Below are 72,089 nucleotides of genomic sequence, written 5' to 3'. Positions count from 1 at the left end.
AAAGTGGTCCTTAAAGTCATCTGAGGAGGCTTCTGGGTGGCGCACCCTCTGTTCCAGTATCTGACAGGTAGTGTCTAGATCCTGTGTCTGGACCCCAATGGAGTCCACATCTTGTTGTTAGGGAAGTGAGTTGAGTGGTCAGATCTGATCTGTTGGCCTCTAGCGAAGTAGCAAGGTCAGTTTGAAGTTCCTTCTATAGCTCTTTTTTAAAATATTGTAGGGAAGAAAGTAGGCATTTCTTTGTCAGGGCCTTGTCGCTATTTACTAACACTCCTGGTCATGGGGAGCACACTTCTGTTGAGTGTAATAGTAATAATAGCCTACTGTCAGAAGCTTTTCTTGTGTTATTATTCAAAATCTTCACAAACAAAGGGAAATTATCCTCAATAAAAGAAAATATAGAATAATTAATTGTTCCTGTTTAGCTAAAAGAAAGCAGCAATAATCACTTAAAATTTCACTAAAAAGTTAAAAACTACGGCATATGTTAGCATTTTAAGAGTAAAGGGTAAGGAAGCTCAGAAAGATAGCTGTGCAGGTCATCAACTAAACTCGAGCAAGTAGTAAAGCATACCGTCAACACCTTGTGTGCTTACTTTATAAATAGTATGATTATACCGCCAAAGAAAAACAATACAGTCAATGAGAATATCCTGTGTCTATCCCCTAGTATGATCTTTAATAAGTATTCCTACTAGCATACGTAAGTTTATAAAAATAAGCCAGTCCAGCCACATGCAAAAAGATAAAACATCAGGAGGGCGAAAAAGGTGATGAGTTACTACCTCATTAAAAATTCATACACTGTAGCTTAAAAAGAGGTGTTTTAACAAGGTGCGATGTGCATTCATCAGTGCCAGACAGCATTATAACAGATGATTGAATGACTCCGTTTTATATCCACAAAGCCTGAAGCTGACAATCACGGAAAGGGAATGCCATTGTGGGTTTTTCTCTTTAATCTTAAAGGCCAACAACCTCGCAGCAATGATTTGTGTTAAGCAGGATTTCCCAATCGAGCACTTTAAGTACGGCTGTGCAGACAGAAAGTATGGGCATTTATCATATGATGCCACTGTACCTATCATGGGTGTGCTGTTCAATTTTGCCAAATCACTTGTCATAGAGTGTTTTTATCTGCTTTTCAGAACACTTTTAAGGGCAGTATGTGAGAGCACCTGTTTATTTAGTTCTGTCTGATATATTTTGAGGGATTCAAGCACTTTTTTTCAGTACTGAGACCAAGGGTTTCCTTTTGAGTCAAAAATAGGACGAGGAGTTGATTTGGGCGAATTCTTGAGCGATCCTATAATAGTATTTTAAAAACGCAGCCATGTTGGCCCAACTCTGTCCTTCCAGGCCGAGTTCCAATGTGATCAAACAATCGGTTGTATAATGAGGTAGCCTGAACACTCTCTTATAGGCTTTGACTTGCAATTTTCACACTGTTTTAGTGAGTTGCCCCCGGGAAGGCTTCATGGCCATAATTTAGCGTCAGTAGGAGGGATGCTCTGAGTACTCGTCGAATAGGCACTGAAGAAGGGCTTTCTAGTAAACTACTAAGCTGGCATACTCTTGTAATTATCAGTTGGGCATTTGTTTTGAGATGTGATAGATGAATTTTAGAGTTTCCGTTCGCAGTCACAACCCTAAGTAGTTGTACGATTTGGTCCCACTAATCTTTAGGGGGCCCATGTTCCAGTGCTGATTCCATTTCTTTGGCATCCTCCCAAAAGTTATTACTTTACTCTGTGATGCATTTGCCTTCATTTTATTTGTCTCATTATAATTGTAGAGGGCAGTTAGTGCTTTTGAAGCCAACTTATGGAGTGATCTAACAAGACAATATCATCCGCATATTGTAGCGGCGTGACTTTGAGGTTCCCAATTTTTGGGGGAATCAAGATAGCGCATTTTAAGACCAGGGGCATATCCACTGTATACAAATTGAACAGAATGGGGCAAGGACACAGTCTTGCTTTAGGCCATTACCTGTGGGAATTTTCCTGCTTACAGCAGTTTGTGACAGCTTAACCCTCACCCAGGTTGATGTATAAAGTGAGACTATAGCCCTCCGCAAGTTATTCGGAATGTCCCTGCCTTGTAGCTTCCTCCATAAATGATTCCTATCACCCAAGTCAAATGCGGTGGGATAGTTAATGAAGCAGGCATTAAGAGGGGGCAACTTCTTGCTTTAGGTTTGAAGTATTAAATAGGAGAGAGCCACTATATTGTCTGTAATCACAGAGTTCGCACTAAAGCCTGTTTGGCAGAACCGGACTATCCCGTTAGTTTCCACCCAGTTTTCCAGCTGTTTTAGTAGGAAAGAGGGGTAAATCTTAGCTACGATGCAAAGAAGGGCAATGAGGTGGTAACTGGCTGGGTCCTGCTTGTCCACTTTCTTGTATTTTGGGTGTAAAATAGAGACCCTCCAGCTATTGGGTACCTCCTAGTCACTAAACATGTGCAATACAATGTTGAAAGTGCTGTCGACCACAATTCAATATCGTCCTTGAAGACTTGGGCAGGGATACCATTGGGGCCTGGAGCACCTGTTGCCTTGATTCTGACCAAAATATTTGAGTATTCAGTGGCTGTAGGTACTAGCTCTTTGTCCAGCTGCGTGTCTTGAGCGCGGGGTTTGTCCCAAGGGCAGACAGTGGTGGCAATATTGGCTACATATAGCTTATTTACATGATGTATCCAGTTGCATTCATTTGGAGGCCTTCTTGACTAATCTTATTTTTTATATACCTCCATAGATCCGTCTGGTTATGTTTACCCAGTCGTGAATAAATATGTATCCACTCTCTATCTGCCTGTTTGTGTTTTAGAGACTAGACTAGTTTCTTATGTTATTTGGATAGAGCCCGCAACTTTAACCATAATGCTAATTTAAATGAAGGATTTTTTGTATTGTAGCACAATTTCTGAAGCTTGCGGATGCTCCGCTTGCTCTTCATTGTGGGGCGCACCTGGGAGCGGCTTACTGAAGGCATCTGAGAGTGTGATGTGGGGCCTAGAGTCTGGAGAGCATCATTGATATTTTCTGGCCAATTACTCTGCAAGTTTTTGCCCGTCCGAGACATGGAAAAGGAGCCTCTGGTGACTATCCAGACTTTCAATTTTTGCGAAGAGATTGAGCCCTATTTTTATTCGTTGTATTAGCTGTAAGTTTTTATCGCCTTTTAAGACCCCAGGGCCATCTGGCTATCCAGGCAGGTTAAGCACATATTCAGCACTGTATGAAGCGGTAGGTGATCGCTTGCCTCTGTATAAGGAATTTCAAAAGTCTCCAAGCGCTTGATGAATTAATCCGAGGCAAAGATGTAGTTAGGAGTGCTTTTCCCATGGAATGTTTTTAGATACTTCTTTGACTGAAAGTTTTTTTCAAGAGTATGCTGGATAGACTTAAGACCATGTTTAGTGAACAGACGTTGAAGCAACTTAGTTTCTGGACATGTTGAATGGGAGTCATCCTCCACTGGCCCAGGTACCTAAGGTTAAAGGTGCCACAGATTATGATGATATAGCCAGCATGATGGCATAACACCACATGTAGGGTTTTGACTAATTGGAGCATCCTCTCAACCCTTTCAGGACCAAAGGAATTAAAGTAAAGATTGATTAAAAAAAGTCTTTATCCAGCGGTCTTTGGTTTTTAAGAACTTTCTTCGTAGTTGATTGCATCATATAGTCCTGGGCTGAAACATTTTTCACTTTCAAGTCCAAACTGATGTTAAAGTATATCGAAAGGCCACCTGATGGCCTTCCAAAGATGTTTCTTTTAATTGCTGGTTGATGCACTTCTTGGAATCAAGGGATTATTAAAGGAATTGTTGACCAAGTTTTTTGGAAGCAAAGTAAATCAGTGTCTGTAAAAATATGATTGATTGAAATTACTTTAAGGAGTCTAGACAGAAATTGACATTCCATGATAATATTTCTAGGTTACTTTTCCTTTTTGGTGCACGATTGCTGATGCTAGGAAAAATTCAGTAAGTTGCTAGACAAGACAGATGGTAGCCTCGCCCAATATAGTCTGCTATATGCCTCGGTGGATTCTAAATTGACACTCCTGATTGAATCCTTAGAGCTTAAGTAAGATCAAGATATGCACATTTATTGCTGGAGAAGTTTGATTGAGGGTGCCCTACCCCTTTAAGAATGATATAATTGCGAGCTTGCAAGTTTGAAGATTAATTTTGTATTTTCAATGGAATAGGGTATTTCAGAGGCCTTGATTAAGAGATCTCTATACCACATTCTTCCAGGGTCGACATATTTGCAAGAGTTTGTTCAGCCACTGCAAGGGTTTTTAATGACATAATTGTTGATTCCCTACCTTTATTGTGCTCCGGTAGTGCTTTAAATGCTACACTCAAAATTTCTTCCAATTTTATATTAACAGGCTTTGGAAATCCCTTTAAAAGCCACAGTAAGTTGAAGCGATTCAGGATGCCATGGCTGCCATCTGTTTGATATTGCGGTGTGAGCATGCTGAAGCTGCCATTATTTGTGATTTGGTCTCCTGGGGCCTAGCTCAGGAGCTGCTTGACTTAGGAGACGCTGGCTGTAGAATATCAGGATCTTTATAAAAAGCAAAGATATTTATAAGTTATGATGCACTTATTGCGTGGAGACCGAAGGCATACTAAGCTTCCTCGATGCAGTGGCAGTATTATGTGCACTGACGAGACCTCTAACTTGTGGTCTCTTTCAGTACTCAATACATACTGGAGTGCTGGCAACTGAGACACTTCCTGATATCCTAAGTCCTTTTTTTTTTTAATCTGTTTTATTAAACATATTGAGATTCTGCAAAACAGTCGGCCACTGAGTGATCGGGCATGTACATACATACATAATGACATATATATACAGATGATGAAATAAACATGGGAGTATAGTGTAATATTGTTTCATAAGGACTGTGCCACATCAATAGCGAACTTTGTTAATTATATTTCGTCTGGGGTGGTAAGATTTAACTTATCTTTAGTTGAGGAGCACATAAATGTGTTCATGCATATATACACCTATCTACATATATTGGGTATTCATTGGTGCCTCATTACTCATCTCTTAGTCCCATGGTGTGAAAAAGTGGTAGTCGGGACAAGCCCCCTGCTTGGTCCGGTCTGCGCCTCTCACCCTGGGTCCTTTTGCATGAATAATGAACCGCACACACGGTAGCCCACCACGCCCTTAATGGCGTAGAAAGTAAGATATGTGGGTAAGTTCTGTCAGGGTACAGATAGCCTGTGGGTAGGAGGAAGTCCTTTGACTGGCCGATACAATGTGGTATATACACAATTCAAGGTGGATGGGTGTCATTTTTGGCCTCCATAGTGACAATAAAGGCATCCCACATGTCAGACCCTCCCTGGGCCTAATCCCGGTGTTGGAGCTGATGTAGTGTGTACGCTTCTGCATACAAGCTTTGTATCAGGTCTCGCAACCAGTTATTGTATCCCGGAGTATGTGGAGCTTTCCAGTGAGTCGCTATTAAGTGTTTAAACACCATGTAGGCCAAATCAATAAACCTGTGCACATGCTTATCCCCTTTGGAGCGTCAGCACAGACCCAGCAAGCATGTCTCTGGTGTCATAGGCATCGTATAATTTGTAATATCGGCTTTGGTTTCCGTAATGTGTTGCCATACTACAACCGGAAGGGGACATGCCCATACCATGTGACAGAAATCTGCTGATGATTGTGCACACCTAGGGCACACTGGGTCCGAACCCAGATATATACGTTTTATGCGGGTCGGAGATAGATAGGAGTGATGAATATATTTGAACTGAGTATATCGAAGTCTGGTATTGCAAGAAACACAGTTGACAGCGGATAGCGCCGCCCTCCAGGCGTTTTAGGACAAGGGAGAGGGAAGTACCTCGTCCCACCTAGCTTTGGCGCGCGTCAGTTTAGGGCATATCTGTTCTAATAATGACGAGTATAGTCTGGAAATTGTGCCCCTTGTGTTTCCAATCAATAGTATCAATGTGAGCAATTGGGACTCTTGCGGTTCAGCGCTACCCCGTTCCCATGTGGCTCCTAACAAGTGTTTGATCGTGCAGTATGTGATGAAAGGGCCGGCTTGAATCCCCGCCGTCGACATGAGTTCGTCAAAGGGCCGGAGTATAGAGTCCTCAAAAAGCTCGCCTGAAGTTGCCAGGCCTGCTTCGCGCCACAGGGACGTGTCGTGATGCCTTATTAGAGTTTGGGCTTTAGGCAACTGAGTCCATGGGAGCATGGGGGAGTATGGCACTGGGGTGCCCCTACCATGGACATATCGCTGCCAACACGCTTTTGCAGCTACTAGTAAAACGGAGCCATGTGGTGGGCGGTGCGAGCCATCCAGCAGCCAAGTGAGCACTGGGATCGGTGCCAACATTTCTGTTATCACTGTTCGCTCCGCCGAAGGGGTTTGCCCGAGCCATAAGGCCGGCCATTGTAATTGGGCCGCTGCAAAATACAATTCAAAGTTGGGCATGTCCAGTCCTTCTTTCAATTGTGGGTATTGCGTTATGGACTCTATGTCTGTCCCTACCCCACAATAAATCGGTCATAATGGACTGCAAGGTCTTGAAGAAAGAGCAAGGGAGGGTAATCGGGAGCGCTGTAAAATAATATAAAAATCTCGGGAGGATAAGCATTTTCGCGATAGCTATCCTCCCCATAGTCGACAGGGGGAGAGCCATCCAGAATGGTAAAGAACCTCGCACTGAGCGAAGATCCTTATCTACGTTGCCCTCCCTGAGGTCATCCACAGAGTGATAGATCTGTATGCCCAAATATTTAAAAGTGGTGTGGCACCATGGCAATTGATATTTTGGAAGAGCAGAGCGAAGCTCCGATGGTACAGAGAAGAGAGGGAAAATGCAAGATTTAGTCCAGTTGACCCATAGGCCAGATATGGTTGCAAAGGTGTCGGGTATTTCCATAACACCGACCATGGAAATAGTATGATCACACAAATATATCAAGGCGTCATCCACATACAGAGAAATTACATGATGTGTATTAAGTTCCGGGATGCCCCATGTAGATGCTCGCGTGCACAGCCTGGCCGCTAGCGGCTCCATGGTGAAAGCAAAGAGAATGGGAACAGTGGATACCCCTGTCGGGTGCCTCTGCATATTGGAAAGGACTCAGAGATAACTTGCCCTGTTTTCACGCGGGCCATGGGCTTAGCATACAGTGTCTTACTCCATTGAACATATCCAGCCCCAAATCCCATAATTTCTAACGTGGCAATAAGAAAGTCCCAACCCAATGTATCAAACTCCTTTTCTCTGTCCAGGGACAGGGCCACCCCACCAGCAGTGGAGTCAGATTTGGCACTATGTATGATACGAAGTAATCTTCTGATATTGAGGAAGGTGTTTCTGCCAGGTATAAACCTGATCGATCCTCATGGATCAGATGCGGCAGAAATGGGAGGAGTCTATTGGCTAAAATCTTCCCCAGCAACTTGCAATCGGTATTAAGCAAGGAAAGGGGGCGATATGATCGAACGTCCAGGGGGTCGCGGCCAGGCTTTGGGAGTACAACTATAAGTGCCTCATTCATCGAAGTAGGTAATTGCGCCCCATCATATGCCTCATTAAATACCCGCAGAAGTGTTTGTAGAAGATAAGTAGTTTGAGATGTCAAATATTCCACCAGCAGGCCGTCGGAACCCGGTGCCTTGTTGCGGGCCATCTGCGATACTGCCTGGAGGATTTCTTCTATGCTAATTGGACCAGCTAATGCGTCAGCCTGCTCAGGCTGTTAGCGTCTCTGAGGAGATGACACCAAAAAATCAGCCATCTGCATTGCAGGAGGAGTGCGATTGGACGCGTATAGGGATCGGTAGTACTTGTAGAAGGCCTCATTAATTTTTACCTGTGAATTTACCATCTGCCCTGAACCCAACCTGATTGCTCCTATAGGTGAGGGCTGAGAGGGTTGTCGAACTAGCCAAGACAGCAGGCGGTGTGCTCTATCCCCCTCTGCTTATTTACGTGTCATATAATGTCTATAATCATGCCTGCTTAGTCTGGTGTCCGCTTCCCTAAACTCGCCCTCAGGAATTGTAACTCCTCTATTGTCATTTCATTGCCCGCTACTGCGGTCTCCGCCTCACGCAACTGGGACTCCAGATCCGAAATCTCCCTTATCATTACCCGCTTGACCCCCAACGAGGCTGCCATACAGTGGCTCCGTACTACCACCTTATGGGTGTCCCACTCAATTGCTCGGCTAGACGCAGTATTATAATTTGTAGAAAAGTAAGTAGATAAACACTGAGCAAGTTCAGCACAAAAGGGGGGGTCCGACAGCACCGCTACCTGCAGGCGCCATGTAGGGATACGTGTGTGCGGCTTTCCCCAACCCAATGTCACATGAAGAGGGCTATGATCTGATAAAGTGCGAGCCAGGTAGTCTGCCGCATGGATTTTATGTATTACAGCCGGCGATGTGAGAATCATGTCTATCCTGGTGTGTAGAGTGTGGATGGGGGAGTAAAAGGAATATTCGCGCTGTCTCGGATGTCGCATTCGCCAGACATCACACAGCCCATTTGTCGATTTCCAAGCAGTCAGCTCGCGCGAGATGCGACCGCTGGGCGCAGTCGGAAGTGGCGGGAAGGACCTATCTATGTGGACATCCATGACACAGTTAAAGTCCCCGCCCCAGATGCTATCTACTGTTGGATCAAAAAACATGCCTGTTGATAATGTGTGCAGAAAACCAGGCTGATTAATGTTGGGAGCATAGAACGCAACCAGTGCCAGTGGTGTACCATCTAGGCTTCCCTCCACTACCACATATCTGCCATCAAGATCAATCCGCGTGTAGGCAACCCCATATGGTTCCCCTGGAGCAATCAAGATCGCTACCCGCGGGCAAAGGATGAGGACCCTGTGCCCAACAGTTGTCCCCTCCAATTCGTCCTAGTTTTACCCAGGGTGGGGCCTGACAAGTGTGTTTCCTGGAGCATTGCAAAATGTATCTGGTGACGTTTCAAGTAGGCATGTATACGCTGTCGCCTGCGCGGATTAAACATCCCCCTTACATTCCATGTGAGCACGTTATATCTTGGTGTATGCAATTGACCCCGTGTAATCATGGGAATGCAGGAAAAGAGAACGGTAGGGCGGTGGAAAGGTCCCACCCTGTTCTCACCACCATCCAGAATAAGTGTATTGTGTGGCAGCGATATCATGGTCCCATGTAAATACAAAGTGAGAATCCCATTGAGAACAAACAAAAGCAACAACAACACCAATAAACAATAGCACTAAGTGTGAAAAAAACAGAACAGGTCCTGCAAGCAGGTATAGGGTCGAACCAGTCGATATGGAGTGGGGCGTGGGTGATGTAGATCAGTTTTAGAGGCGTCCATTCCTAGTCCAATGAATGGACTTGCTCAACCTGCCTCGTAGCCCACCGTCTAGGAAGGCCCAAGGTCATGTGCCACTCCCCGCGCTCCGCACCTCAGTACGCACTCCAGTGACAGCTTAGCCAAGCGCGTCGAGGCCACAGATGTTCTGCGCCTAGACAGTCAGCCACAGCAACCCACAGGTTAAATGTCGTCCGCCGACCGCGGGGTGAGAAGCGGACTCGGGAGGGAGTCTGCAGAATCAGAATGGGTTTCATGTTCTGGGTCAGTATTACCATGTTCCAATATTTCCACTAGAGGGTCCGCCACAAATCGCGTCGTCTCTCTAAGTAGACAACAACGTTCCTCCGCCACCTGTTCCACAGTTGGTGTAATCCTGGAATGCGGTCGACGTGTGCGTTTCTCCTTGGGGGATGACCATCCCTCCTCCGCGTTTTCCGGGCGTGCAGATAAAGACCCTTGGCGTGGTGCCAGTTCCATGCATCATCTGGGGAGGTGAAGATATGCACTTTAGGCCCTTCCTGGACACGCAGTTTGGCGGGGAACAAGAGTGCGTATTTAAAGTTAGGTTCACGAAGGCGCTTTTATTTGGTAGAAGGAGCTCCGTTTTTTCTGGACCTCCGCAGTGAAGTCTGGATAAGCCGTGATTGATGCATTCTCAAAGTGCTGTGGGCCCATTTTACGAAACGTCTGAAGTATGAGGTCTCTGTCCCGATAATTAAGTAACCGGGCTATTATGGGGCGAGGATGCGCTCCTGGTGGTGGTGATCTTCCCGGGACTCTGTGTGCGTGTTCAATCAAAAAGAATTTAGGGATTTTGTCCCACAATACGGTTTCTGTTAGCCATTTTTCTATAAATAGTTCAACACAGGGACACTCAGCTCTCTCTGGAAACCCCACCCGCATCATCAGCCCTGCACTTCAGTCTGTCCACCTCTGAGGACAAGCGCAGTACCTTTTCTTGTAGTGCCTGGACCGTCGGAGCTAGTCCAACCAGGTCTTTCTCCGTCTCCGAGACCCGGTATGCCAGCATGCGTTGGTCGGCCCTGAGCAGCCCGACATCTGCTGCCACTTCGCCAATCTTTGTTTCCAGGGTAGTCTTGGCTTCAACAATAGCCTGCAACACCTTCTCAAATTGCAAAGTATGGTTGTGCAAAGTGAGTTCCATCTGCCGCAACGCCTGGGCAGTCGTATCATGCTCCGTAGCTGGCATTCCTAGCCCCAGGAGGTGCTTTCGCCATTTTTGGTTTGCCCATTAGGTCCCTACAGCAGCGAAAGAGGCTCCCAAATGGCAATCTTCTGATTAAAACCACCCAAATTGCATCTCCATAGATCAATGGTGCAGGAAAGAGATTGTTCGGTGCTCAAGGTTTTGTGCCTGCTTACTCACAGTTGCAGCAGGTGCCCGTGGCCATATCTCTTCACATACTCCCACACGGTGACCGCTCAAAATATAGCGGCAAGCGCAGACCTCGGGATGTGGAGTTCAGCCTGCTCCCCAGGGCCGAGATGTAATGCCCGGTGCTCCGGGTGGCGCTCCTGGGGCTGGATATTAGCCTGGTGCATAGCAGGGGCAGATGCAGGGTCAGATGTCCGGGGCCACTCTCATTCAGGTCATAGACCCGACTCTCATGCAGGCTCCGTGACTTATGGCGCGGGTCAGTACCGAAGCGACTCTATATTTAACGCTCCCACCTTAAATCCTGTGGTTGACAGCCCCCGTGAGGGAGCGCACCGAGCCGTGGGCCCCCAGGGCCAGCATCGACAGGGCCGCGCAGCCCGATGCATGCCGCCGATTAGCCAGCTGCGCCACGTGGCACCTCTTCTCGGCCTCACGTGGCCCACTCAGCTCTGTCCGGGCTCCAGAGCGGAGCGCAGGGCTTCTGATGACAGTCCGAGCGGCTTAGGGTAACCGAGGGCCGCACTCGGCCTCCGGGCACGACGGCCTGCGGCTGCACCTCAGGCCCCACCCCTGATCGACCCGACTCAGGTCTCACATCTCTCCATCCGGCTCAACAAAGCCTCCGCGCAGGCAACACTCTTGGGGCACCTCCAGCGGTGCCAGGTCAGCAGGGAGACATGCGATCCACCGATATAAATCGGGGATCACTTATTTAACAGGAGATTTTGTACAGCCGGGATCGGAGCTGCAGATTATGCTGTCGCTCCGGTCGCCATCTTGGCCACGCCCCCATCCTAAGTCCTTCTTATAAATCTTCTTATCCTTAAAGATGGGAAATACATTGGTGACATTGCAGTCAGCCGACCTTTGTTCCTTGGAATACTGAATTTGCAGTTGTTCTTTTGCAGCGTTATTTTTTGCTTTTTTGTAATCTGTTTTGGGGTCTCCTTGACCATTGAGTTTCCATGCAGTCTATGGTGTCCTTGGTATTACAACTGGAGTTGATCTGTGCCACCATTTTGTGTTTAGGCTCTATGGGGATTTGTTGAACAATGACATGGGCCTCAATATGGGCATCCGCCTGATGGGGTTAGAATGATTAGTTATTGTATCCTGTTGGGGAGAACCACCATGGGTGTAATTAACTGTAAAGGTGCCAAACCACTCGGACTTGTTGTAGTGCTGTCTGTGGACGCTGAAGTCAAATTTGCCAGAATTGATACAGATTCAGACGGTTGCTGCCTGGCAATAGCTGGAGTATGGAGGGCTAATTTCCATTCTGAAATCATGGAGGTTAGTACTTCCGGCAAGGCAGATAGTCTATCAACAATTGGAAGGCAGGCACATGTTAGTTTACCGGTACTAACTGTGCAGGTGCTGATGCGGAGCATTCTTTGTTCCAAGGCAATATGTTTAGCCTCCATCTTGGTAATGGACGTGGATAAGGCTTGTATTAAGTCCAGTTGCACCTCTAACTTATCCAATTACCAGGTAAGAGCATTTATTATATTATATAAGTCACATTAATCGAAGCCAGTAAATTGTATGGGCATGTTTTTGAAAAGGATCTATGCTGGTTGTGTCGCTAGAATCCACCTCGCCACAGTTAGCATCAGTAAATATGGCCTGAGTAAAAGCTTAAGGCCCTGCTGAGTCCCCCATGGGGCCAAACGGATCAGCTAACTGCTGGTGCTAGATTTTCTGCGTTAGCTTCCTCCAAGGGGCTGCTGTGCCCTTGTTCTGTTGGTTTATGAGGCTGGGCTAATGAGTCCATTGAGGTAATTAGAACAGCAGGGGGTGCCCACTACTCCTGCAACTGGAGATCAACATAAGAAGAAAAAAGGCTGGGAGTATCAGTTGTGATGATGATATTCATGCCCAATGTGACCGTTCCTCAAAATTTGTTGCAGAGTCAGATGGAAGCTCTATCACTATACTCTCTATGAGACTTTTTGATGATATTTCTATAATTGATGGTGAGTTGGTAGCCATCATAATGCTAGGGATGGCTGCAGAGTCTACAGGGGGTTGCCACATTCTAGGTCTGAGAATACATTTGGCTTTTTCCTAAAAAAGTCCAATATTGATGTTGATGCTGGTGGGATATTTATTGTTTTACCACTTTTCTGAGAATTGCTAGGCTTATTTCCATGCAATGTTACAGGTGGCCATGCCAGGCTGTCATCCACTGTGCAAAGAGTATCTTTGGGTCGTCCATCGACCTGAGAGGCCATGCTTAAAGCGCATGCGACCCTTGAATTCTGAGCAGTTCGGGGCAGTAAAAAGTCGACTTGTGTGCCTCCCTGATCTACTTTAGCTTTTGTGGCACTTGTAAGCTGCATGCTGGTGAGATGTCCTTTTTGCCATTATACTAAATTGCGGGCAAAAAGACAGTGAATGGAGTATCCTCCACTCTACTGGGCGTATATTTAATGTATGTGATAAAGTTGCTAGCTTCTTCATTTTGTTCACCAGGCCTTTAGATGCCACTTGTGTTGGACCAAGCGCCACAGAGTCACAGAGGGTGTGTTGAGATGATGCTTCAGATATCCATAGGAAAGCCATAATAGGCATTGGTGGATGTGCAACCCCTTGAGTATATCAGTGAACAGATTATAATGTGCACTCCTCTTTAGCCCCTATGGACTCTTTTTATAGTAGCAGTGGCAGCTTTGGGGAGTTGTGTGAGCCTACTGGGGGTCCACTAGTGGTTGTAGAAAAAAAATCACTTATCTGGAACTCTGAAGTGCTATACCTTCCAGTGCTTACTTCCTCTCCTCAGCTTTAAACGGTTTTCACTTGATGTTTCCTTAAAGTTGATTCCAAGGTAATCAAAAGTGGTGTTCTAGTGAAGTTTGGGTTATTCCATGGGTTGGATTATTCCTTGCCCAATGCTGCATTGTTCCAGTGGGCTAGACTGGCCTTTCAGGCAGCTCAGGGGATGCCAGGGAATGATGAGCACCACTACGAGCGGGGTGGGCCTTCACCCCCACAAGTTGCACCTGGACCCAGCCAGGCGGCTTCTGCAAGGGTAGCCCCCTCCAATTCACCACAGCATCTAAAGCCAGCTCTCGCAGGTGATAGTTGTTGAATCTAGTCCAGTCCAGACAAATTCGGTCCGCCCAAGCACTGTCCTATGGTGCCTTAGGCCCAAGGCTTACAGGAGATTACGGAAAGGTAGGGCTGCTGCCTTGACTTGCTCACCTTTGGGGCTTCGCCCTTCATTAAACCCCCTCTATTCCTGCTGTGCTTGTCGCTTGCCTCACTTGCCTCGCTTGTGGAGTTATCTCTCCTCCGCTACCGTCCTGGTGGAGTCAGTGTGGCGAGCTCCTGGGCACCCGGGGATAGACCAGCCTCTGTGGCGTTTGGTCCTGTGTATTTTGTAACATGATGTCAGGCTGAGCTGAGCTGAGGGTGGGGGGTCAGAGTAGCAGGACCCGGGCCGGAAGCCTGGCTCCTCAGCAGCCCAAACAATGACACCGGACAGGCCGAACAGGCCGGAGTACAGGGTCCTGGAAGGTGGCTCCTCCCGGCTCCCCTTTGCTCCTGCATGCACCTTGCTCATCGCCTTGCCCATCTGCTCGTCCAAGCAGCAGCTCACAGCACCTTACCACATCAAGTTGAGTGACAATAACTAGAGACCCAGTTTGTGTGGTGTTTTTCTCAGTGGTATGTAGATAAGGACAGCAATATTTCTGGGAGATTCCTGCATGTTATATGGCCTCTGGCACGCCACTGCTAGAGATGCCAGAAGCCAGAAGCAGCCGAGCGTAGCCGAGCACAGCGAGGAGCAAGCTGAGGGCACGGAGCGGTGGTGTGCGGCAGTGTGCAGTGTGTGGTGACCAGTGAGTGAGCAACTGATAGAGGAGAGAGGGGGTACTTGCCCCCGCTCCTTGCACCCCTCGCTATCTCGCTATTTAGCTACCTCCTATCCCCAGCCACCCACACCCTCTGAAGAAGGGTGGGAAACTGCCCGTTGTTCGCCCACCCGCCCGGTGTAGCTGGGCCCGAGGGTCCCGTGGTCCCGAGGGTGTGAAGGTGAGGGTTAACCCCTTCGCTGCCAGGCCTTTTCCCCCTCCTGTGCCTAGCCTTTTTTTGGCTATTTGGGGCAGTTCGCACTTAGGCCCTCATAACTTTTTGTTCATATAAGCTACCCACGCCAAATTTGCGTCCTTTTTCCCAACATCTAGGGATTCTAGAGGAACCCAGACTTTGTGGGTTCCCCTGAAGGAGACCAAGAAATTAGCCAAAATACAGTGAGAAATGTGTTTTTTTTAAATAAATTGGGAAAAAGGGCTGCAGAAGGCAGCTTGTGGTTTTTCCCTGAAAATGGCATCAACAAAGGGTTTGTGGTGGCAAGATCACCATCTTCCCAGCTTTCAGGAACAGGCAGACTTGAATTGGAAAACCCAGTTTTTCAATACAATTTTGACATTTTACTGGGACATACCCCATTTTTACTATTTTTTGTGCTTTCAGCCTCCTTCCAGTTAGTGACCAAAATGGGTGAGAAACCAATGCTGGATCCCAGAAAGCTAAACATTTCTGAAAAGTAGACAAAATTCTGAATTCAGCAAGGGGTAATTTGTGTACATCCTACAAGTTTTTCCTACAGAAAATAACAGCTGAAATAAAACAATATTGAAATTGAGGTAAAAAAACAGCCATTTTTCTCCACGTTTTACTCTGTAACTTTTTCCTGCGATGTCAGATTTTTGAAAGCCATATACCGTTACGTCAGCTGGAATCTTCTGGTTGCGGGGATATTTAGGGCTTGTAGGTTCATCAAGAACTCTAGGTACCCAGAGCCAATAAATGAGCTGCACCTTGCAATGGGTTTTTATTCTATACCGGGTATACAGCAATTAATTTGCTAAAATATAAAAAGTGAAAAATAGGTATCAAGAAAACCTTTGTATTTCCAAAATGGCCACAAGATATGGTGTTGAGAAGCAGTGGTTATTTGCACATCTCTGAATTCCGGGGTGCCCATACTAGCATGTGAATTACAGGACATTTCTCAAATAGACATCTTTTTTACACACTGCCTTACATTTGGAAGGAAAAAATGTAGAGAAAGACAAGGGGCAATAACACTTGTTTTGCTATTCTGTGTTCCCCCAAGTCTCCCAATAAAAATGGTACCTCACTTGTGTGGGTAGGACTAGCGCCCACGAAAGGAAATGGCCCAAAACACAACGTGGACACATCACATTTTTTCGCAGAAAACAGAGGTGTTTTTTTACAAAGTGCCTACCTGTGGATTTTGGCCTCTAGCTCAGCCAGCACCTGAGGAAACCTAGCAAACCAGTGCATTTTTGAAAACTAGACACCTAGGGGAATCCACGATGGGGTGACTTGTGGGGCTCTGACCAGGTTCTGTTACCCAGAATCCTTTGCAAACCTTACAATTTGGCCAAAAAAACACTTTTTCCTCTTATTTTGGTGACAGAAAGTTCTGGAATCTGAGAGGAGCCACAAATTTCCTTCCACCCAGCATTCCCCCAAGTCTCCTGATAAAAATGGTACCTCACTTGTGTGGGTAGGCCTAGCGCCCACGAAAGGAAATGGCCCAAAACACAACGTGGACACATCAAATTTTTTCACAGAAAACAGAGGTGTTTTTTACAAAGTGCCTACCTGTGGATTTTGGCCTCTAGCTCAGCCGGCACCTGGGGAAACCTAGCAAACCAGCGCATTTTTGAAAACTAGACACCTAGGGGACTCCAAGATGAGGTGACTTGTGTGGCTCTGACCAGGTTCTGTTACCCAGAATCCTTTGCAAACCTCAAAACTTGGCCAAAAAAACACTTTTTCCTCTCATTTCGGTGACAGAAAGTTCTGGAATCTGAGAGGAGCCACAAATTTCCTCCCACCTAGCATTCCCCCAAGTCTCCTGATAACAATGGTACCTCACTTGTGTGGGTAGGCCTAGCGCCCACGAAAGGAAATGGCCCAAAACACAACGTGGACACATCAAATTTTTTCACAGAAAACAGAGGTGTTTTTTACAAAGTGCCTACCTGTGGATTTTGGCCTCTAGCTCAGCCGGCACCTGGGGAAACCTAGCAAACCAGCGCATTTTTGAAAACTAGACACCTAGGGGACTCCAAGATGAGGTGACTTGTGTGGCTCTGACCAGGTTCTGTTACCCAGAATCCTTTGCAAACCTCAAAACTTGGCCAAAAAAACACTTTTTCCTCTTATTTTGGTGACAGAAAGTTCTGGAATCTGAGAGGAGCCACAAATTTCCTTCCACCCAGCATTCCCCCAAGTCTCCTGATAACAATGGTACCTCACTTGTGTGGGTAGGCCTAGCGCCCACAAAAGGAAATGGCCCAAAACACAACGTGGACACATCACATTTTTTCACAGAAAACAGAGGTGTTTTTTACAAAGTGCCTGCCTGTGGATTTTGGTGTTTAGCTCAGCCGGCACCTGTGGAAACCTAGCAAACCAGCACATTTTTGAAAACTAGACACCTAGGGGAATCCAAGATGGGGTGGCTTGTGGGGCTCTGACCAGGTTCTGTTACCCAGAATCCTTTGCAAACCTCAAAATTTAACAAAATAAACACTTTTTCCTCTCATTTCGGTGACAGAAAGTTCTGGGATCTGAGAGGAGCCACAAATTTCCTTCCACCCAGCATTCCCCCAAGTCTCCCGATAAAAATGGTACCACACTTGTGTGGGTAGGCCTAGCGCCCATGAAAGGAAATGGCCCAAAACACAACATGGACACATCACATTTTTTTCACAGAAAACAGAGGTGTTTTTTACAAAGTGCCGACCTGTGGATTTTGGCCTCTAGCTCAGCCGGCACCTGGGGAAACCAAGCAAACCAGTGCATTTTTGAAAACTAGACACCTAGGGGAATCCAAGATGGGGTGACGTGTGGGGCTCCGACCAGGTTCTGTTACCCAGAATCCTTTGCAAACCTCAAAATTTAACAAAATAAACACTTTTTCCTCTCATTTCGGTGACAGAAAGTTCTGGAATCTGAGAGGAGCCACACATTTCCTTCCACCCAGCATTCCCCCAAGTCTCCTGATAAAAATGGTTCCTCACTTGTGTGGGTAGGCCTAGCGCCCACGGAAGGAAATGCCCCAAAACACTATCTGGACACATCAAAATTATCAAATACAAAACTACCTGTTTTTGCAGGGGGGCACCTGCATTTTTGGTCCTGGGCTCAGCAGCCTTCTAGGAAAACCTACCAAACCCAGACATTTCTGAAAACTAGACACCCGAGGGAGTCCAGTGAGGTGTGACTTGCGTAGATCCCCCAATGTTTTCTTACCCAGAATCCTCAGCAAACTTCAAATTTAGCTAAAAAATCAAATTTTTCCCACATTTCTGTGTGGGATCACTGCACTGGGACACATTTCATATCACCCAATGTTCCCCTCAGTCTCCCGGTAAAAATGATACCTCATTTGTGTAGGTGGGCCAAGTGCTTGTGAAAGGGAAGAGCCAAAAACATGCCGATATTGAGGGGGAAACAAAGGGGGTCCAAAAGGGCAGTTTGCAAAAAAACATTTTTAGGCTAACAAGTGCAGCAGAATTTTTATCGGTATAGATGAGAAAATGCTGGGTGGTAGGAATTTTGTGGATTCCTGCAGATTCCGGAAGGTTTCATCACAAAAACTTGGGAAAAATGTGTGATTTACACAAAGTTGGAGGTTTACAGGGGATTGTGGGTACAAAATGGTGCGGGTGCATGTGAAACACACCACCCTGGAATCACCCAGATGTTTAGTTTTCAGATGTGTCTAGGTCTTGTGGATTTTTCTACATGGCAGCGTCCCAAAGTCCATAAAGTGCAGCCGTCACCATTCCAAGTGGGACGATTTTGAGAGTAAGCCAAGTTCTCATGGCCCAAATGTATAACTAAAACCCAAAATAATCAAATGTCTTCTTGCTTGCTGTGGGATAAGATGTTTTAGACTGCGGGGGAGAGCTGAAAGACTGTTACCCCCTTCAGTTGAGATGGGGGGCGTAACCAGGCCCATACTGGTTGGTAGCCACCACCCCAATATATATATATAATTTTTTAATTCCCTGGCATCTAGTAGACTTTCTGCCCCCCCGGGGTGTGGATCAGGGGTAATTGCCCCATCTGCCCACTGGTGGGCAGAACAACTTTGGCCCCATTTATTTGGGGTGGGGGTATGGCCATACCCCCACCCTCTTATTTTTGAAAAAAAAACTTCCATGGCCTCTGATGGGCTTTCCAAAAATAGGCCCATCTGCCCCCAACGGGGGGCAGATATGGCCAACAGTAATGTGCCCCCATGGGGAGTGACCCTTACCCAAGGGGCTGCCCCCCTAAAGAAAACACACGCATACACACACACCTATCCCTGGTGCCAAGGGGGGCAGAAATGGTCTAAATACAATTTGTCCCCCGGGGGAGTGACCCTTGCCTAATGGGTCGCTCCCCATCTCTAAAAAAACAAACAACCAAAAAAAACACACACACAATTTTTTTTAGCCCTGGCGCCTAGAGGTTTCTGCCCCACCTGGGGGCAGATCGGCCTAATAACAATAGGCCGATCGGCCCCCAGGGGGGCAGAAATGGCCTAAAATAAATTTGCCCCCCCACCCCTCCAAACCCCCAGGGAGCGACCCTTGCCTACAGGGTCGCTCCCCTTGCGTGACATTGGTGCAAAAAAAAAGATCCCCGGTGCCTAGTAGATTGACCTAAAATCGGCCGATCTGCCAAATGGTCTAAATACAATTTGCCCCCCAGGGGAGCGACCCTTGCCTAATGGGTCGCTCCCCATCTCTAAAAAAACAAACAAACAGAAATGGCCTAAAATAAATTTGCCTCCCACCCCCCGGGGAGCGACCCTTGCCTACGGGGTCGCTCTCCTTGCGTGACATTGGCAAAAAAAAACAAAATGGCCAGTGCCTAGTGGTTTCTGCCATCTTGGGGGCAGATTGACCTAAAATTGGCCGATCTGCCCCCAAAGGGGGCAGAAATGGCCTAAATACAATTTGCCCCTCCAGGGGAGCGACCCTTGTCTAAGGGGTCAGTCCCCATCTGTAAAACAACAACAACAAAATCCCGGTGCCTAGTGGTTTCTGCCCCCCTTGGGGGAAGATCAGCCTAATTAAAATAGGCTGATCTGCCCCCCCAGGGGGGCAGAAATGGCCTAAAATAAATTTGCTCCCCAGGGGAGTGACCCTTGCCTAAGGGGTCGCTCCCCTTGCGTGACATTTACGAAAAAAAAAAAAAACTCCCTGGTGTCTAGTGGTTTCTGTCCCCCTTGGGGAAAATTGGCCTCATAAAAATAGGCCAATCTGCCCCCCAGGGGGGCAGAAATGGCCTAAATATGATTTGCCCACTGGGGGAGCGACCCTTGACTGAGGGGTCGCTCCCCACCTCTAAAAAAACAACAAAAACAAAAAAATTATCCCTGGTGCCTAGAGGTTTCTGCCCCCGGGGGGGGCAGAAAAGGCCTTAAAAAAATGCCCTCCCTGGGAGCGACCCTTGCCCAAGGGGTCGCTCCCTCATGCCAATTTCCTTTTGTAAAAGAAATCCCTGGGGTCTAGTGGGCATTTCAAAAGCCGGAATACTTTACAATCTGGCTTTTGAAATGCTCAGAGACTTCAAAGGGAAGGAAATTCCTTTCCTTCCCTTTGAAGCCTCTCCGGCCTCCTCCACGTGATCGGAAGAGAAATGCTTTGCATTTCTCTTCCGATCGCGGAGGAGGCCTCTATGATTGTCAGCGCGCGATCGTGCGCTTACGTCAAACGGGGGCGTGGGGGGGTCGGGGGTGGAAGGGGAAGGGCTTCCCCTTCCATCCCTGCCTTGGTGGGGTGGGGGGGAACACCACAGAGGGAGCGCTAGCGCTCCCTCTGGGCTCTGTGCCCAGGACGTAATGGTTACGTCCTGGGCACAGAAGGGGTTAAGGACCAGAGGCAGAACCGGGAGGAGCACCCAGTGGAGCAAGGTTCAGAGGCACAACTGGCACAACCCGGAGGAGCAGTCAGTGGGGCAGGGACCAGGACCTGGCTGGACGCCTGGAGCCCTGGTACCCCGGGGCAGGAGGTATGGCACCCAAGTACTGAACAGCACTGGAAGCTGTTGGCAGCAATGACGTGCACAGCTGGAAATCGAGGCGTCAACACAAGTAAAAGAAATAAAACATAGCTCCTCCTCCGTACAAGGGCTTGCACACAGCCACGACAGCCACCAACCTTTTTTTTAATTTCCCTGAAATTACCTATTGGCCTGCCAAGAATAGGAGAATGAGGTCAGGCAAAACAAGAAACATTGGGGGTTATTCTAACTTTGGAGGAGGTGTTAATCCGTCCCAAAAGTGACGGAAAAGTGACGGATTTACCACCAGCCGTATTACGAGTCCATTATATCCTATGGAACTCGTAATACGGCTGGTGGTATATCCGTCACTTTACCGTCACTTTTGGCACGGATTAACACTCCTCCAAAGTTAGAATAACCCCCATTATGTCTAGCTTAAGTAAGAGGAAAAGGAAAAGAGAGCGGATCCCAGACCAGGATACTACAAAGGGAAGGGCGAGTAGTGGTTTGAAGCCCCTCAGCCCGCCCAGGGCCCGGAGCTCATTTAACACAACCTGCAGGGGCATAGCATCACAATTCAACAGGCTGGAAGAGATGAGAGAAGAGATGAAAAGAGAGATCCATCAGTCGACAGCTAATACCCCTAGAGTCTCTCCTAGAGGAGGGAGTAAAGCATCAAGTCCAGCCCAGATAACAAAAAAATAACAGACTATTATTCCGCCTTAAGAAATGAGTTGAGCAATGGAGAAAGGGACCCCCTGGGCATAAATAAACAAGCCCCGAGGGGGAGTCCATCAGCCCCTCAGACCTGGCAACCAAGTGGCCCCGTAAAGAGGAATGAGGTGAGAAATGAGCCACAGCCATTTCCTCTATCTCCAACAATAGTGATTGCAGCGAAATGAATCTTGACTGGCAGCACTGCAGCGGTGGCCCAGGTCGAATCAAGCCAGAAAGTAGGAGTCTGTGAAATCTCCAACAATGCAAAGATTGCGAGGAACGACTGTTCCGATCTGGACATTGAAGTTCTCCGTCCTATATCTAGTCTAGTTAATTTATCCATTCCTGACTCAGCAACAGCCGAGATCTTGGAGCAAGAAACGCTGCAGGATTATCACAGAAGTCCTGGCTTGAAGTTCTACTCATTCCTGACTTATAGATCAGGAAATGGGGAATTGGATCCTGTGAAGACAAGTTCAGTAGATCCATATAAGAGGGTGAGGCAGGAAATTTAGTACAGGTAGAAAGAGCATGGACGAAACCCCCAGTGAGAGATCAAAGGGACGGTGACAATGATAATTTACCAATGTCAACTAATGCGAATACGAATGATATGTGGGCCGCAGTTCTGAACTCTATGCAGGCAACAGTAATGGCCCTCCAGTTTCACTCAAATAAAATGGATATCCAGGAAGATATGTTAAATACATTGGCGGTGTTCACCCCTGGGATAGGTGGCAAACTAGAAGAACTCAACGCCCTGATAACTAAAGCTCAAGTTAGTCAGCACAATAACTTAACCATCTGTACATGTAAGGAAGTGGTAGACAGGCTATCGCAATTGCCAACCATTCTGGAGGGAATACTAAAAAAAAGTTCATTCTACACAGATTATGGAGCATACAGTGCTTAATTTGTGCTTGTTGTTTCCGGTGCTGAGCACCAGCACTTTATTTTGAGGGCTGGGGCTTATTCTTCTGCCTCAAGCAGTTGCTGTGAGCAAAAGACACATATGGGAAAGATGGAAGAAGGGAAAAATGAAAAAAGCATCACAAAGGGAGAACGTAGAAAGCTGCAAGAGTGAGCTGAAGGGGCAGAGAGTGTGTTTACATGGATTGAAGAGGCCTGAGATGGCTTCAAGATTTGCTGCCTCAGTATTCCGTGTTCCCGCATTTAATTGCAGCAGCCGCGTGTTTAAGAGGAGGACTTTGGGCACCAGCACGTTTTTATTTACAAATTAAACACTGGTAGCATACATATGCCAACCTGACAACTGCTCTGCTGGCATCTTCTCCTGCTGCTGAGAAAGTAGAGAGTAGCTTCCCTAACCCTCTGACAGCTTCAGCACTGGCCTCGGCAGACAGAAGGGATCACACAGAAAATAATGTCATGGCTCACTCTTTCATAAGGACCCCACCGTTCGTAGATGATACTGGAAAAATGGAGAACCCTGCGATCTTGAAACAGACAAAGAGAGAGAGGAAACCTGCGAGAAAGGGCAGGAAGCTTACACGGTCCTGCCACCAAAAATCAGCAAAGGCCATGGTGCCCTGTGAACAAAATAAGGAAGATATGGCCATAGGAGGAAAGCACAAACTGGACAGTAGCCCCCGATCTAACCCCGACGCAGCAGTAACAACTGTTGTCAATCTAGAAGCCATGCCCACAACACCAGTAATGCAAATAGAGCATCAATTACCGGATCTGGCCAGTGGTCCCCTGGAGAAAAGTGGAAGTCCCAGCGCGTTAACATCGAACAACATAAGTAAAGAGAGAATTGAACACCTTGCTATTCAGTGGATAAACCAGGAAAGTCGATTAAACACGAATATCCAGGAGCAGCCTCATCACCTGCTCTGGATCCCAGAATTAGTTTCAAGGTTCGCCTCAGATGTATTAAATCGTTCCTCTATTCTAAGACTTATTAAAGCACTCCCAGACCATAAGCATGTGACCTCAGAAGATATTGCTGTTATTAAGTTCATTCAAGCAAGAGGAAATCAGCACACAGATCTAACTCTGGTTATCTTCTCAACCCCGATCTCCCTAAGCAAATTCTGGAAAGGAGGGAGGTCTTGAGAGCCTGGGGCACTGAGGTGGTCACTTATCAAGGAGACAGATACCCATATCCATTAATGGAGGCCCATCGGGCCAACAAGACCACAGGCACATGGTCAGTTCTACAGGGAGTGCAGGACCCACTCAATGCAAGTAGAGATGGGGAGGGAAGGTCCAATAAAAGGCCCATAGCGCAGTCCCAGTTAAAAGTTCAGATATGGAGGGATGAGGGGCGACCGAATCTGGTAACCAGACACGACCCCCAGCCTAACGGGAGTTGGCTGCCCTCAGCATTATCCTCAGGAAGGATCTGCAACAGTTGAACACCATCCGAACAGCCCTTGCAAGGGGCACTGACCATATGCTCTTGGAACATAGGAGGCCTACAGGCAAAAATGGGAGATCCGGCAATAATCCAATTTTTGGGCTCATATGACTTTATAGTGATACAGGAATCATGGGCCCAAGTGTCCATACCTCTAATTGGCTATACAGAATTTACTAAACCAGCAGTGAAAACCAGCAGAGCGGGTCAGCACAAGCATCCTCGTTAAAACATCTGAATTTAATGGGGGAGATTTACCGTTTTAACTGGTCCGATTAGATGGTTGGGGAATAACTATACATGGACCACTGATATTAATCAACATATATATTAACCCAAAAAAGAAATCATCCAAAGGCAACAATGTGATAAAGCATCTGGTGCACATAAAAAGCACAATACATCCGGCACACTGGTTAATTTTGGGTGATTTTAGCCTCAATCTGTTTCATAATCCAAGTGTGGAACATATTCAAACAGTACCAGCCATTCTAAGTCAAAGTGTCCCAGTGAACATAAGGAACGATACGATCAGAGAAAAATGAATAAAGGTCAGTGAGTCTGTTGGCTTATTCACGCTAAATGGACGGTGTTGGGCTGACACCCCACCCGCATGGACTAGATTCTCAGGAAAAAAGATATTGCACTTAGATTACACATTAGTCAATCCATCATTATACAGATTTGTGGTTGAATTTAAGATTTTGGACCACGGGGAAAGCGACCACAAACCACAGTCAATTAAGATTCAAACAAAGGTATGTAAGCTGGAGAAAGTGGCATATCTCAAAGGGGAGATCAGCACTGAAAATTCTAAACGATTGAAATGGTCATCCAACTCCATTAAAAACCAAACAGAGGCAGCTTTGTCCAAGCTTGAATCCTCGGTTATGGACCCTTCCAATCTGAGAAGGGCCCGGGAGGTCTTTGTCGAGGAACTTGTAAGCCATGGCCCCCAGGAAAAAACAAAAAAGGGAGCTCAACTGAGGCATCTCAATGGCATTCACCTCCCAAGACCAATCCATATAAGGAAAGCAGCGGTGGGCAGGTTATTGAGGCAATTGCATAAGCACTCCGATGATAAATCACTAATAAGTACCCTTTGAGAGCAAAGGAAGTACCTGAAAAAGGAAATATGGTCCTTTAGGAAATGCCAGCAGGAAATGCTATGGGACAAACTGCATTATGCGTCACAATTGCCAGACTCAAAACGATTCTGGAAACTGATTAACTCCTTTGAAAAGGGGCCAAAAGCAGCCCACAATGCCAATATAACAGAGGGAGCATGGGTTAATTACCTTAAGTCTCATTTTACAGAAATGACCATCGGAGGAGCCGCACAGGCCCAGCGGGAGATGGTCATTTTGTCTACCTTTATAGTTACAGCACCCGAGATAACAAGGATCATCGGGAACTCACGAACTAACTGTGCTCCCGGGCCCAATGGTCTGCCACAGACACTATTGAAACAGGCAATACAAAGATGGACAGATTTCCTGGCTGAAATGTTTAATCATGTTCCATCAACAGGCACTATTCCAGCAAGCGGGAAGGATTCAATAATCCATCCCATATACAAGGGAGGGAAAGCCACATCGCCAACCAACTACAGACTGATTGCCCTCTTAGATACAGATCTTAAGTATTTCTCGGTATGCTTGCGGCAGCACTTAGAACCGTGGGTTACAGATAATAACATATTGCTCATAAATCAAAGCGGTTTCGTTAAGAACCAGGACACCGCAACAAACCTTATGACATTGGAATTGATTATTAATAGAGCAAAAGCCAGGGGCACACCCACATACCTGTGCTTTGTTAATTTTAAAGGCGCATTTGATTGTGTAAACCGCCATAAACTGTGGGCAAAATTACAGCAATGGGGGTTGCCTTCAACTATTTTAAATGCCATTAGACTGCTCTACTCTGATACCTGGGTGAAGTTGAAATTTGGAGATGGCGCTCATTTATTAAGGGCAGTTGAAACAACAGCTGGTTTGAAACAAGGCTGTGTCCTGGCACCAATTCTCTTTAACCTTTATATAGCAGACCTCTTTATGATGCTAAATAATGGCCCACCCACTTACCCACTCTTGGTGGTCATCAACTATCAAACATGCTATATGCAGACGACCTGTTATTACTCAGTAACACCAGAGTTGGTATGCAGAAACTGTTGAACAACGTGGGGGGTTATGCAAACTTAACAAACTGGAAATAAATCAAAGTAAAACAAAAATGTTAGTCCTGAACCGTAGATCCCTTAATCAATGTAAATGATATTTGAATGAAAAAATCATAGAGGAAGCAGACTCCTATCAATACTTAGTGGATCTGATAGATGTAAGAGGCAATTATGTGTCCCACAAAGCATTGATAAAGGCCAAGGCACAAGCACTCACCTATGCCGTTGGAACCCTAGCAAATAACAGTTGAGGTAACACAATGAAACCTCTGACAGCTGTAATGAAAGCAAAATTGCTCCCAATGCTTGCATATGGAACCAAGATAATGCACGGCATGGAAGTAGCCCTCTTAGATAAACTCCTGGTAAGGGCCTACAAGCAGGTATTCGAGTTACCAGGATCGGCATCACTGGCCCAGGTGAGATTGGAGTTTATGCTTATAAAGCAGACACTAGCCCATCCCGCTGCTTTTATCAAGTGCTGTTATAAAACGTGTCATGCTCCAAAAGGAACGCTAGCCAACTTAGGGCCTCATTACGACCCTGGCGGGTGGCGGTAAGCTGGCGGTAACACCGCCAACAGGCTGGCAGTGTACCGCCAGCATATTATGACCGTGGTTCATTAGCCACGGCCATACCGCCGGCCCCTCCAACATACCGCCAGGTTTCCGCCTGGGGATTATGAGTCCCCAACCGCCAGCCTGTCCATGGCGGTAAAACACCGCCATGGAGAGGCTGGCGGTAAGGGGGCTTTGGGGTGCCCCTGGAGGCCCCTGCACTGCCCATGCACTTGGCATGAGCAGTGCAGGGGCCCCCAGGCACATCCCCATCGGGCATTTCACTGCCCGAATTTCGGGCAGTGAAATGCGTGACGGGTGCTCCTGCACCCGCTGGACATCAACATTGCCGCCGGCTGTATTACGAGCTCGCTGCAATGTTGATGTGACTTTTCCGCTGGGCCAACAGTCCCTAGCCCAGCGGAAAAGTCATAATAGGGAGCCAGATATACTGCTGGCGGTATAGTGGCGCCCGCAGCTTCGTGGTCTCTTTTCAACCGCCGAAGTTGTAATGAGGGCCTTAATATGGCAAGAAATCATCCTTGAAAGGGGCAATAATAATTATAAAAAAAGTACCTGGAAAATAGCATATACAGTTCGGGCTTAACAGGCATATGGGACCAAAAGCTCTCCAGTCCAGCTTTTAAGAAAATAGTGAATAAAACTTGCAAACTCTGTAGCTGGCTAGAAGACAGGGAGGAACTGGCCAAATGGTCCCATGGGTGGCTGGTCCTAAATTCATATAAAACACCTAATGAATACCCATTGCTGGCTGCTTCCTACTTTCTGAAAATCAAACAACATTTTTTAAGGCTAAGACTGGGCGACCTGCCAACGACAGACCTCATGCCAAAATGGAGCCTGGCCCCACCCCCCCAGAAGAAATCTTACGTTTTTGGCAAGTGAAGACCCATTCAGAGCGCAAACCATTGGTAAGCTGTACCTGTCCAATACCCATCCAGCCTTTCCTGTTTATGGTTAGGAAAAAGGCTATGCTCTTCGGTCAGAATTGCTCAGGGGAGTTAATACATATACTATCATGGATTTAATAATCTTTTATTTTAAATGTTTTTTAATAAGGTTCATTCGAGCCGAAAGAGACTACTACGTTTATTGCACCGATTACAAACTTTTGTTGACTGTAGTGAATAAGGTTTTTGTGTAATGTAACGACGATGAATCATTTTATGGTTTTTATTAACTAATAAAATAATAATTTCCTCCTTCCACTCCTAGGGTCACTTCACTCCCAGATAGTCATCCCCTCCTCAACCAGATCCCAGTGCTTGCAATTAGTCTTCTGCAGGAGCACCATTGGTTGGTAGGGTCTCTTTGAGTCGGTGGGGTGCCTTCCGAAGTCTCCAGCCCCCGTACTATCGAGCCTGCTTTAGGGTGAGGACCTAGACACTGTTGAGGTTGATAGATTCATGGGTGGAATAGCTGTTCTCTGGCGAGGCTGTCTCTCCCTGATCCCCCCTCTCAATCTTTCTCCATAATCTGAGTTCTCCTGTGTCTGCCAATACTGCAGTGGTCTACTTCAGTGGGGGAGCTTATGAAGCCAGACGTCAATAATTTCAGTTTGCTTCCTAGAATGTTGTGCAGCGTGGGTGATCTTACTCCCTCTTTATGGTTGTGCGGGGGAGAGTAGTACTCACTGTGATTGTTGATGCGGGCGTTGTTGATCTTGATCTTCCAAGGCCTAAAGGGGAGAGGTCATCGAGGAGGGAAACCAGGGCGCCTAGCTGCACTACTGCCATTTTGAGGTGAGACGTAAAGAGAATTCTTCAAGCCCCCTATCAATATTCCTTGAGATTCTGTGGCAGTAGGTGGGCCTGTCTATGAAGGCTGGAGGTCGCAGTTGTCACAGGATCATTGTATGTAGGGGTATATAGGCTTGAGTGTGCCACCACCGGAGCTGGGAAGGTGTAGCGGCCAATGGCGGCCCCAGGCTCCCACAGCCCATCAGACTGCCAACGCTCTCTCCAAAGTCAACAGTCGGGCCCATAGAAAGAGTCGGAGAAAAGTTCGGGCCACGTCAGCATGAGTGGCGTTGTTCAGGTCTGAAGACAGTATTCACTTGCAGCGCCGATCACCAGTTGCAAAGCTCCATGCATCTCAAGGCGGCCAATTTTTTTGCTCCCCCGGAGATCCCCTGTCTAGGTTACTTCACTGGCATTAGGGATCGGTAGGGGTGAGTCATGGTTCCCCCACCACCTCGAGCAATTCGTGAATACTGTGGGGCTCTAACGGATCACGTCCATGTGGCCATGACGGTTGGCCATGCCCCCCCAGGTACATTTTATCGTACCATAGAAATAAATATTCCCTGGGGTACTTTCATTATCGGGTGCCACAAATAGCACCTACTTCAAGTTTCTGGGGAATGACAAGCAGATTATGGTTTTTACTGCACCAAACTCCCTATGGTACAGTGAATATTGTACCATTTTCTCCTGTTATATTCCAGCAGGTTTCATGCTCCAAATTTTAAGAAAGAGTGAGATATTTAATACACCTGGTAATTCCCGAATGAAGCAAATACCACGTAATTTATAATTCCAACCCACGTGCAAAAAGTGATTTACACAGGAGTCATAAAACACAGATCCACTCATAATTAGGGCTTAAGACTCAAAATATTTACTCAAGTAAAGAGTTCCCAACTGAATACAAAACTCCTCCTATTTCCTGGAAGGCCATTGCTCTAGAGCAGACTTCTCCAATGATTAGCTTGTGACCTACCAGAAGAGCTCCAACTATCCACAAACAGATCTTTTGTGTGCAGCCTGGCCTACTAAACGTTTGAGCTTTAGCTTGGTTGAATCAATATATGTTTACAAAAATGAAAATGTAAACGTTTCTGATTTGGCCAGTATTAAAGTTCTAATCAAATTAGTAGCTTGGGCTTATTTTCATTGAACATAATTAGCTCTTGCCACAGAAACGGGAGGAGACCCCTTCTCTAGAGAATGCCACTTGCCAAGAACTAGTGTGACTTTTCCAAGACATTAAAGCTGGTTTACTAGATGATCGTTGTCCAATTTCAGTTTTGCAATTACAACTGACTAACAAAAGTAATCAATATTATCATTTTTTCAGGATTAGCCCTAGCTGAATGGGACCATAAAATACTATGGGGCCGCCAAGCAATCCTGGCGACCTGGGTTCATATATGCAATAACAACAACTATGGTTCTCTTGGTAAAAGCTTATACGCTTAAACGTTTAAAGCACAAACACAGAAAATATTACTTATCTGTCAGAGATTTGACAGGGTAAATTAATCGCTGTCAAATCATACCAGGTGGACAACAATAAATGTCATAGGGTCTTCTTATAAGGGCACAGTAGAAGTGATTGTTGACAAAGATGAATAGAAGTGCACTGGTAATACTTTATTTACAAAGAACAATCCATTACAATGTTGACAGAATAGTAAGAGAGTTTCCAAAATGAAAGACACAAGAATTTGAGTACAAGTTGAATACTACACTATTTGCCACTAAACAGAGTAACAGAATGTTTCAACCCACTGAATAACTTAAGAGAGGGTCTTCATTAAGAAGGTAGACGAAGCAACCTAAAGAATTACAATGTTAAAATACAATTCATTACTGATGTGTAAGCAACTGTTCTATATAACTGTCCAGCCATAACCAATGAGGTCTTATCCCCAGTCACAGACAAAGCATGCATAAGACTTCTAGACCTCAATGTAGCAGAAAACACACAGGTAACATTTAACCTAGCTTACAAATCATAGTATAATAAATGAATTACACTGTATGAATTTAATCAGGCGTTAAAGTCAGTAGCGTGAATATGTTTCTCTATTCAATTAGTCTAGAAGATAGGCTACAATTCATCTATCTTGTAGCCTAGCACCTGTAGACACTCATGTTTGAACCCTCTGGGCGTTCAGCAGATAGGATATGGTCTGTGGTTTCTAGAATTTCACATACGGAAACCACTTTGAACAACTAAATGGTGTACCGCCTTCAGTGACAGCGAAGTCACCAAAAAGTCTGAATAAACATAATAGGGCTTGCCTAAAGAGATTGTTTATTATTAAATGGCTAATCATATTCATGAATGAGTGTAGGTAGCAGATTAAATTTAATTGCAAATCACTGCATCAAAAAAGAATATCTAAATTAACAGCTTATAACTACACGGTTAATTACATATGGATGTACAGTGTAAAATAATTTTAAAAATCACCAAATCATAAACTCAATATCTCAGTGTCTTGAGGTCCACAAAGTTTACACGCTCAAAGGTAAATTCAACAAAACTAATGTGGAAGAGATTCCAAACTCACCTACTGCCTGGATCATGAATGATCCAACTCTTTAATTTATTTTCACTGAAAAAAGACAAAGTAAAGAGCCTGAAAAAATAACCTTCCAAAAATAGAGTTACGCCATGCATTGGGCTGATTCAGTACCTACTCAGGCACTGCGCTGAACTGCAAACACCGATGGAGGGTCCTGGGGGAAGCTAGTCACAGACTTGTCTTCCTCCGGGGTTCTCCGCAAGGGGGGGTTAAGGAGGGACAGTATTGGTGGGTTGTGGGCAAGGGTGTGGTGGGGATTGCGATAGCATTTAGGGAGTTGGGAGAGGAAGTGACACCGTCTTTTGACTCCAGTACGGGCTCGGTCTTGAGGAATCATTGTTTGGTCACCCGCCCGCCCTCCATCAAAAAATTGATGGTCTTACTTAATATTGGGGGATGCCATGATAGGTTGCATAGTGAGGGGCAGTGGTTGGGGGGTGGAGAGTCAGATGCGGGCAGATCCACCCCTTGAGGGGAGTAATAAAGAAGTAATAAAGAAGTACAGGTGAAGGAAGATGTTTGGGTAGGATGCCCAGAGCAGGAGGAAGAGAAGGTGTTTGGAAGATGTTTGGGAAAGGAAGTGATGAAGATGTAGGGGAAGGGGGAAGTGATTGGGGGTAAGGTGCAAAGAATGCATGAAGCATTATGGTGAGAGAATGGTTGGGTGGGCAAAGAGAGTACAGATTCAAAATGTTTAATGTTTTCAGAAAATGTTGTTCTGGTTACATGTTACAATGTTTGTGCAATCTTGTCCTCATAAATGGCCTTTAGCACAAAACGTTGGAGTCCGGAGAGTGAATGCTTCGCGAAGAGCAAAGGAGCGGTTCGTCATGGCCGTGTGTACCTGATACAAATAGACAGACTGACTGCATAGCTTGCATGCGGTTTTAAAAGATGAAAACAGAAATATGGTACCAGAAGTTGTAGTGTGATGGGCCCAACTTGAAGGTAACTTGAAGTTAAACATTTGGAAAAAATAACACTTGAATAAGAATGTGTATATGAAACTGTAGTTATATGTCAATAATAGACTACAAAAGGCAGGGAAGAAAGACTAACACATATCATTCCTATATTTAGTGCAATGAAGTATATATTGACAACTGATCTGCGTGAACACCTACAGTACTGCAGCAATGAGATAATAAAAATTGTAAATTCAGGGATTTAGCAAAAAATCACTCACCTAACCCAGAGCCCTCAACCTCTTAAAAAACAGGACCAAATCTAAGACATCTATTAGTGCGAGCAACTCTCCCCAAATCACCAACACCTAGGATAACATCACAATGGGGTACGGGGCATAAAGGACCTTTGAAATGTGGACAGTGTGTAATGATTGCTCTGTAACTAAACGATTACCTTACCGGAATATTCAAATTGATTTAAAAGAATTCTTGTACTGCAGCACTAATGATGTCTTATACGCGATGTGGTGTGCCTACGATATTATCTATTGTGGCCAGACTCAACAGGTTAAAAGTTGCATTTTGCAACACAGACGCTGGAACAAATGCAAGGTGATGGGAGCCCCATTAGTGGATCATTACCAACAAGTACAACACGCGGCAGATGAGATCCGGTGGCAAGTGACTGAAAGAATATATCGTAACGAACGAGGAGATGTAAACAATATACTACAGAGAAAATTACTCAAATGGATTGACTCCGCTGACTCGATTGCCAATGGATTAAGAAGTTTTGAGGACTGGAGACAAGTTGCACTTTTTAAATTGCAAAATACTACTGTTATCCATGCCTTTCAATGTACTGTTATGTCATGAATATCAAAATTAGCAAGAGGCTTTAGCTCAGTAACTGTTTTTTTTATTCATGAGTCCCCCCTTTTTTGTATCGTTTCTGTTTAATTCTCTGTACATTGACAACGGATACTTTAATGCACTAAAAATAGAGATGATGCGAGTTAGTCTTTCTTCCCTGCATTTTCTAGTCCAGTATAGTCCAATAACTACAGCTTTGTATACACACAATTATTTAAGTGTTATTTTCCTTTCAAGAGTTTAACTTGAAGTTGGACCCATCACTCTACAACTTCTAAAAAGTATGTTTCCATATTTGCTATTTTCATCTTTTGAAACAGCATGCACACTTAGCGAGCCACCCATCTATTTTTCACACTCTACATTCATACGTAATTAGCCGTATGGTATATAAGCAGTTGATATAGATATTACTCTGTGACACAGTGATTTATAATTAATTATAGGGGCATATTTGCCATATTTACACGCCTCTAGCACCATCTTGCGCTGCCCTAGCGTCATTTTCTTTACACTAAGGCGGCGTTAAGGAGGCCTTTCTCCCACTCCGTATTTACAAAGTAGCTCAATGCTTGCATTGCGCCACTTTGTAAACCCTTGCGCCACATTATGCCTGCGCCAGGCATAATGTATGCAAGAGGGGTGTTCCAGCGCAGGGATACCAGAAAAATGGCTCAGTGAAATTTACAACATTTCACTGCCCAGTTATTTCCATTATTTTTAACACCTGCTCAGAGGAGGCGTTGAAAAGACGCACCCATTGATACTCAATGGGCCTCCATGTTCTGTGCTGCACTAGCGTCAATATTCTTGACACTAGTGCAGCAAAGTGCCAAAATAACATAACAAATGTTTACGCTATTGTCCTAACGACCACCATGGTGTGCCGTTTTGTAAGTACGGTGCAACCATGGTGTCCTTCGGTGGGGCAGAGGCGACACAAGAAAAGTCGTGCATTGGGACCAATACGCTACTTTATTGTAAATATGCCCCTTAGTCCGCTATCTACACTCATTCATGAATATGATTAGCCATTTGATAATAAGCAGTCTCTTTAGATAAGGCCTATTATATTTATTGAGACTTTTTGGTGTCCTCATTTTCATAGAAGGTGGTACACCTTTTATCTGTTCAATATGTTTTCAGTATGTGAAGTTCTAGGAACCACAGAACATGACAGTATGGAAATTGTCTAACTACTCAGTCAAGATTGTTGATGGATTGTTTTTTGTACATTATCACGCGCGCACTTTTGTTCCCCTTTGTCACCAGTCACTTTCACTACACCATTATAAGGAGCACCTATTGTATATATCGTTGCTTACCACATCTCTTACAGATGAGTAATATATTATCTGCCTTGTGTTTTAGAAGTTTAAGTTAACAAACGTCTCCCAAGTGAACCATAGTTGTTATTACTAGCTGAATGGAAAGCAGGCATCCACCATCCTTTGCCTATAGAGAATCATTTTATCTTATCTTACATTGCTTCCTGCACTCAGCAGGATTACAGAAATAGTTGTCACGAGACAAATGTCACTAGATGTGGAGGAATGTAACGTCTCAGACCACTGGCAGCTCGTTGGGTATAGAAACTGTGCTGGCGATGGTTGTGGTTAACTTCGTGCTATCTTTGATGATGGGGGAGTGACAAGTCTGTTATTGTTTTATTTGTTTCCCTCGTTCAATACTGTGGGCCATTCCGTTCAGGAGGACAGATTCTGAGATGTTGGAATATCAAGCATGTGACTGAATGGTTTACATTGTTCAGGAAGGAGGTTCAGAGGCATTAACCTTGCCACCATTCTGCTAAAACGGACTCTGCATTCTAAGGGGCTTATTCATAAGTGGGGTTGCATCTCTCTTGCACCACACAAAGTAGTCCCAAGCTGAGTAATGAGCTCAGTCTTGTCGGAGTTGAGCTTGAGGCAGCTTTCTCTCATTGAGGTGGCGACAGCTTCCATTCCTGAGTGGAAGTTCCTTTTGGCCGTGTCTGGGTCTTCGGTGAGGGAAATGATGAGTTGTGTGTCATCGGCGTATGACTCAATGTTCATAAAGTGGCTTCTGATGATGGCAGCGAGAGGGGCCATGTATACATTGAACAGTGTGGGACTCAGTGAGGATCCTTGGGGGACTCCGTAGTTGACTCCTGTGGGTCTGGAAGTGTAAGGCGGGAGTCTGACCCTCTGCGTCCTCCCGGAGAGGAAGGAGTGGATCCATTCCAGTGTTCTTCCGCAAATTCCTATGTCGTGGAGTCTGGTGCGCAGAGTGCTGTGGGAGACCGTGTCGAATGCTGCTGAGAGGTTGAGGAGTATGAGTGCTGTGGCAGCGGTCTAGGAGTAATCGGATGTCGTCGGTGGCTGCCAAGAGGGCTGTCTCTGTGCTGTAGTTGCTGCGGAGGCCGGACTGGGAGCTGTCCAGGAAGTTGTTGGCCTCGATGAAATTCCATAGTTGTGTGTTGATTGCTTTCTCCAGTATTTTGGCAGCGGAGGGTGATCTGGTTGCTTGAGGTGAAGATGGGTGCAGTGTGTGTCCTGCGATGTGTGTGGGTGCAGAGACCTATTGTCTGAGGCCGAGGGTGGCGAGGTTGTCGAATAGAGCTTTGGTGTTTGGGCCGGTGCGGTCCTCGAGGTGGAAATTCAGTTCACCGAGGAGGAGGTAGTCGCCTGATGCCAGGGCCTGGGGGGAGGAGGTAGCAATGTCTCCGACATTGTCTATGAAAGCTGGGCGGGCCAGGTGGCCTGTACATCAGGGTGCCGCGGATGGAGGAGATGTGGTTGGAGTGGACCAGAAAGTGAAGGTATTCCATGATGATGTAGTGTTCTTCTGGGGCGGCCTTGACACGTAGCGAGGATTTGTGTTTGATGGCAAGTCCTCCGCCTGGGTGGGAGGGCCAGTCCCTCCTTAGGATTCTGTAACTGTCGGGAATGGCGATGGAGATGTCTCGACCCGAGGTGGGGTTGGTCCAGTTCTTGGTAAGGAAGGCAATGTCCAGTCGGGTGGTGTCGATGAAGTCCCTGAGTTTGGTGGCGTGTTTGTGGAGGGAGCGGATGTTGAGGAAACGGCAGTTGTTGGGGTTGTGGAAGTTGTTTGTATCTTTGTGCGCGGAGAGTACCTTCAGCTTGTCGAGGCTGGCACTAAAGTTGCAGTTCCTGCAGGTGAAAGGTCCGTGGGTGTCTTTGGGGGAGATGATGCAGCAGTTGCTGAGACGTCCGGTGTTGAGGCGGGGGAGGGTTTCAGAGTCGTAATGGAGGCAGTCCAGGGGGTGGTTTTATTGAGATCCAGGGTTCCTGGCACTGGGCGCTGTCCATGCTCGGACGGGTGCAAACAGGTGCAGACAGGCTTGCCTTTGGTGCACCTTCGGCGCACCAGTGGTGCGCCCGCTGCATGGCCTCACTGTGGCTGCCATTAATAACAGGGGGGGCGGGGGCGGTCAGCGGGGAGGTGGGAGAGCGGGAAAGGTACTTCATATGGGGGGAGGAACAGAGGAAAGAGGGGAGAAAGGAAAAAGGAATAAAGGAAAAAATAGAGAAAAAAATAGAAATAGGCAGAAAAGCAAGAGTGAAAGAGCAACAGAGAGAAAGAGATACTTACCTGTGATGGCCACAAGACCACCAGGGATGAGACGTAGGAATGAGCCTACGGATGGAGGAGGGCCTCGAACTTAGAGTCAGGAGACTCTCAGTTCATCCCAGCAAAAGCCAGAGGCAGCAGCAGCTAGAGGAGCTGGGGAGGGCAGCAGATGCTGACCAGGAGGTCAGTGCAGTTGCCCTCTCACAGAGCTGCGGCTGCCATTAGGAAGAGGAGGGGGTGGGGGGCGATCAGCTGGGAGGCGGGAGGGCGGGAAAGGTGCTTCACAAGTGGGAGGGGGCAGAAGAAAGAGGGGAGAAAGGAAAAAGGAATAAAGGAAAAACAAGAGAAAACATAGAAATAGGCAGAAAAAGCAAGAGTGAAAGAGCGACAGAGAGAAAGAGATACTTACTTGTGATGGCCACTACATCCCAAGGGATGAGGCGCAGGAATGAACCTGTGGGTGGAGGAGGGCCTTAAACTAAGAGTCAGGAGACTTTCAGTTCTTCCCAACAAAAGGCAGAGGCAGCAGCAGCCAGAGGAGCTGGGGGGGAGCAGACGCTGACCAGGAGGTCAGTGCAGTTGCTCTCTCACAGCACTGAGGCCTCGATTAAGAAGGGGAGGGGGTGGAGAGGGCGGTCAGCTGGGAAGCGGGATGGTGGGAAAGGTGCTTCACGGGAGGGGAGGGGCAGAGGAAAGAGGGGAGAAAGGAAAAAGGAATAAAGGAAAAAATGAGAGAAAAAATAGAAATAGGCATTAAAAAGCAAGAGTGAAAGAGTGACAGAGAGAAAGAGATACTTACTTGTGATGGCCACTAGACCACCAGGGATGAGGCGCAGGGATGAGCCTGTGGGTGGAGGAGGGCCTCGAACTAAGAGTCAGGAGACTTTCAGTTCTTCCCAACAAAAGGCAGAGGCAGCAGCAGCCAGAGGAGCTGGGGGGGAGCAGACGCTGACCAGGAGGTCAGTGCAGTTGCTCTCTCACTGCACTGAGGCCTCGATTAAGAAGGGGAGGGGGTGGAGAGGGCGGTCAGCTGGGAGGCGGGATGGTGGGAAAGGTGCTTCATGGGAGGGGAGGGGGGCAGAGGAAAGAGGGGAGAAAGGAAAAAGGAATAAAGGAAAAAATGAGAGAAAAAATAGAAATAGGCATATAAAGCAAGAGTGAAAGAGTGACAGAGAGAAAGAGATACTTACTTGTGATGGCCACTAGACCACCAGGGATGAGGCGCAGGGATGAGCCTGTGGGTGGAGGAGGGCCTCGAACTGAGAGTCAGCAGACTCATTGATGCAAGGTAGGTTTGCGCATCCCAAAAATGGTGCAAACTCCAATATTTTGACGCTAGACGTGCTGGGCACAAGACTACTATTTATGCCGAAGGAACTTTGTTCTAAGGCACTTGCCATCTGTATGGTCATTCATATTGACTCTAGCAATAGTCTTTAGCTAGGCCCTCTGGAATCTGCACTTGGTAAGCTGCAGCACACTTCTGTAGGTCAGATGGTGGCATTAAGAAATGTGATAATTTCTCTACAGGTCACAGAGTACTACACTGGTTACCCATGTGGCAGAGTGTCAGTTTTAGTATCCAATGGCTACTTCACAGGACTTACTGGGAGCAAGACAGTGCCTACATGGGGCATCCTTTCTCTCTTTATGAATCATAAAGACCACTGGCTCAGGAACAATGCGATATTTCAGATTTTTTTAATAGAAGGCTTGCGTAGTAGGAGTCGCTTGGATATTTAGGTGCCAATTATTTTTTAAGCCATGTTACCATTTAATTCCATCTTTTTCAAAATTATATACATTTTAGGAAATCCCAGATAATATCAAGTTACTAAACCTGCTTAGAACGCTTCACCACTGAAAGCATTTCTAAAAAGTTCCCAAAGAAGGATTACTCATGTGGTTCCTTGAGCTTCGAAAACTGTGACATTTCACGAATACCACCAAGTGCACTACCTCCGTAGCTCCTTTATCTTCCTATTCTAATGGGTCAGCACTAAATATACAAGGGAAATGCAGATTTTCCCAAAGTAGGGGGCAGCCTAGTCCCCCGAAGGATTGGTATATGCTTAGTCAGATGCCTTACACCTGACGTAAGACAAGTACAACTGAACATGTAATTTGCTTTAGGAGATATGTCTCTGTGTAACTACATCGTTTTTTTTTGCATAGGTTACTTTTTCTACACATGAAATCTGTCTAAATTATACTTGTACCTCTGTCAGCACTGGATCCTTGTTTACAAATAGACATCTCACTCCTCTACCGACAGCGCTGTCATTAAAGCATCGATGATAGGGCAAAGGGTGTTTATCATACCTACAGCACATTTTCTGCTATGAGGGATTTAAACATGATCCTAACCAGACTCATGAGTCCACCTTTTGAACCATTAGGTAGGGGATAAGTCAAACCACACGCATTTTCCAGTCAATTCTGATATCTGTGTCTCTAAAACTGGAGATTCATATAAAGAACAGCCAACTATTTGCATAAACTATGAAAAGATTCTTGAAATGTAGGCGTATCCAATCACCTTCCTCCAACTTCGTAAAGTTTTTGTGCCTCCTATAGCGTTTTACCCACCTGGATAAAAGAGGTCACTGTTTCATTCGAATTCCAAAACAACATCTTCTTGCATTATGCATGAGAGGGCCCGAAAAAATAGCCAATGGAGTAATGTAACCACCTTAACTAAGTTGATGCTTCTAAGTGACATAGGTCCCAACGTTTGGTAATTCTGCTAACTCCTTATAAGTGAATCTGCCTTAACACAGTTTATGTAATTCCTTGACCTTACACTTAAGACAGATGTGTAACTATCTTTTTGGGCTGAACCTGGTATCTGTCCTTTAGCTCCATGGGAAGTCTTCCTTTTGGGCCTTAACAACTCATTAACTAGATATCCCACTATCAAATTAAAAATCCTTCTGATTTTCTTTACTTCCGATATCGCCTGTTTTTCGAAGCACGCTCTAGATGTCTGCTCACAGTGTTGCCTGCTGTGGTTCTCATGCAACAGGCGAGTGGTTAAAGACGTGAACAGTATGGAGCAGAGAGAGGACAAATGTGAGGGGTGCTCCTCATAACCCCCTAGGCTGGTACCAAGGAAACTAGGAGGAGAAGGAAAATGATACATACCGGTAACCTCTAACTGCAGTGTGTCGTGCTCAGAATATTACAAGTTGTTTACGTCAAGTGTTTGTGCGTTTTTTTCAAGAATGACTCGCTGTCAAGTACCCCAAACCTGCAATGCATTAGCACACAGACACCATCTCTGATTACAGTATTTTTAATCCTCATGGCAATAGGTGTGTCTGCTTGAATGCATGAGGTAAATTATGAACGATTTGAAAACCTAATAATAACTACTTCCTTTCCATACACAGTGTAAGAGGGTGGCACGTGTAAATACACAACACGACATATTGCAGCATGTTTTGTTATAAATCACATGCTGTGCACCAAGTTAAAATTGGTGCCCACTACCCTTAAAGGGGAGGCGGATGAATAGTAATAGGCCTTGCATTAAGCATGTCTTCATAGCTGTATGAAGCACCTGGGTTTCAGTTTTTGCATGAATGTCAGTACAGTAGTGGTTTGAGAAAGTGGGAACAGACGACCCCGTTGCTGTCTTGCATATATATGTAACTGACATATGACAAATGGAAACCATGGTAGCCCCGTATTTTGTGTGTTGAACGTGCATGAAGAATATCGGTGAGCTGTCTGTTTGCTAGTGGCATCTCACTTTTGTGTGTAAGGAAAATGCTAAGACCAGCCCCGCCGGCTTTTTTACGTGATTCCTTGATACTTCGTTTAGTTTTCTTCAACCAGATTTATGTTCTTCATAGCACCAAAATGGCCTCTGGGTCACACACTGCACTGTACAAGTATTAAATCATATCAACAACGATGAAGGCAAAGAAGCCATCCTCATAACCTTTGATCTCACAAGGGGATATCGTGGACCATTTTAGTGTCCTCAAAATGCTTAGAAAATAGCGAGGTGTGACAGTTTTTGCCATTCCTTACTTAACATCAGGTGCGGCTTGGGCCTTTTGTTTAATCAACATGCAAAGTGAGCCAGAGGGCTCTTCTCCCTCGCCCCCACTGGCTGACATCTACATGCTTCCACTGACGCAAATTCTGGGGCAATACCAGGTTATTTCCAAATGTGGATGTTGAGCCTGGTCCTTTTTGCCGGGCTATGCCCAAACTTTTTGCCTTCTTCCTCCTATATTTCTGAGCTGTTTTTGTTGGCTTTAGGACTCTGGGCACTTTACCACCGCTAACTAGTGCTAATGTGCATATTCTCTCTGTGTAAAATTTATTGGCGATTGGTTTATCCGTGATTGGCATATTTGATTACCTAGTAAGTGCACTCTGTGTGCCCAGGGTCTGTAAATCAAATGCTACTAGGCCTGCAGCATGAATTGTGCCACCCACATGAGTAGCCTGTAAACATGTCTGTAAACATGTATCAGACCTGCCACCTCAGTGCCTTTAAGTGCACCCACTTGCCAGGCCCAAACCTTCCCTTTACTACATTTACATCACCCCAAAGTAGGCCTAAGGCATCACCATGGGCAGGGTGCAGTGCATTTAAGAGGTAGGACATGTATTGATGTGTTTTACATGTCCTGATAGTGAAAAACTGCTAAATTCGTTTTTCACTATTGCAAGGCTTATCTCTCCCATAGCGTAACATGGAGATTGCCTTGAAATTTCTTTTAAGTGTAATTTCCAATTGGGAACAGATAGAGGTATGGTGCTTGGGGTCCGTGAACTCAAAATTTAAAAATACATCTTTTGGTGAAGTTGGATTTTAAACTGTGAGTTTGAAAATGCCACTTTTATAAAGTAGGCTTTTTCTTGCTTAACCATTCTGAGCCTCTGCCTATCTGCTGATACGTGTCTGGGTCAGGATGACGTTTGGGCTGTTTGTGCATTCACTCTAGACAGTCATACAAAGGAAGCTGAGCTGTGCCCTGCATATCCTGATGGCCCATCACCAGGCTGATAGGTCTTCCTGAGCTAGAGTAGTGGGAGGAGCTGACACTTGCACCTGAATAAGGCTGTGCCCATCCTCACACAAAGCAGTCTCCAAAACCTGGAGTGTGTCTGGGGCCAGGACAGGGAAGGGCAGGGTCTTGTGCTGGATGCTGTAGGAGTGACTGCCAGTCGGCCTGTTGCTTTGTTGTGCTGGCCTGCAGCGTGCTGCTTCTGTCCTGGGAGTGAAAGAACTGCACTTTGCTTTCTACATCCTGCATTCCAAGGTTCTCCAATGGCTTGAACTGAGCTTGCCACCTGTTAAGAAGTCTAAGGGACATCAAAGAGTTTATCTGCCAGTGCCTGGGCTCTTCTACTGAGAGACTTGCCAAGTGGTGCCAACTCCGGTCCCTGGGCCCTTGGAAGTGTAAACTGATGACCTGAAGGAGAAAATCCATGCACCGACACGCTGCGCCTATCCCGCGCCTTGAGAGTCAATTCAGCACCAGTCTTGCAGCTGCAGAATCAACGCAGCGCCTATTTCACCGCAGCTCCATCAACACAGCGGGTCTGGATTTTCCACGCATCATTCTTGGGTGTCAGTTTTTCATTGACCCCGCTCTGCAATAAGGAACCAAGGCCCATATCTAGAAATCAACACATCGCCTTTCCCACGAAAAAAGAATCAACGCATCACCTCCCTTGCCAGTAAGGAACCGACGCATTGCCTCTCCTGCAAGGAAAGAATTGACGCATCATCTCACCTGTGCAGTAAGGAACCAGCGCATCGCTTTGCTTTTTTGGTGGCTCACCTCCCCTGTGGCCTGCTTCGTCTTTGCTTTTGACGCATCCGAGGTACTTTACGCTAAAAATATACAACCATTGATTCCTAGGGATTAAGACTCAATTAACCTTTTAAAAAGTGATATCCTTACTTGTGTATGTTGGATTTGTATCGTTTTGGTCTTGTTTTATTCAGATAAATTTTGGCTATTTTTCTAAACTGGTGTGCAGTCCCTTTGCAGTGTTTTTACTGTGGTAGTGTGTGTGTGTGTGTGTGTGTATGTGTGTACACATACTTTACACATTGCCTTTGAGATAAGCCATGCTGCTCGTGCCAAGCTACGAAGGGGGTAAGCAAGGGTTAAGTTAGTTGTGTGACTCCCTTACCCTGACTAGAGAGAGGGTCCCTACTTGGGCAGGGTGCAAACCACTGCTAACTAGAGACCCCATTTCTAACAGTGGACATTATCATTAAACTGGATGACTCAGGAATGATCAATCAACATATTCGCATGCACTAATAGGTGCAAGAAGGCTTCCTCTACTTGAACTGTACTAACAGTTACGTCCTAACAGTTTGTGACTTGACATTTGAATACTGCCTGTTTGACTGGTTTATAGGACACGATTTACTTCCAAACACTTCTCAAATGTTTTTAATCAAGTATTGGCAAATCCAATAAGTCTTGCCTATACAAGAGCTATTGGCTTTGGCAATGTGTCATTGTCATGTTGTAGACCAGTGTGACTTCTGTTTAGCATGGCAAAACATTAGTGGCATGAAGAGCCCTAAAGTGGAGATGGGGAAGTAGAGTGTCGTAAAGTTGAGCAGAGTTAAATTGTTTGGTGGCAGATAGTGTTGTAGAGTGTGGTTTCGTATAGTCGGGTGTTGTAGATTAGGGTGTCATAGAGTGACATGGATTGTATAGAGGTGAAATAGGGTGGAGTGAATCGAGGTAATGGGGTAGATTGGATTGGAGTAGGTTAGGATGGGTTAGATTGGGGTGGATTGGATTGGGGGTGAAGTAGGTTGGATTGTGTGGGGTGGATAGGAGTGGGAGGACTGGATTGACTGGAGTGGGGTGGATTAAAATGGGGAAAGGTGGATTGGATTGGGGTGGGTTGGGTTGGAGTGGGGTGGATTAGATTGGTTTGGGGTGGGTGGATTTAAGTCATAGGACTGGGGTGGATTGGATTAGAGTAGAGTGGTTTGGAGAGGGCTGTGATTTAGACTGTACTGGAGGGGGTGGATTGGACTGTACTGGAGGGGGTGGACAGGACTGGACTGGAGTGTGATGGGCTAGACTGGGATGGGGTATGATGGGGTGGAATGGGGTGGAATGGAGTGCGGTGTGGTGGATTGTAGTGGGGTAGGCTGGATGGATTGAATTGATTGGGGGACTGAAATGGGGTGAGGTGGATTAGATTGGGGTATAGTGGTGTGGATTGGGATGGATTTAAGTAAAGTGGATTGGAATAGAGTAGGCTGGATTGGAGTGGATTGGATTGGATTGGGCTGAATTTAAATGGGGTGAGGTGGGTGGATTGGATTGGGGTGTGGTGGGGTGGAGTGGAGTGGAGTGAATTGAAATGGGATGGGGAAGGTTGGATTGGATTGTGGTGGATTGCATAGATGTGGGGTGAATTGGAGTGGCATGCGGTGGGGTGAATTGAAGTGGTGTGGGGTGGGGTGAGGTGGATTGGAGTGAAATAGATTGGATTGTAGTGAGGTGGATTGGATTGAGACCGGGTGGATTGGATTGAGGTGGAATAGACTGGGGTGGATTGTACTTGGATGGGGGTGAACTGGATTGGAGTGGGGCAGATTGGATTTGGCTAGATTGGAGTGGATTGGATTAGTTTTATGGTGGGTTGGATTGGAGTGAGGTGGATTGATTGAGGTGGATTGGATTGGAGTGGGGTGGATTGTTTTGGATTGGAATGAGGCACATTGGAGTGGGGTGGATTGTTTTGGATTGGAATGAGGCAGTTTGGAGTCGGAGGATTGTTTTGGACTGGAGTGAGGCGGATTGTTTTGGATTAGAGTGGGGCAGATTGCAGTGGGAGAGATTGCTTTACGTTAGAGAGAGGGAGATTGCTTTAGATTGGATGGGAGCATTGTTTTGGATTGGAGTGGAGCACATTGTTTTGTATTGTAGTGGGGCAGATTGGACAGGGGCAGATTTTTTGGATTGGAGTGGGGCAGACTGGAGTAGGGTACATTGTTCTGGACTGGAGTGGGGCAGATTGCATTGTATTTGGGTGGGGAAGATTGGTGTGGGGTAGATTGCTTTGGATTAGATTGGGTCAATTAGGGAGGTAGTGGGATGGTTTTTGGAGGGAATGGGGTGGATTGGATTGGGGTGAGGCGGATTGGATTGGAGTGGGGCTGATAAGATTGGTCTGGGGTCGATTGGATTGGAATGGAGTGAGGTGGAATGTGATGCATTGGAGAAGGGTGAATTGGGATAGAGTGCGTGGACTGGTGTGAGGTGGATTGGATTGGAGTGGGGCAGATTGTTTTGGACTGGAGTTGGTAAGATTGGTGTGAGGCAGAGTGGATGGGAGCAGAATGATTTGGATTACAGTAGGTAAAATTGATGTGTGGCAGATTGGAGTGGGCAGATTTTTTGGATTGGAGTGGGGAAGATTTCTTTGGAGTGGAGTGGGCCAGATAGGAATGGGGCACATTGATTTTGGTTAAAGTGGGGCAGATTGAAGTGGGCCACATTGTTTTGGATTGGAGTGGGGGAGATTGGAGTGGACTGGTGTGGGGCAGATTGTTTTACATTGGCATAGGCCAGACTGGAGTGGGGCAGATTGTTTTGGACTGGAGTGGGGCAGATTGGAGTGGGGCTGACTGGTTTGGATTGGAGTGGGGCAGATTGGAATGGGGCAGATTGTTTTGGATTGGAGTGGGGCAGATTGGCTTGGGGCAGACTGGAGTGGTGCAGATTGTTCTGGATTGCAGTTGGGTGGATTGGATTGGAGTGAGGTGGATGGAGAAGATGTGGGTGGCTTGGGGAGGTAGTAGGGTGGATTGGTTTTTTTTTGGATTTGGGTGAGGTGGATTGGATTGGAGTGGGGCAGATTAGATTGGTGTGGGGTGGATTGGATTGGTGTGGGGTGGATTGGATTGGAGTGGGGCACATTGGTTTGGGTTAAAGTGGGGCAGATTGGAGTGGGCCACATTGTTTTGGATTGGGGTGGGTGAGATTGGAGTGGACTGGTGTAGGGAGGATTGGATTTGAGTGGGGTGGATATTGTGGTGGATTGGTGTGGGGTGGATTGTGATGGTTTGGAGTGGGGTGAATTGGGATAGAGTGGGTGGATTGGGGTGGGGTGGATTGGAATAGGGTAGATTGGAGTGGAGCGATTTGAAGTGGAGTGGATCGGAGTGGGGTGGATTGGATTGAATTGGGGTGGATTGGATTGTAGTGGATTGAATTGGTGTGGAGTGGATTGGAGTGAAGTGAATTGGGATGGGGTGGGCTGGATTGGTGTGGGGCGGATTGTTTGGATTGAAGTGTGGCAGATTCGAGGTGGTGCTGAATATTTTAGATTGGAGTGGGGCAGATTATAGTGGGGCAGATTCAAATGGGGAATATTGTTTTGGATTGGATTGGGCAGATTGGAGTGGAGCAGATTGTTTAAACTGGAGTGGGGAAGATTGTTTTGGGTTGTATTATGGCAGATTGCTTTGGAATGGAGTAGGGCAGATTGTTTTAAATTGGCATGGGGCAGACTGGAGTGGGGCAGATTATTTCGGATTGGAGTGGGGCAGATTGGAGTGGGGCTGACTGTTTTGGATTGAAGTGGGGCGGACTGGAGTGGGGAAGATAGCTCTGGATTGGACTGGGGCAGATTGGAATGGAGCACATTGTTTTGGATTGGAGTGGGGCAGATTGGTGTGGGGCAGATTGTAGTGGGGCAGATTGTTCTGGATTGCAGTTGGGTGGATTGGATTGGAGTGGGGTGGATTGGAGAGGGTGTGGGTGGATTGGAGAGGTAGTGGGGTGGATTGGGAAGGGGGTGGTGTCTATTGGATTGGGGTGAGGTGGATTGGATTGGAGTGGGGCAGATTAGATTGGTGTGGGGTGAATTGGATTGGTGTGGGGTGGATTGGATTGGAGTGGGTGGGGTGGATTGGAGTGGGTGGGTTGCAGTGGATTGGAGTGGGGTGAATTGGGATGGAGTGGGTTGAATGGGGCGAAGTGGATTGGATTGGAGTGGGGCGGATTGGATTTGGGAAGACTGAAGTGGGGCAGACTGGAGTGGGGACGAGTGTTTTGGATTAAAGTGAGAAAGAGTGGTGTGGGGTAGACTGGAGTGGGCAGATTGTTTTGGACTGGAATAGGAAGGATTGGTGTGGGCAATTGTTTTGGATTGGAGTGGTGAAGATTTGTGTGTGGCAGATTGGAGTGGGGCAGATTGTTTTAGATTGGAGTGGGGCCAATTGCTTTGGATTGGAGTGGAGCAGATTGCTTTGGACTGGAGTGGGGCAGATTGCTTTGGATTGGAGTGGGGCAGATTGCGCTGGAGTGGAGTGGGGAAGATTGCTTTGGATTGGAGTCGTGCAAATTGGAGTGCGGCAGACTGGAGTAGGGCAGACTGTTTCGGATGGGAGTTGGTAAGATTGGTTGGAAGTGACTGGAGTGGGGCAGATTGTTTTCGATTGTAGAGGGTAAAATTGGTGTTGTGCAGATTGTTTTGGATTGTAGTGGGCAGATTGCTTTGAACTGGAGTTGGGCAGATTGCTTCGATTAGAGTGGGGCAGATTGCTTTGGAGTGGAGTAGGGCAGATTGTTTTGGATTGACATGGGGCAGATTGTTTTGGACTGGAGTTGGGCACATTTGGATTGGAGAGGGGCACATTCTTTTTGGATTAGAGTGGGGCAGGTTGTTTTGGAGTGCGGTGGATTGGAGAGGGAGTGGGGTGGATTATGGTGGATTGGAGTGGGGTGAATTGGAATGGAGTGAGTGGACTGAAGTGAGGTGGATTAGATTGGAGTAGGACAGACTGGAGAATGGCAGATTGGAGAGGGGCAGTTTGGAGTGGGGCAGATTGTTTTGTATTACAGTGGGGTGGACAGTGTTGGATTGGACTGAGTGGGGTGGATTTTTGTGGATTGCATTGGGCTGAGGTGGATTGGATTGGGAAGAGGTGGATATGATTGGAGTACAGTGGATTTGATTAGAGTGAGGTGACTGGATTGGAGTCAGGTGGATTGGAGTGATATAGATTGGACTGGCGTGGGGTAGATTGGATTGGAGTGGGGCAGATTGGAGTGGGGTAGACTGGAATGGGGTGTAATGGACTGGTCAGTGGTGGGCTGGATTGTGGTGGGGTGGATTATGGTGGATTGAGTGGGGGAATTAAGATGGAGTGGGTTGGGTTTGGGTGAGGTGGACTGGATTGGATTGGATTGGGGTGGATTGGAGTGTGGTGGATTGGAGTGTGGAGGATTGGAGTAGGGATGATAGGAGTGGGGTGGAATGGATTGGAGTGGGATGGATTGGATAGGGATAGATTGGATTGGTGTGGTGTGGGGTGGATTGGATTGGAGTGGGGCGTATTGTTGTGGATTGGAGTGGGGTGAATTGCAAAAAATGTAGAAGTCTGCTTAATACTGAGTGTGAACCGCTCGCCTCCCATTAATTTATAAAAACACTGCCCAGATTATACGGTTTATGTTGTTATTAATCTATTAGCTATGCCATTTAGAATAAAAGTAATTTGTTTATCTCTAATTTTAGAGTTTGTGTAAATTAAAGTCATTCTTGTGATGTTTTTTTGAAGTGATGGTAAAACGTAGTTGATGCAGACAAATTTAACTTGTGTGATAAAGTAGTGGCGGGAAAGTTAATACAAATTGAAGGTGAGCAGTAAATGTCAGAAAACCATGAGTCAGAATAGTACAATTAAGAGCTCCATTTAAAATGCAGCCACAAAATACACTAAATCAGAACTCTGACAAAATAATTTCCAGACTCCATCTAAATTGCCAGTCAGGATTACCAGTCAAATCTCTGAACCTCTGCCCTATGCATTGATGAGATACAGTAGTGACTGATTTTCTGAAAGGTATTGGAGGAGCCTCTTCAGACAATTAAGCCGGGGTTAGAGGAACCAGCATAGGTGTGAAAAGAAGCAATAAGAGGGATTCTCAAACAACATAGTTACCACTACCTACATGGAATTCAAAGGAAGGGTTGATGAGCTCTTGAAGTACTGATATTCTGAAAAAGATATGGCTAGCCAATTATAGCTGAGAACTGGATCAATACTGCAGTCATTGGATTATCCTCAGAGGGGACTATGGTTGACCAATATAGAGGCAATAATATAGTCCAGCAAACATCCTAGACATCCCGTGTAAAGCAAAAAACATACACAGTTATAGAGGTTGTTATAGGAAAACAGCCAGGCCAGGCTGCGGAGAGCTCACTGAATATCTGCAGTTGTTTCATTGATACTGATGGGTTTATCCCTTGTTTTAGGAAAGTACCATCTTTCTTGGCATGTTACCCCCAATTTCTACCTGTTTTTCTGTATGTTTTGCCTGTCTCACTGGGATCCTGCTTGTCAGGACCCCAGTGCTCAATAGTTTGTGACCTGATGTGTGTGTTGTCAGTAGTGCTTAACTGCGTCACTGAGGTTTTGCTAACCAGAACTTCAGTGCTTATGCTCCCTTTGCTTCCAAATTAGTCACTATAGTTTAGTGACTTCATATACCAATTCCAATTGGCACACTGGACCCCCCTATAAGTCCTTAGTAAATGGTACCTAGGTACCCGGGCATTGGGGTTTCAGAAGATCCTTATGGGCTGCAGCATTTCTTTTGCAACTCATAAGGAGCTCAGACAAACCCTTTCACAGGATTGCCACTATAGCCTGCGTGAAATAGTGCACACATTATTTCACAGCCATTTTCACTGCACTTAAATAACTTATAAGTCACCTATATGTCTAATCTTCATTTACTGAAGGCTAGGTGCAAAGTTACCAAGTGTGAGGGCATCCTTGTACTAGCAAAGGTGCCCCCACGCTGTCCAGGGCCAATTCCCCAGACTTCGTGAGTGCGAGGATACCATTACATGCGTGCACTACATATAGGTCAATACCTCTATGTAGCTTCACAATGGTAACTCCGAATATGGCCATGTAAGGTATCTAAGATCATGGAATTGTCCCCCATTCCAAATCTGGTATTGGGGGGCCAATCCAATGCATTCTGGGGGCTCCACCATGGACCCCCAGTACTGCCAAACATGCTCTCTGAGGCTTGCACTGCAGCTACAGCTGCTGCCACCTCACAGACAGGGTTCTGCCCTCCTGGGGTCTGAGCAGCTCAGTCCCAGGAAGGCAGAACAAAGCATTTCCTTTGGGAAGAGGGTGTTACACCTCTCCCTTTGGAAATAGGTGTTATAGGCTTGGGAGGGGTAGCCTGCCAGAGCCTCTGGAAATGATTTGAAGGGCACAGATGGTGCCATCCTTGCATAAACCAGTATATACCGGTTCAGGGTGCGAAACTGGATAAAGGAAAGGAAAGTGACCACTCCGCTGTCCATCACCACCCCAGGGGTGGTGCTCAGAGCTCCTCCAGTGTGTCCCTGGCATTAGCCATCTTATTTTCCAAGGTGTGGGGACACTCTGGAGATCTCTGGAGATCTCTGAGTGGCCAGTGCCAGCCGGTGATGTCAGAGATCCCTCCTGATAGGTGCATACAAGGTTAGGTAGCCAATCCCCCTCTCAGTGCTATTTAGGGTCTCTCCTGTGGGAGTTTCTTCAGATTCAGCTTGCAAGTTTCCACCAGTAATCCTCTGCAACTTCTGCTTCAGCTTCTGACTGTCAGATCAACCGCAGATTGCTCCAGGAACTGCTGTAACTGCAACAAAGTATCCAAAAAGGCTACTGTGACCCTGCAACTTCAGCTCCAGCTCCAGCCAGCAACTGCAACAGTTTCCAAGGTGTGCACGCTCTGAGGACTCTCTGCCTTCACCCTGCACCAGAAGAACCAAAGGCATCTCCTGTGGAGTTACAGAGTCACTTCCCTGCTCCAGCAGGCACCTTCCAAGACGACGACCGGTTCTCTGTGACTCCTGGTGACGAGCGTGCTCCCTGGAACACAGGCGGTGGACCCCTTTGAACCAGACTGTCCTAAGGTCCAGCTGTCCAAATTTGGCAGAGGTAAGAGCTTGCCTTCCCGGTTTGCCACAGTACCCCTGTGCACCACGTCATCTCTAGTTCCCGAGGCCTCTGTGCACTATTTGCAAGAATCCTTTGTGCACAGCGTGGCCCAGGTCCCCAGCACTCCATCCTGCGACGCACAACTCGCTGAGTTGTTCTCCTGCGGCGTGGGACCTTCTTTTGTAGTGCTGCAGCAACTGCAATTTGCACCTTCTTTGTCCCGGTGTCCTGGGACTCCCGTGGGTGCTGCCTGGTCATCTGTGTGTTCCCTCCAGTGTTGGGAGCCCCTTCTGTCTCCTCAGTCCAAGTTCAGGTGCCCAGGTCCCTCCTGGGTCCAGGCAGCGCCATTTTGCCGCACACCACAACATTGCTTGAACCAAGGCTTGTTGGATGAATCCAGCACTGCAACTTGCCTGCATCCAACATCTTGACGTGGGACATCTCTTGCATCATGCAGGAACATGCAGCCATCTTCTTTGGTGCTCTTCTGCAGACTTCTTCTAACCGGAGAATCCTCTTTTGCATCATCTTCTGGGTTGGCAGGGGCTCCTGTCCTTCGTGGAATCTTCTACGACTTCTGAACTTGGTCCCCTCTCTTTACAGGTCTTCAGGTCCAGGAATCCACCATTTGTTGCTTGCAGTCTTGCTTGGTTCTTGCAATAACTCTTATCACAACTTGTAGTGTGTCCTGAGGAAACTTGCAGTACTTCACTCCTACTTTCCTGGGCACTGGGGTCGGGTATTTTACTCACATTTGTGGTTTTACTTCTACACTTCCAGCACCTCTCTACACACTACACTTGCATACGGGGGAATTTGTGATTTGCATTCCACTTTGTTAGTATATGGTTTGTGTTGCCCGTAGGCCTAGTGCATCCTATTGCATTCTATTGTGTTTTCTACTATCTGCACTACTCTGTGTCTATTTACTTACCTGATGTTGGTCTCTCGTGTATATATTGTGAATAGTACTTACATCCAGAAGGAGTATTGCCTCTAAAATATATTTGGCCTTGTGTCAATAAAAGAAAGTACCTTTATTTTGGTAACACTGATCATTGTCTTTTATTGTGTATAAGCACTGTGTAACTAAAATGGTATTGCATGAGCTTTGCATGTCTCCTAGTTCAGCCTAAGCTGCTCTGCTGCAGCTACCTCTAACAGCCTAAGCTGCTAGAACACTGACTACATTTCACTAATAAGGGATAACTGGACCTGGTATAAGGTGTAAGTACCTAAGGTACCCGCAACAAACCAGGCCAGCCTCCTGCACTCGTCCTTTGTTACAAATCATGTGTGTTAGTAGCTCATGTCTACTATGGAAAAAGGCACTATGTGATGACACTCAGAGCCGCAGGAGAGGAGTTAGGAGTAATGCAGTCAGAGCTGGCCTTTAGCATGGACACGCTGGGCCCACGCCCAGGGATCTGACCTTCACAGGGGTGCAAGTGCTGCCTGCAACACCCTCCCTCTGACCTAGCTGCGATGAAAACTGTGTTAAACACTTGCAACCATGTCCACATTTTCTGTTTTTCCTCTTATGATTTTTCTTTCTCTTCCCCCCCCTCAAATTCCCCCACGCCATCAATTTTCCAACACACCAACAAAGGGTGGGATGGGGCAACAAAATTGGAATCATCTGTCCGAAGACCAACTCTAAAAGCGACGGATGTTCCCCCACAGTAATGTCTGGAACCTCTTTTGAAGAATAGAAATACTTGGCTCAAGGTCTCAGCACAGTGCCTTTTAAGCGATGTGTGTACGAAGAGCACTCCACACATATGGTGTTAAGTCTAAAAAGCGGTCATTTTAGTCCAGTCAACACAATATGCATTGTTTGACATACATATCAGAACTTGGAAGGAAAACCATAGGAGGAGAGTGAGTGGGGTCAGCAGTATGTGTAGGGCAGCAAAAGAGGGAGACTGGAATTGAGCAGAGAGGATACATCATGTGTCTAGCGATGAGCAAATGAGCAGACCTGGTGGGCTCGAGAGTCGTTTTAGGTCAAGACTAGACAGCGCTTGCTCTGTCAGGATGATCTGTGGAGAAGTGTGGCTCAATGGTTAGAGCAGCAGACCCTAAAGCAGAGATCTGGCTCAAGACCAGGGTTCAAGTCCCGCTTCGGCAGGTCTTGGGCTTGATGAAGCAGAAAATGAAGGTTTTGATTTATTAACGCTTAAACGTAGTGTGAAATAATCATGTGTGACTTTAACCGAACTAATAAAGATTGTACGGGGACAAAATGTGCCCTCAGAGTAGTTTGCCAACATTTATAAGCGTGCTTTATATAACGTGGTATATTAGAATTGCACTAATCCGACATAATCATAAACGTGTGCTACGATTTGCTTGTTTGAAATGCTTTAGCTTAGCATGACTTTAGCGGAGGCTTTGGCCTAGTTGCCTGGTCTCACGGTTTAGATGTTCGTATTTTTCCACTGTGCTAATAAACGTGTATTTTTGCTTGAAGCTGTACTTTTCCACAGAAACCGTTCACATGCTTATCTTAAGGTTTCGTGCCAGCCTGGCATATTTTCTCTTTACTCCAAGGTCGATCTGCAGGTGCGGACAATGGAAGCTCTGAAAGTAAGCTAATTGGTATACTATGTTGCATTTTTCGTACCCATCTCCAAGGATAATGTATGCTTAAGTAAAAGCTTGAGAACTGTCGTTTTTGATTGGACAATTTGAAGCTAACCTATGAACCCTCCAATGGAGACCCTACTGGATTCGAACTATTGTCTATAAAAACCAGGTGCACGAGAAGAAGGTAGCCATTACGCGCTATGATTGCCATTGCGCTATCATCGGCCATTATTGAACTTCCCGCCATTTTGTAGACTTCGTAGCTATTATGGCCCACTTTGCTGCGACGCCATTTTGAGAGACTTTGATGCTTTCTCTAATCGAGAGAAAGAGACTTTAAATGATTCTTGCCCTAGAGACTTTAACTTTGATCCCTTTGCATGAAGTAGTAGTTTTACCTTGCCGCCGTGAGGCAATTGCCCCGTCCATCCCTGCCCCTTTGTCCCGTCCCATGCTGATTGAAACCGTACCCATGATGACCGAAGAACGGTACCTGTGAGACGAAGACTTCCTTATATGCTGATCGTAATTGGTAAATATGAAAGGAAAATTGTACAATTGCATTGTGTTTCTTTTAGGTAACCAACTGCTGATTTTGATAAGAGCCCTAGTTAGGAGTTTTCTAAATTAATGTCGCTAAATTGTTTTTGCATGAAGTCCCACATGCCGATGCTAATTTGAGGTTAGACGAGGATTCCATATGTCGCACGATGCAATTTGAGATCTAGTTATGCTGACCAAATGTATGCAATTAGCTCGTTACAGATTATCGTATTAGTGATTTGCATTGCTATTATCGAATGCCTTGTGATTCAAATGCTACATAGATTGCACTTGTTTCGACGTTATGGACAGCTACTAATGTTCATATATGTTTATCATTTGGTGTTGAGACACATTTATATTGTGCTAGCTTTGTTAATATAGGGAAATAAATTCACTAACTTTGAATAAACTGGTGTGGTTATTCCTGACTGAAAGGTCAGGGTTCGCCGAAATGTATTCTGGATTAATTGTCAAGTGTTATGTTGATCAAGGTATTGCTTATGTTCGTTATTGATTATTGATTTTGATGAAATTGATCGATTAAGGGTACAAAGAGTTCCCACTTAGTCAAAAGATTCATCGGCCTAAAGAGCGTCCGAAAACAGGTAAAATCATTACTACGGACCGCTCTATCAGGCTCAATTCCCCTTGACCAGATAATTCTCGCCTCGGTGCCTAATCTAATTCATGGGTCCCACTCTGCAACTCTGGGCAATAGCTTGCTTAATCTCCACAACGGCCCCAACAGCTCTTGGATGCCTGGCTTCACCCTGGGGGTGCTCAGGAGTGGGTGCCTCACAGGGAAAAGCCAGGAGGGGTTCCATAGTGGTATGAGTACAGCGCCTTGAGACCCTAACGGGTGAGTAGTGCGCTATACAAGTGCTAATTTACATTTTAAAATTTACATTTACATCTGTTGTAGGAACTTTGTGGTCTTGAACTCCTGCCATCCTTTTCATTTGTTTAATTGGTTGTCTCTTAAAATTCCTTGCTTGCTAGTGGGTAATTTGTCTTCCTGGCCCCTCCTTTCTGCAAGTCGTTCACAACCCTGGAGTATCACCCCTGGACTCGTCGGCTTTTGTTTTTTTCTATTTTACTGTCTGACAAGGCACTATTTTTATTTAAATTGGAACGAGCGTTTCCCTGGCTCATTGCAGCGCCCGCTTCACGGATACCATGCATTTCACACGTTATGTGGATAAGTACCGAGAGCCGGGATTAAAAGGCTACAAACTTTGGAAAGGGTGGGGCTCTTAAAAAAACATAGAAGAAGAAATTCTCAACTTTACCGTTGCCCCTCTAGATTAAAATTGACACGAGCGTTTCCCTGACTTAGCGCGGTGCCCACTTCACGGACGCCTTGCTTTTAATAAATGCTTCCATTTTTTGTCAGGAAGGGTGTGGACGCGCTGGGAGACGAAGCGGTTTGCCAGGATCACACGGTGTGGACAAGTACCGAGAGCTGGGATCAAAATGCTCCAAACATTGGAGGGGGTGGCGCCCTTAAAAGACACAAAATATGACTTCTCTACTTTACCTCGTGTAGCCGTGATCCCAACCCTACAAGAGGCTGAAATATTTCCCATCAAAACCCAACAGATCTTCTGTTCAGTACGTTAAAATCTACGTTTACTACTTGAGGCAACAAAAAGTAGTAAAGTGTTTCTTCAAATAACTGCGAGGAAACGCTGAGTGGCCTCGCTGAGGCTTCTTTGGAACTGTGCAAGATACATTAGATTAATATGAAAATCGATTTTACTTTGTTATGTTGTAATAGCTCAGCATCTGCCAAAGAGATGGCCTCTCGGCGCTGTGCTGTGTTGATTGCACTTGTCATTGTGTAGAGTGGGCTCCTTTGGCATTTTTCCACCGGGCACTTGTCCATGTGCTGCTGTGTTTGATATAAAGTGCATCGTCTTAACGTCGCTGCACACCTCCACACTCTAGTCCGTCTTCATTGATGACAGCCTTTACTCAAAGCGCTTCAAAGCTGACAGGAATTTGACAACAAGCGTTTCTAGAAATCGCGCTATTAGAAGAAAACCATCCCAGTCCATGCGGGGCACCTCTGTTGGAGCCATATGCTCACTTGGAAACAAGCATGCAGCATGTATGGCCACATTTGGCATTATTCAGCAGAAATATGTGTTACTATTGTTAAGCATTGTTTTTTTGCACACGTGAGGCGTGGTAGCAGCCAAACTGAGTTTGTCCTGGGAGTTCCGGTATTCTATTGAGGGATGTTGTAACTTAAACAGTAGTAAGAAATGCCAACATTGCTGAGTGAAAAGTCTCAGCCACACAAGTCTGCAGTGTCCGCGTGTGTAAGGTAGTGCCCCCTCAAGGGGCTTTTCAGCGCTCCTGCGTCATCCCTTTGCCAATTCTTCAGTGCCTGCTCAAGACCTGCACCCCCCTGCTCAAGCGCACTATACTGAACGCTTTTGAGGTGATAGTGGAAAATAAACTAGCTTGCCGTTCATCCATCTGGGGTAGATACAGTGTGTCAAGTGGGTAATAAGAGTGAGTTGAAGGGGAAGGGAGTATCTGTAAATGGATTATGTTCTCGCGTATTTAACTAGAGCAGCGGCGTGTTTCAGAGGAGAGCTTTGGGCCCTGGCACTTTTTAATTACAAATTAAGCACTGCTCCGAAAGCTGTGAGTCGGGATTGTTGATCCCGAAAACCAGCTGTTCATCCCCTGGGTCACAGCTGATCCCCGAGGGAGGAAGCTTCTTCAGGCAGGTCCAGGCTTTGAGTTACAGTTATCAGACCAGTGAAGTCCATCAGTCATTGCCCAGAACTGGTTTCTATTGCTTTTATTACTCCATGAAAGTCAATGTGTGTTTCCACTCTCTCTGCCGCACTGTTTTATCAGTGTAGTTAGAGTAGTTTTATGGTAAGTATGGCTTCTTTGCACAGCAGAGTTGGTTTTCATGAGAGATTTCAGTCTTGCTTGATTATTTGTCAGAAAGCAGTAATCTGTGCTTCTTCCTTTGTAATTTCAACAGGACTTCCAGTCTATTGACTTCTTTTCCTGTGCAAAATGCCCCTGTGAGAGGTGCCATAAACCCATTCAGGCGCAATGTTTTTCCCTCACAGCACGCCGTATTCATGAGCTTTAGCGCCTCCTGTCTTCAGTATCCCTTCTTTTAATTCATTTTCACTTCTACCTTTGTCAACTCCACCTTATATTTCGATTAGGTGAGATTCTTTGCCCCTCGTAGCATGATGAGCTGTAGTGGCTTACTTCATTTCACTTCCTGCTGTGATTACGCTGGTAAGCTGTCTGTTCCCAGTGACTTGTAAATTATTTTCTGAAAAAGCTGCCAAATTCCTTGCCCTAAAACAATTCTCTGTTTAAGTAGATGTGAAACCTAGCACACCTGAAAATCTCCTTTTCTTCATTTCCTTGGAATGGCCTCAGAAGTTGATACTCTTCTTGTGTCATGTCAAGTTTCTTGTTCTGAACAGCATTTGCAAAAAGAACTGGCAAAGCTGAAGGACAATACATATTGGCTTTGCCAATGCTTGTTTTTCTTGCTAATGTGCAGGCGGCATGTGTGTGTGGGGCCGGGGGAGGGTCGGGGGTGAACTTATCTCAGACTAAAAAGGAAATGGATAAGTATGGGAGGTCTCCTCTCTGGGAAATGGGCAAGTTGGATGATTCGGAGGGCCTTGCAGGTGGGCCGTGGGTTGCCAGGTGGGCGTGTACGCCCTCATCTGGGCAGTGTCAGCAGGCAGCTTTAGGAGGGAGGGGGGCGGGCGGGAAGCACACCCACACGCATGCACATCCATTAACAACACTCATAACATTCAAATATGCACGCACGCACCAAACATTTGTTTTAAAAGACCACACACACTCATTCTTTTACACACACACGCACGCCATCCATTAACAACACTCATAACATTCAGACATGCACACATGCACCAAACATTCATTTTAAAAGATCACACACCCACACACACTCATTCTTTCACACACGCACGCACGCACATCCATTAACAACACTCATAACATTCAAACATGCACGCACGCAACAAACATTCATTTTAAAAGATCACACACACACTCATTCTTTCACAAACACACGCACGCACGCACATCCATTAACAACACTCATAACATTCAAACATGCATGCACGCACCAAACATTCATTTAAAAAGATCACACACACTCATTCTTTCACACACACACGCACACATGCACATCCATTAACAACACTCATTACATTCAAACATGCATGCACGCACCACCAAACATTCATTTTAAAAGATCACACACATACACACTCACTTACCGTTAGCCTCGGAGGTCCCAGGAGTGTTGGGACTGCTACCTTCCCTCATTGGCTGACCTGAGGGAAGGCAGAAGTCCCAACATCGTCACAGAGTGGATGGGGTCAGTGAGACTGCTGACCCCACCCCACTCTGTGACAAAGTGTCACTGATTGACACTCGCACTGGGCGCTTCAGGGCATAAACCTGAAGCGCCCAGGTCGAAGTCAATGGGTGATGCTTTCCTCGTCACCCAGGGGAGGGTCTTGAGGCACCTTTGCTAAGCCGAGGAGGTCACGCCCAAAGGAGTTGTGACCTCTTCAGCCCAGCAAAAGTCAGCTCAGGCAGCCAGGAGTCTGCGCAAATCGCGCATGTCTGCTTCTGGCTGCCTGACCTGAACATGAAGAGTGTCTGTCAGGCTGACCTTTGTTCAGCATGACAGACACTCTTCATGAGGGGCAAAAGGTGGGGGGATGTGGCCCCTCCGCCCTAAAGGACGGGCCGTGCCTGCATCTGGGGGAAAGGGGTAGCCTGGATGGACTTTGCAGACCATGGTCTGCACGCAGGGGGTGAGAGAGGGGGATTGTTGCTTTCTGATTATGCTCGCTGTGTGTAGCCCACCTGCCTCAATCACTGACTGCCAGTTCCACAGTAGGAACAATCATACACTGTTCGGCTGTGATTCAGCCCCTGCCAGGACATCTGGGGCCATATTTATACTTTTTGAAGCAAAACTGCGCTAACGCAGTTTTGCGTCAAAAAAATTAGCGCCGGCTAACGCCATTCTGAAGCACCATGCGGGCGCCGTATTTAATATATGACGTTAGCTGGCGTTAGCCGCCGGCGCTGCCTGGTGTGCGTGGAAAAAAACGACGTACACCAGGCAGCGCCGGCTTAGGGGGATATGGGGCTTGGGCGTCAAGAAATGGGGCAAGTCAGGTTGAGGCAATTTTTTCGCCTCAACCCGATTTGCGCCATTTTATTTCACTCCCAACCCCCATAGAAATGACTCCTGTCTTAGCAAAGACAGGAGTCATGCCCCCTTGCCCAATGGCCATGCCCAGGGGACTTCTGTCCCCTGGGCATGGTCATTGGGCATAGTGGCATGTAGGGGGGCACAAATCAGGCACCCCTATGCCACGAAAAAAAAAAAAAAAAACACTTACCTGAACTTACCTTAATGTCCCTGGGATGGGTCCCTCCAGCCTTGGGTGTCCTCCTGGGGTGGGCAAGGGTGACAGGTGGGGTCCCTGGGGGCATGGGAGGGCTCCTCTGGGCTCCTTCAGAGCCCACAGGTCCCTTAACGCCTGCCTTTTGCAGGCGCTAAAAAACGGCGCAAAAGCGGGCGTACGTCATTTTTTTTTACCCGCCCACTCCAGGGCGTGAATTTTGCCCGGGAGTATAAATCCGATGCACATGCCTCGGAGTCGATTTTTTAGACGTGAACGCCTACCTTGCATCTCGTTAATGCAAAGTAGGTGTCCACGCTAAAAAATGACGCAAACTCCATGGACTTTGGCGCTAGACGCGTCTAACGCCAAAGTATAAATATGGAGTTAGTTTTGCGTCGAAATTGCGTCAAAAAAAACAACGCAATTCCGGCGCAAACGGAGTATAAATATGCCCCCTGATTTCTTGATGGACTGCCAGCCTGCAGAGACATTTGATAAGCCTTTGCTAGTATCCCCAGGGTGTGGTGGCACCTGTTCTCTATTCTGTCTCCTGGGCTGTCAGTGTGTGATGCACTCCGTGCCGTTCAGGTGGCTCTGTACCCGGGGGTTAGAGGAATTTTTCATCTCAGTCATCTGGGACCCTGTCATTGCTGGTGGGGCTGCACATTCAGGACAGGCCTTTAATCCGGGTTCTCGGGGTTATTCGATGTTTTCGCCAGATGTTCAATGGCCGGCCGAGTCACAGTGGCTACCACCTCAGCACTTCAACACTGTCCCTGTCTCGAAAGTTCTTTCGCCTTAATCTTTTCAGGTGGGTAGGCAGCATTTTCCTGACAGTAGTCACCCCCCCAGTTTTCATAAACCTTGCACGTGGCCACTCCCACTTCACATGACATGCAATTCAAAGCCAAATTGTATGTGGAAGCCGGTTTCCCGCCACTTTAGTCCCGGTGGTTTCCCGCCACTTTAGTCCCGGCGGGAGTAATCCTCCAAGGGATTACGAGTCCCCCTCCCACCGCCATGAAAAGGCTGGCGGAAAGGGGAGTCGCAGGGCCCCTGGGGACCCCTGCACTCCCATGCAACTGGCATGGGCAGTGCAGGGGCTCCCTGCCATGGCCCTGTGCAGCTTTTCACTGTCTGCCATGCAGACAATGAAAATCGCGACAGGTGCAACTGCACCCGTCGCACAGCCGCAACACCGCCGGCTCCATTTGGAGCCGGCTCCTGTGTTGCGGCCGAGATCCCCACTGGGCCGGCGGGTGGAAACCAGGTTTCCGCCCGCCGGCCCAGCATGGATCTCATAATGGCCGTGGCGTGAATGTGGCCGCATTGGCGGCCACCCGGCGGTCAGACCTTGCCACCCGCCAAGGTCGTAATGACCCCCATTATCTTGTCACAGGTCATAAATCATACCATCGGCCATAAATCACTGTAGATAGGGTCATAAATCATCTTACAAGCCATAAATCAATCAGTGTCAGTGACACTGATTGATTTATGGCTTGTAAGATGATTTATGGTCATAAAACCGTCCACCATTACCCCATGACATTACTAGCTGACAATGCCATAGCTACAGTTTGTAGGTAACTCTCAGCTTCGCTCCTGTGCCAGTTCGGTGTTTACTGTTGCTCATTGGTCCTTGAGGTGGAGTTTACAGTCTGTGCCGAGAGGAGGGGTGATGCACTATCTCATAATCTTAGGCCCAACTCGCTACCTTGCTTAGTCTGTTGTGCTCCACCAGCTGAAGGGCCGGGCTGCGAGTGCCGTGTCCTGACCCCTGTTCCTATCCGACCGCCATACCTTGCCGTGAGGCATCCCAAGGCAAGGGTCCGGTCTGCCACTCCGCGGTTGCCTTCCCAACTCCGTGAGCTCGTTCAAGTTCCAATCTTCGTGCTCGCAGATGATGGAAGCTGCGACAGACCTTGTCTGTAGGTGTGGGCGGGTGGGACGTCCTGCTTCCGGGACTGCTGGTCCCGAAAGTGCCCTGACCTTTCGGGCCCCCACCACTTATACGGCACAAGTGCCCTGCGGGCAAGATAAAAAAATTGTACGGCCTCCCCACTGCCCAGCATTTTGCGCCTCTTGCACTTGTCTTGGCGCCTTGCCCTGCGCCACACCCCCATTTCCGGTCCAGCATAGGGGTTTGGGGGCTGCTGCTGCTTGCCCTGCCATTTTGCCCTCGTGTCCTCGGGCCGCCATTGCCGGGCATTGGCGCTGTTTACTGTGCCGGCCTTCTAAGCCCCCTGCGAGTGCGGGCCTCTGCCAGAGCCTCTGAGATCTGCCTCTTGCCCTCCTCCTCTAGGCGCTGCGGTGCTGTACCATCAGGTCACCACTGCAGACCTTAGGCACTGCACTCCTGCTCTTGGCCCGGATACAGAAGCACGGCATGAGAAGTGTCAGAGAAGCCCATCCCCAAAACTGCAACGAAAGGAAAAACAGAAAACATCTATGGCGGCTGATGAAGAAGATAGTTTAATTATTTTGTTAATAATATTAATGGAACAGAAGGTAACTCATCATAACTTGAAGGTGTTTATAAAGTATTACTGACATTTGCGTTTTGTGTTCTGACTGGCACAGGTTTTGCTGGCTTCAGGTAGTGATGTCCAACACCTTAGTGCCCTGCATTTGATGAGTTACCCCACAAAGCACCTGGAAAACAAATTCCAAGTAAGTATCGTCTAGGGTTACAGTAAAGAAAATAATCTAGTTAGGTGCATATAATGTGTATTGATGCTAATTTGTATGATTTAGGGTTAGCATTACAGTAATTAATTGAAACATATTTTAATCAAAACTAATTACGTCTTAGGGGTGACTAATAATACACATCTGTTTAGTTTTGTTTGAGTTAATTCCGCTTTATTTACAGCTAGGACTACGCATAGCATTAAAGGAATACAATTACAAATGTAAGGAATAAGAGTGTAGGGTTAACAGAGCAAAAATAAGTTCCATCATTATTTTAATTCAATCCAATGTAACGTTTAGATGACAATAAATGCAATACAATATACATTCATTTAATGTGATTTAAATTATGTAAAATGAATTATGACAAGGTTGGTGTTAGGATGACAATAATGTTATTAATTTTTTTGTTTAATTGAATACATTTTGTTTATTTTTTTGGGCTTGGTGGGTAAGGTTTTTATTAGAATGGGGTAACGTATTTTAATGAAAACACAAAAGTGGAATGCTTGCACATTCCTCAGCCTCTGGATATTGTTCGGTCCGCATTCAAGTCCATCCTTTTGTACCTACCCACCATGCCACCTCAGAGACCACTCATTGGTCTAATTTAGCCCTGCTCCAACAGGAACAGTCCAGCCCGGGCTGCCAGGCCAGGTCCCACCTGAACAGGAACAAAAGCTATCCCAAACCGGTTTTGTCTTACTTGAAGCTTGTTTGTGAAATACAGCTGCATCCCTGTGGCACCGTGAGCACATGACCCAGGTATCATGTTGCACTGATCAAAATGCAATAGTGAAGGGTGGAATACTTAAAACGTTATGGCCCTGATTAAAGAGGGCCTAGTGCCACTTTAGCATCGATTTAGCCTCATTTTTTGACACTAAGGTAGCCCGCCCCAGATTTACAGAGTGCCTTGCGCCACTTTGTAACGCTTGCCCTACATTATGCCTGTGCCAGGTATAATGTATGCAAAGGGGGCGTTCCACCGTTGGGGGGGGGGCTGAAGAAATGGCACAATGAAATCTAAGAGAATTCTTTGCATCTTTTTTCAGCACTTTTAACGTCTGTTTCCAATAGTGGTTAAAAGGAGGCACACCATTGTTTACAATGGGCCCCTATGTGCTGTTCAGGATTAGCAGCAATATTTTGGCACTAACCCTGTACCATACATCAATAGCACACAGATATGGTGCACACAAGGTAGCGGTAGGGGGCGCTAAGGAACGCAAGGAAAATGGCTCTGCACTGGGTGCAGCACCAGTTTCCTTAAATGTGCCCCTATATTCTAATCAATACCAATCTGGCAGAATCTTTTCTGGCTGTAATGGTGTTGCAATCCACCAAATTGGTGCAACAATTAAACCAAGTTCAGTCAGCAAACTTGGGTATGCATCATGCACTCGCAATATGCAATTGGACACTGCAAGTGCATGGGGCATACCCAGGATTCTCGATTTAACTTGGTTTACTAGCTGTTTCAAAACTTTCAGCCACTGGTAATCATCCTGGATTCAATCTAATACATGCCTTTATTTTAACTACTGTAGATTTAAATCAATATATTGGTGTACAGTGCAGTACCACCTACATCAAAGAGCTAGTGGACTCAGCATACATGGAGTTACATATACAAGAAGGAAAACCCTGAAGAGTAGTAAAAAACACAGGTGCCCCTTTCCCAACCAGGGCCCAACCCTCCCCACACCATTTAAACCACCCAACCCTTGGTAATCTCCCTTGTCTGTGATGCCCTTAACTATGTCCACTTTGGTGTGGCCCATCAGTGAGTGTTGTATGTTCCTCCTGCGTCTGATATACTGTGCGAAGAGCGAAGGGTATAGTAATGCAGTGGTAATAATGAGTGAGAGCTCCCTTAGATACCCAGGGCACATGAGTTCTCTATATTCCTGTTGGAAGAAAGCTATGCATGGTCCCCATGTTTTCCCAAAAGAAGCCTCTTTTGCCTTGCTGATATCTTTCCCATCCTGAACAGATGTCAGAGCAACCATGCCCCATGATCTGGACCTGTATCTTTGCCCCAGAGTACCACAATGACCTGACTAGCTTTGGCAAAAGCCAAAGCAATTGTTACCCGATGTGAGTGCAGTGGAAAGGTAAGAACATTAGGTAATCCCAATAAGGTATAGGCTGGAAATGGGGAGATATCTGTATGAAAGACAGTGTTGATGCTGTGAGGGACTGCTGTCCAATATGTCCATAGTGGCGGGAAGTTCCACAGGAGGTGTGTAAGGGTGCAATGCTAGTTGCATTCTCTCCAGCTGCTCCGAGGCTTAGCTGGATACCATCGATGGATCCAGTCAGGAGTGTACTCTTAATCATGGCTTTCCGGCCAGCAGCACAAGTGGCTGCTGTACAGATGCTGTGGAATATATATTTCCACTCTTTGTGAGTGTGTGTGTTCCAGCTCATTTTACCATCTTTTTTTTGGGCAGCTCCTCGTGCCTTTGGGATCGCTGCTAGGCGTAGCTTATAGAGATCAGGCATTAGTCATTAGTTTTGATGAGGTGCAATTACTCAAAGTGTTAGCAGATAGGCCGCAGGCCCCCTTATCTTCTGCGGTGTCACCCAGTGCAGTATTTGCATGTAGTGCATGTATTCCCCTTTTGGGATGCCGTAGGATCTGCATAGCTGTTCAAAGGACTGCAATCCAGTTCTATCATAGGGGTCCCTGTGCGCTTACAGTTTGCTAGTTGCCAAGACAGGAATGCGTTAGCATCTCTGGCTGGTGGGAAATCAGGGTTGTCCAATATAGGAGTCTTTCGGGAATGCATGGAAGTCAAGCTCAATTGGAGTGCAGCGCCATCCCAGGCCATAAAGTTAGGGCGCATCACTGGGGAGCTATATACTCCCCAGGGTCTATATCTTTTGGGCAACCTGGGGATCTTCCACACATGATTGCCGGCTAATGATTGGCCCATAAAGCACCAGAATTTCTCAGCGGTCTTGCGATGCCATTCCACATTTGAGCGCAACTGAATGACCATATAGTAGTACCTGAGGTTGAGGACTCCAAATCTGCCATCTGAAGGGGGAGCATATTGTTGTCACCTTGGCATTCGAGGTTTCTTTCCAGGTAACTCCTCCAATAAGCTTTGCATCGTGAATAGCATGCTTCAAGGTGGGTGCAGAGGGAGCACCTGCATGACATACAGTATTTTCAGCAAAAGGGCCATCTTAACTGCTGCCATACATCCCAAATATGGGAGACCCGCCATCTGCCAGCTTTCTACGTCTTTTAGAGTTGTGTGAAGAAGGTCATCAATATTCTGGTCTGTTGTTTGTTCAACCACTGAGCACAGTTTAATGCCTAAGTAGGTGAGGTGGCATTGCATGCAAGGCAAGGGGCTAAATTCTTGGAAAGTTGCCTGTTTATCCCTAGGAGTGTTGTGAGCCAGCACTTGCAATTTTTGTGCATTTACTTTGAGCCCAGAGTTCCATCCAAAAGAGCCCACCTCTCGAAGGAGGGCCAGGAAGGTGTGTGGGGAAATGTCAGGAAGACATCATCTGCAGAAAGTGTTATTTTATTTTCCATTTGTCCAAATGTGACCCCAGCAATGCATGGGTTTCAATGGATTGCCCCAGCAAAGGGTTCCATATAAAGAAAGAAGAGAAGCGGAGACAGGGGGCAGCCCTGACGGGTACCACTCTGTATCGCAATGGAGCCCAATGTCGTCCTTTTCACTCGAACCAGAGCATCGGGTTGAGTTTAGCCACCAAACGCTCATTTCTGGAATTTAGTACTTATTCCACTTCTGATGAGGACCTGTCTAAGGAAGGCCATCTGTACTCTAGCAAACGCCTTCCCTGTATCAACAGATAGAAGAAAGGCTGACAATTTGGCATGGGAGGCATAATGTGCAGAATGCGTTGTGTTATCTGAACATCCCTTTTTAGGGATGAATCCCATCTGATCTAGACCTGTAAGGTCTTGAATATAAGGGACTAGTCACTGGGCCAGTATGCCTGTGAGGATCTTTGCGTCTACACTAAGGAGTGAGATAGGGCGGTACGATGAACAAATAGAGGCTTCTTTGCCTGTCTTGAGGAGCACCTTGAATAGGACTGTCTGCATCACTGGGGTGAGCATTGCTGTGTCTGCAAAGGAGTTGTATAGCTTAGTCAGTATGGGTGGCAATTGTGCGCTAAACATCTTGTAGAAGGCTGCTGTGAACCCATCAGGGAGTGGGGCTTTTCCAATAAGTATTTTGGAAATGTCAGTGATGACTTCTGCTTTTATGTCCCCCTCCAGCACTTCAGTTTGTAGTGTCATGAGGGACAGCAGTGTAGTCACGTCTAGGTATGTCTGGGTGACCTCGGTGGGAGAGAGATCTGTGGAGAAATTGTGGAGTAATATTTGTGGAACATCTCTGCTATTTACTCTGGTCTGTATAATGTATGTAATGTAATGTGTGTGAGTGGTGATTTGAGCAACATTATGCCAATGCTCTTTTGCTCTGAGTTTACAGGCTAAGAGTTTACCCACCTTGCCCCTGGTATAATCTTTTTGCTTTGTGTGCAATAATACGCATTCTGCGGCATGCCAGTCCAAACCTTTTAGTTGTTGCCTTGCTACAGTGAGCTGGTGCCAAGTATTCCAGGAGCATGATCTTTTGTGTTGAACCTCAAGGTCACTCACCAGCTCCTCCAATGCCCTGGGTTTTTCCCTCCTATGTTGAGTTTGGTTGCAATGGCTATCAGTTCTCTCTGCAAGAGTGCCCTAACGGTATTCCATAGGGTACAAGTTGTGAAACAACTCCTCGTTTTCCACGACGAAATATGTAATATGGGTGAGGACAGATTCCCCAAACTTAGCCCACCCTAGGAGGGTATCATTCAGTCTCTAGTGCCACTGCCTGGAAGGTTGATCCCGATCACTAAGCGTGAGTAATACTGGAACGTGGTCAAACGGAGGATTACACCTACATCAGTCTCCTGTACCCTCAGCATGAGTTGTGCTGTGCTCAGATAATAGTCCAGTATAGTGTAAGTATGAACTGATGCTGAGAAAAATGTGCAGTCCCTGGTTGTGAGGTGGTTGGTTCGCCATATATCCACCCACTAAGGGTCTTTGACCCATTCACCAGTGGCCTCTGAGAAAGCTCACCTTTGCCTTGTCCGATGTGCCGAGCGGTCAAGATCTGAGTGCATTACCATGTTGAAATCCCCCTAAAAGAATCTCCACATCTTGAATTGCCATCATTTGAGACACTGCCTCCTCGAGAAAGCCTTCTTGGTTATAAATTAGGGCATCTTCATTGCAAAGTGTGAATTTTCGTGTATGGTGCAATATTTTTATAGTTGCTGTGCTTGTCTCTTGGGGAAACAGAGGCTTGTTTCCAGCCCACTCCACAAGCCTCAGGATTCGCAGTCATTGCCACAGCACGCCATCAATTAAGACAGGTCTCTCGGGTGTAGGGCTGGCATGGCTGGCATGGCTGGCTGTAGACTCACCAGTGGGCAGCAAGTTCTCCATCCAGCATCTGTACCAGGCCCACAGTGTAGAGGAGGGGGTCCCAGCCCCACCCCAGAGGCTGCAACCTTCCCAACAGTCTGCAAGCCCCGATGAGGTCTCCACCATTGCGGGTTTCATCAGCCCAGGTGACCTCTCAGACGGTCCTGCAGCATTCAGGTTGTGTTCTTATTTGGTTCCATGCTCTAGGCAGTGCCAAGCAGCCCTCAGTCCTTTAGCAAAGGGCAGCTCAGATGGAGGGCAGGAGCTGAGGTGGTTGTTTCACTTTCCCCTGGGCCGGCTCTTCAAAATGTGGGCTCTGTGGCCTCTCTGGCATCCTCCGAGGGCCTTAAATAATCACCCTCCAGCAGCATCTCACTCGATCAGCCCTCCTCGGCTACAAGCTCAGGCCGCCATGTGGCTGACACCAGGTCCTCGGGTGAGGGGAAAGGTGTCACCTAAACCTATCCGTGGGATCCCTCAACGGTGCCCTGTCCCACAGACAGGAACTAGGTTGGGTGGACCAGCAAAAACGATTCAGCTGGATACTCACACCGACAGAACAGGGAACACTCCAATGGCTGCCTAGATGGTGTCAGCCGTGATAAGAAGGAACACCACCCTTGGCCAGACAATTGTACAAACAGCTCGGTACAAATAGGAACGCCAGGATGTCAGACATCGCATCACAATGTTTCTTCGGAGGATAATAAATTAATTTTAATTCCTTGTTACGATTTGACGGGGGCATTTGATATTTTAAACAGAGGAACAATATTAAAGCTAACAAATGCAATTCAGTCTCTGGCTCATATCGCCACAACAGAACTGATGACTGTGGAGTTTACTCCCCATCCGAACAACAAAGATAAAGAGGCAACATTAACATCCTGGGCCACGTCTGCCGTTATCGATTACATTTTAGCACATCAAGACACGTTCAGTGCATGGGGCATTGCGCTACAAAAAATAGAACCTTTTTGATACCCCAACCCTTTGCTCCCTGAAAAAAAGAATGGGGGCTCAATATTAAAAGGAGCGGTCGGTGTAGAAATTTCCCCAAGTAGACGGGAACATTTAACAATTGTAAAGCACCAAAGTGTGCTTCATCATGGCATGCACCAACAAGTTTTTATTGGTATACCTTCGACTTACAAACAAGTAGGAAGGCAAACCTTAAACGACTATAGCCGTAAATGGTCCTGATGAAAAACCAGCAATTGATGACACCATTTACATATGCTCCTGGAACGCCCATGGTTTGAAACATTTGGTTACCGATGTGGTGGCGCTGAGATTCCTACAGCAGTTTGATATTATCATGTTCCAGGAAACCTGGTGTGTGGAGCTGATTCAAATCTCTGGATAAATTGGGATGAATGTTTCTACAAAATAACCTCAAAGACACGGACACCCCAAAGGTGGCCTCACAACTTACTGTTCAACCAAAATCGACAGGGACATTAAACTGATTGATCTTGGAATTGACTGGTTGCTGCCAATAAAGTTGGAACCCCAGGATCCATCTGGTTCTAACAGAACATTACTGCTGATCATTGTATATATCCATCCGAATAAAGTCCAAAATAGGGAAAACATGAAAATATTGTTCAGTATCTTAAAAATGCTGCAGAGGCAATATAAGGATGCTACCCTTATTGTATCTGGTGATTTCAACATAGATTTGAGTAAAGGCAGAACACAACCCTACTATGGAATCCATCTGAATAAAAGGTTTGAAAATCTTGGCTTGTGTCGCTTGACATCCTTTCCATGGGACGTTCCCTGTGCACCAGTAACTTCCTTAAGTGGTACAAAAAAATCTAAAGTTGGCTTCACATTCAAGGCCCAGAGAGCGACAGCTTCCCACAGCTTATTAAGATACAACACAAATGGAAACGGCTACCATCTGTAAACATCATAATCTTTGCCCCCTGTGACTTACGATACAAAAAAACTGAAATGGTGGGGGCCAGGCCTTAAGAAAGTGATGGAAGATGTGTATCACTGAGTAGGGTCTCTTGAAGAGCTTAAAGAAAACCTGAGAATGCAGGAACAAGCAGAACTGAATCCAGGAGAACAGGTGAAGTCTTGGAATCATTTATGTGATTCTCTATTGAACAAATTCTCCATTAAAAAGTGTCCTCTAATTATGGCAATTGAGGCAAATAATAAAGTTAAAGGTGGCCTAGTGGAGCACCCATGGTACAACAGAACACTGCACAAATTTAAAAAACAAGGCCCATATTTATACTTTTTTAGTGTCGCATTTGCGTCATTTTTCAACGCAAAAGTGGCGCAAATTTACAAAATATAATTGTATTTTGTAAGTTTGCACCGCTTTTGCATCACAAAGTGACGCAAACGCGACGCAAAAAAAGTATAAATATGGGCCCAAGGCTCTCGTGAAACAAAAAAAGTGGCAAAGGATATTCGATGGGGAAAGAACACCGATAAAACAAGGATTCTTGAACTAAGAGCTAAATACAAGAAAAACTGTTGGATGGAACAACAGAGATATTATGAAGATCTGTGGGCCAAGCTCCTCATGTCTAACAAACAGAAGAAGAATAAAAAGTTTTGGCAATTGGTGACTGGACCAAGCCAGGGTAATAATCGACAAGTGAATGCAGGTATAGACGCAGCCACGTGGGAAGCCCACGTATTAACAATGTATTCACTCCCAGAGCTTCACGGGAAGGAGGAGGCCTCTCGGCTGTAATTCTTCATGATCCACGTATGACAAACTTTGGCTTTAAGTGAAGTTGAAAACAGATTCCTATCCATCTGATATTGAACAAGAACACACTCTAATGAACATAGACATTGAACAGCTGACAGGCCTCATTAAGAAACTAAAATTGGAAGGGGCAGCCGGTCAGAGTGCAATCCCAAATGCCCTCTTCAGAGGAGATACTACATTCTCGGCTTACTATTTGGCGCTGCTTTTTAACGATCCCCAGGGTACTAAGCGGCTACCAGATGCATGGAAAGCCAGCATCTTCTACCCGATATATAAGACAGGAAATCCTGCATCCCCCTCAAACTATAGGCTAATAGCCTTGATTGATGTGGAAGCCACACTGTACGCAGCCTGTCTATTGCAACAACTATCGGTATGGATATACAAAAGACAACTATTACCACAAAATCAGACGGGCTTCAAAGCTGGCATGGGAGCCTCAACTAATCTGGCAGCAGTGGCTACTAAAGCCAGGCTCAAGAACAGTCAGTTATTTGCATGTTTTATTGATCTGAAGGCTGCCTTTGACAGCGTGCCAAGAACTTGCCCATGGGAAAAATTGAAAGGTTGGAGCCTACCCTGAGGTCTAATGAATGCAATGATGGACGTATGCTCAGGCACTTGGGAACAAGTACAAATTGGAGAGGGTGGCCAAGTCACCAATAGATTTCAAATTGCAAATGGATTGTACAAGGATGTGTACTAGCTCCTATGCTGTTTAATTTCTACCGTGCAGACTTAGCTTTCCCCTTGTACCCGTGAATAGACATCCGCCGGTTTTGGCCAGGGAAAGAATAGCATGCCTACAGTATATAGACAACATAGTTTTACTCAGTCAAACACCAGTCGGGCTACAGCACAGCATTGACGCACTTACTACATGTATTATTAAGCAATGTCTGGAATTGAACTGAGCAAAACTATGGTTGTCCGTTTGGTTGATATGAAGTTCAAATCTTTTGCGTGGTTCATTAATGGAATACAGGTGGAAGTGGCCCCTATATACAAATACTTGGGTTTCATCATGGATCATCTCTTGACCTTCAAACCGCAACTTGATGCTGCTCAAGCAAAGGCCCACTCGACCTTTGGTTTCAAACTATTAGAACGAGAATTGAGTTGCCCATCATATAATCATCTGCTTTCTGTTATGGCAACACGGCTAATGCCCACTGTTACTTATGAGCAAAATTAATGTTGGGTAAGGAAGCAGTTTTCTATAACCAAGTTCAAACTAAGGCTTACAGATCAGTATTTCAGATCCCACATTCAGTATCCCCTGCTCAGGTTTGCGTAGAATTTGGCCTGAACAATTATGAACATCAGAGTAAATGTGCCTGTATCAACTTTTGCTGGAGAATGTGAGCAGCAGAGAATGGTACCATCAACAACCTATGCTGGACTGAAATTGAGGAGCAACAGCATTGTAATGATAAAGGCACATGGGGTCATCAATTAAACAACTCTATTAAGGAACTAGGCTTGCAAGAAGCATGGGATATGAACCTGGGTAAAGTAGAGTTTTACCAGAAGGCAAATGCTGCCACTAGGTTGCTCTCCTTAACTATTGACAAACATACGCTCTCAAAAAGACGACATGCCTGGACCATATTAACATCATAGAAATCTTTACGGGCTCATGACTATCTAGCAGTACCCTTCACCCAGACATTGAAACATCAGTTTATGCTTTTGCGAATTTGGTATGATGGAAACAAAAGACATGGTCCCTTCATGGAGACACCAAGCACAGACACATTCTTGTCGAATTTGTGGGTACAAACAAGAGCCACTTGTATATGTTATTTGTGTGTGCCCGGCTTTGTCAGAATATAGGAGAATGTATTTGAATAATATTCTTAGGTCACTAAACACGCTCATGCTGGCCGGCTGTTATTAGTTGGTTAAGTGGTATTTTAATCCTGTTTTCTTGTCAGGGGACTAAATTCATAGTTCAGACCCATAAAGAATGGAGAAAATAGCTGAGTAGGTAGTGTGTGCCCGGCATTGTCGTTATGTGTCCATGTTGATGAGTATCTTAATAGTAATTTTTAGTATGTTAGTTAGTTATTCGTTATTAATAATTAGTTTAAATTATGTTTCATTTGTCTTTATGAATTTGATTGTGTTTTATTGTACTAACTAGGATGCAATGTCACTTTTTCATGGACGTAAGCGAGTGCTTGAACTTAAGACCAACAAAGAAAGGACAAAATTAGTTGAGTAGGTTTATTTATGACTGTA

The sequence above is a fragment of the Pleurodeles waltl genome, chromosome 4_2 (assembly GCF_031143425.1).
Source record: "Pleurodeles waltl isolate 20211129_DDA chromosome 4_2, aPleWal1.hap1.20221129, whole genome shotgun sequence".
Lineage (NCBI taxonomy): Eukaryota > Metazoa > Chordata > Amphibia > Caudata > Salamandridae > Pleurodeles > Pleurodeles waltl.
This window is presented reverse-complemented; position numbering follows the sequence as displayed.